The sequence below is a fragment of the Lycium barbarum genome, chromosome 8, assembly GCF_019175385.1.
Source record: "Lycium barbarum isolate Lr01 chromosome 8, ASM1917538v2, whole genome shotgun sequence".
In the NCBI taxonomy this organism is placed as follows: domain Eukaryota; kingdom Viridiplantae; phylum Streptophyta; class Magnoliopsida; order Solanales; family Solanaceae; genus Lycium; species Lycium barbarum.
In genome coordinates, this window is record NC_083344.1 from 102,110,978 (window position 1) to 102,183,066 (window position 72,089).

General features: G+C 38.2%; 3 protein-coding genes and 1 long non-coding RNA gene across 12 annotated transcripts; 3 read left to right on the forward strand and 1 right to left on the reverse strand.

Annotated features, from left to right (window-relative positions):
• Window positions 1-12,853: 12,853 nt before the first annotated feature.
• Window positions 12,854-15,000, reverse strand: LOC132606465 (uncharacterized). The gene is made up of 2 exons (XM_060319977.1): window positions 14,384-15,000; window positions 12,854-13,860 (listed from the first exon to the last, which is right to left on the reverse strand). Exons 1-2 carry the CDS (start codon window positions 14,941-14,943, stop codon window positions 13,149-13,151), a joined length of 1,272 nt encoding a protein of 423 aa, XP_060175960.1. The 5' UTR covers window positions 14,944-15,000; the 3' UTR covers window positions 12,854-13,148.
• Window positions 15,001-25,075: 10,075 nt separating this feature from the next.
• Window positions 25,076-27,184, forward strand: LOC132605196 (uncharacterized). The gene is made up of 3 exons (XR_009569095.1): window positions 25,076-25,493; window positions 25,914-25,956; window positions 26,907-27,184. It is a non-coding gene; the product is annotated as an uncharacterized LOC132605196 (long non-coding RNA).
• Window positions 27,185-33,163: 5,979 nt separating this feature from the next.
• On the forward strand, window positions 33,164-40,907 carry LOC132606466 (uncharacterized). Of its 5 annotated transcripts, XM_060319978.1 has the most exons (6): window positions 33,164-34,033; window positions 34,677-34,743; window positions 35,677-35,765; window positions 36,453-37,883; window positions 39,545-39,611; window positions 40,545-40,907. In XM_060319978.1, exons 4-5 carry the CDS (start codon window positions 36,455-36,457, stop codon window positions 39,565-39,567), a joined length of 1,452 nt encoding a protein of 483 aa, XP_060175961.1. In that variant the 5' UTR covers window positions 33,164-34,033; window positions 34,677-34,743; window positions 35,677-35,765; window positions 36,453-36,454; the 3' UTR covers window positions 39,568-39,611; window positions 40,545-40,907. The 5 variants fall into 5 exon arrangements, 3 of the variants coding, with proteins under 3 accessions (XP_060175961.1, XP_060175962.1, XP_060175963.1); XM_060319979.1 differs by lacking the exon at window positions 39,545-39,611 and having other exon boundaries at window positions 36,453-37,871; XM_060319980.1 differs by lacking the exon at window positions 34,677-34,743.
• Window positions 40,908-45,326: 4,419 nt separating this feature from the next.
• LOC132606468 (uncharacterized) lies at window positions 45,327-51,614 on the forward strand. Of its 5 annotated transcripts, XM_060319982.1 has the most exons (5): window positions 45,327-45,450; window positions 46,384-46,472; window positions 47,160-48,590; window positions 50,252-50,318; window positions 51,252-51,614. In XM_060319982.1, the coding sequence occupies exons 3-4, from the start codon at window positions 47,162-47,164 to the stop codon at window positions 50,272-50,274; spliced, it is 1,452 nt and encodes a 483-aa protein (XP_060175965.1). In that variant the 5' UTR covers window positions 45,327-45,450; window positions 46,384-46,472; window positions 47,160-47,161; the 3' UTR covers window positions 50,275-50,318; window positions 51,252-51,614. The 5 variants fall into 5 exon arrangements, 3 of the variants coding, with proteins under 3 accessions (XP_060175965.1, XP_060175964.1, XP_060175966.1); XM_060319981.1 differs by lacking the exon at window positions 45,327-45,450 and having other exon boundaries at window positions 45,530-46,472; XM_060319983.1 differs by lacking the exons at window positions 45,327-45,450; window positions 50,252-50,318 and having other exon boundaries at window positions 45,530-46,472; window positions 47,160-48,578.
• The last annotated feature ends 20,475 nt before the right edge of the window (window positions 51,615-72,089 follow it).

Genomic DNA, 72,089 nt, shown 5'->3' on the forward strand with positions numbered 1-72,089 from the left:
GTAATTTAGGCTGATAAATTTGTTTCTTATTGGTTAGAAAAGAATCTCATTGTAGCTACTTGATAAATACTTTTACAACTTGACTATTACAACCCTTCTACTTTGTATAGGCTATGCTTATGTCATTCTGGAATGTGGGTCCCAGTAATGCTGTTTTCCAGTTTCCCCAGTGACTTGCAAGAAACACAGTACAACATGTGGGCCCATTTGAACTCTTATTTTCACTTGCAGACGTTAAACAATAGTAGTAATAGTACATATTTTTAGTTCTCCTTTTCCATAATGCAATTCTTTTTTTTTCTTGAGAAGGTCCTGTCCTAGGTATTTTTAGTAAGGGTGTCAGAGGGGACGGGACGGTCCCAGTCCCGCCCCGTGTCCGGCCTGGTCCGGCACCGGACCGTCTCCGTCCCGGTCAAGGATGGGGGAGTGGGCAGAGGGGGTAGGGGGACGGGTAAGGGGGCGGAAGGGGGGGGGGGAGTCTCGGTGAGGCCCGGTCCGGTCAGGCCCGGTACCGGACCGGTTGACCGGTCCCACCCCGCCGGAAAACGTTACTTAACTATTATTTTTTTAGAGGTGGTGACCACTTGACCGTTGGAGTTGGGACCCAGCTGCCCACTGGGAACAAATATTAACGTTGGGACTCCAAACGATCTGATTTTCAGCCATTGGAGTCCCCTTCTCCCAAAAAAAAAAAAATGTCCCCTAAAGTTTAATAAATTGCATTTTAATCCAAATTCTAAACTATAAATACCTCTTCATTTTATTCGTTTTCACACAAATCATCCACCAATTATCTCTCTCTCTAATATTTGTTATCAATTATATCTCTCTCTAATATTTGGTGAAATATTATTATTATCATTGTTTTGGTGAAGTGGGCAATATTTGAATTTTGGAGCAATTTTCAAGCTTCAAGTAACATAATTTCAATTTCAACTTTTACGGTTACGTCTGCTTTTAGGCAGACGTTTGGTACACTCATTCCATCCTTTAATTTATTTAATTCTTGCAATTTCTTTGCGTCTTTTTTTCAATTAATTTTCATATTTTATTTTATTATACTTTGATAATATGTCTAAAAAAGTTAAGATCCCGATCCTAGGTAAAACTGTTGAAAGCCCTAACCTTTTTAGCCGTAGTAGTAAGGGTAATTCTGGTTCTTCTAGTAAATATGGTTCTTCTAGTAAATCCAAAATTCAATTTAGAAATAATATAGAGGATTTCACTCATGTTGATGAAACTGAATTTTTTGTTCTCCTGGTTTTCCTCCTATTCCAGAAGATTTAGAATTACAAACTGAAGCCTTAGATAGAGCTTATGGTAATTTAGAATTTGATGATTTGGAAAATTTAGAAGTAGAAGAAGGCGAGGAATTAGATTTAAATGAGATACCTACTAGTCCCGTTACCGAAGCTCCAACTCAGACTATATCTCAGGCTGGAGCTAGTTGTCACCTTATACATCCTACTCGGGGTATGACTAAGGCACAACGTCCTAGAACTAGTGTCGTATGGAAATTCATGACTTTAGATGAAACTAAAACTCAGGCTATTTGTCACAAATATAAAGAAATTAAAAAACACAATAGCGGTGGAGGGGCGGGTGGGATGGGTGGTTTAGCTAGACACTTGGTAACATGTGTTGGAAACCCATACTTAGATGCTCGATTAGCAGCCGGACTTAAAAACACACCGACCGGCGCTACTAGTGCCGCTCCCGGTGGATCCGTTGGGGGATCTAATATGGTCCAACAAACTTTAAATCCTTCTAACCCCGCCGTCACTCAAATGGCTTATAGTAAAGATAGTGATCGTGAAGAACTAGCTAAAATGGTTGCGGTTTGTGGCTTGCCTTTTAGTTTTCCTTCTAACCCCGGTTTTGTGCATTACATTAGAGCTATGTATAACCCTAGTTTTAAAGGCATTCCTAGATCCACTGTTAGAGTCGACGTTTTTAAATTTCAAAGTAATTATTGTCAATATATTCGTTGTGTGTTCCATCACCTAGATACTAGAGTGTCTGTCACTTCTGATATAGGTTGTAGTGTTAATGGCAATGATTATTTATGTGTTACGGCACATTGGATTGATCATAATTGGAATATGCAAAAGCGTATACTTGGTTATAAATATATTGATGAGAAAAAAACAGGTTCTTATATTTCTACAAATGTTCTAGACATTTTGCAATTATATGGTCTTGTTGACAAAGTATTAACTGTTACATTTGATAATGCTTCTTTCATGACTAAGAGTGCCGAACTTATGGCTATAAGAATTTGCCCAATTAACCTTGATATTTTTCATGTCCGATGTGCATGCCATATTTTTAATTTAGTTGTAAAAGATGGTCTTGATTTATTTGAGGGTTCTCTACAAAAAATACGTTATGCTTGTCAATATGTTTTTAGCGCTCATAAGCAAAGTAGAATTAATTTGTTTAAAAAATATTGTGTTGAGCAAAATTTGCCCGTTAGAAAAATTCCAAAAGAAGTTTGTACTAGGTGGAATTCTTTATATGAAATGCTACTTGTTGCTCACGAATATCAAAAACCCCTACAATATGTTTTTAATGCACATCATTATCATCCCCATGGACAAATACAATATAGTGATTGGAATGAAATTGAAGGACTATGTATTTTTTTTTTAGAAAAAATTTATATTGCAACAAAAGCATTTTCCGGTCAATACTATCCTACAATTGCACAAATGTTATTTTATATTTGTGGGCTAACAAAACTATTTGCGGAATATAGAGAATCAAACGAACATGAGGAAGCCGTTGATGAAATGATTTTCAAATTTAAAAAGTATTTTTTTCCTATTCCCGATATTTATTTGATTGCTTGTATAATTGACCCGTCTTTAAAATTAAGAGGTGCTCATGGACTTGTTGACAAAATTTATTTGCAGTTATATATTCCTCCTAATGAACATCCAAATATTGAAGAGTGTAAACGTAGCATAGAATTAAAAGCTAAATTAATGTATAATAATTATAAATCTGAAGAAAGTAGAAGTGGAAATCAACGTCCTTCACAAAAAAATAAGGCTAAATTTGGCAATAGAAAATTTGATAGATCAATGGATGCTGCATGGCTTGGTATTGCTAATACTCAAAATGAAAGTGATCTTGAATCTTATCTTCATCAGAGTTTGGAAAGCATCACTGTGGACGACGATGACAATGAAGATATTTTAGGATGGTGGAGGGAGCGTGGCAAGGCATTTCCATTACTCTCAAAAATAGCTCGAGATATCCTAACTATTCAATCATCATCAGTAGCTTCGGAGGCAGCTTTTAGCGCGGCAAGATTTCAACTCGGAGATCACAAACATTCATTAGCACAAGATAGCTTGGAGATTTCTGTCTTATTCAGGGATTGGATCAACGCAGAAAGAAGAAATCGTAGGCTACCAAAATTAACCCGTCAAGAAGAAGAAGAATATGAAGAGATAATCAACACTAATAGCGATGATGGCATGAAACTTCTGGACCGTCAAGAAGATATACCAATTTCAGAATTGAATGCAACGGAAGCGATACGACAATTAGAAAAAATGTACATAGATCCGTACAAGTTTTAGTGTGATGATTTATAATTAACTGCTTAGATGCCTAGTTAAAACAGAACCCTTCCTAGAAGGTGGTTGTGTAGATTAGGTGCTCTTCTTGTATTTGAGACTTTGAGTCAAGTTTTATGAAATTTAAAAGATCTATTTTGAATAAATAAACTTAAAGTTCTTACTTGAAATTATTTTTCTTTACATAACTACGGAAAAGAATGCAATTCTTTATAAAGATTATAAAGACTTGAAAGTATATTTAATATTATGTAATAAATTAAAAATAATAGCCCTTAGAACTTCAAAGAATAGTCATTGTTAAATACATTTAAAGACTTTAAAGTTATAAAAAATAAATAGTTCTTACTTGAAATTATTTTCTCCTATTATAAAATATAAATATCTAAAATTAAATCCAAGTCTTTAAATTTTTTTATAAAGACTTGAAAATTTAATATTAGCTAATAAGTTATCAATTTAAATGTTAAGTTTGAAGTTTTATAAAAAAAAACAAAGAACCCCCCCCCCCCCCCGAGTCCCCCAGGCCGGTCCCGTCCCCCTTGGAGTGGGACGGGACGGGCCCCCCAAAAAGTCCCCCAAAGTCCCTGTCCCCCCAAACCGTCCCCGTCCCATCCCCCTGCCACTCTTAATTTTTACTTTACCTTTTCTATAATGCAAATTAATAAAAAAAACTAAAATATAATAGCATCTGAAAAAGTAAAGCATACATTAGCTGATTAAAATGTAAGACTAACGCCCTCACATATTTGCCATTATCATAATTTAAATTGTATGATAAATGAGTTTGAATGAAAAAATAATATACATTTATGTTTGTACTAATTATAAGATGCACATTTCAGTTGGACCTTAAACTAAGCTATTACGTAAGGGGTCATTTGTTTAAGAGATAAGTTATATAAAGATTAATATTATAGGTATTAGTTAGAATTATAATACAAAGATCAGTAATATACGGATTCATGTGATGCATGCATTAAGAATGCAAATATCATATATATGCATGCTTTAATAATGCAAATATATATATATATATATTAGAAAAAGGCATGAAAATCCTGCATAACTTATGTATTACTCCTATTTATGAGAAAAATAAAGAAGAAGAACCAAACATGATACTAATTAATAGTGAATTTTATATGTTTATACTGATCTTTATGTGGAAAAGATGAAACATATGTGTTAATATTCAAATATTGGGCCCGTGTTGTGCACGGGCTAATCACCTCTAGTACTATTCATAAGTACTGATGCCTTGTTCTAAGCTAGTAACTTATATTGAAGCAAAAAGCATGTAATCCAGTCAACAGAAAAAGGGGCAAAAAATTAAAAAATTATAGTAACACTTATGTTGGATTTAAGGTATATACTGATTGTAATAGATAGTATTTTCCATTGTCAATGAAGTTTAGCTTGTAATAGTACAATTCTAGTTACTATTTTTATCAAGTTAAAGTAGTGTTTCTTTTTAGAAATTCATTTGCAATTATATAGTCCCTCTATCCCAAAAGACTTATCACGTTTTGCTTATTGAGAGTCAATTTGACTAATTTTTAAAGCTAAATTAGACTAGATTAATTCAATATTTTAAAATTTAAACTCAGATATTTGAAAACTATACAAAAATACTATAATTGCAATGTTTCTTATATCATTATGGTGAAAGAATATTTGTTAAAATGTTGGCCTATACTTTAACTTTTTACTTGAGGGCCTACTTTTAATATAATATGAATTATTAAAAAAATTACACCTTTGATGGAATCACGTAAGGATTGAGGATTTGTATATCACGTATGGCTGCACCTTGCGTATATACAATTGCATGGAAGGTGCATGAGTTCAATATGAAAATGAAGCACAGAGATTAAGCTAGCTGTTAATGATATTGACAAATACAGTAAGAAGAAGCAACTACATTCAAGTCTATCTGAACAATTCTTCATGAAATCTTGATCCATTCCACCTAAAAGACTTGTAGGTGTGAAAGATGGATACAAGTCAAGGCCCCTGGAGTTTTAGTTGATTGATTGTTGCTGAATTGTTAGGATCATGTTGTAGCTAGTTTTCATTTCCACTTTAGTTTGCTATTAGGCTTTATTTTTGCTATTTCTTTTCTTTCTGCAGTATCTAGAGAAGATTTGGCAAAGAGGCCACTCTCAAGTCTTAATTTGCAATAGAGCCACTCATTTTCTTTTTCATTTATTTTTCCGGATTAGGGTTTAGAAAAGGGGGCACGGGATACATTTCATAATTTTTAAAAGGTTGGATGTTTAAACTTATACACTTAAGTCCCTTTCATTTCTCTTAAAATATACAAAAGCCCCTCTCTATCTTCTCCTAAAATATGCATAAGTCTCTTTCTCTCTCCTCAGTTACTGCACATAGTCCTACTCTCTTCTCTATGAAGATCTCAATCTCTCCAGTCGATTTCTCTCTACAGCGCCCAGAAACTCTCCAATTGTCGTCCTCAGGTATGTTAATTATTTTGCATCAGTGGTGAAGCATTTTGAGCTCCATATTGCTGATATAAAAGTTCTTATTGTTTTTCAAACTTGATAAACCCTAGTGTTCATAAAGTTCTGCATTTTTTCAAATTTAGCCTATTTTTTTTGTCAAAATATGTGTTATTTCTACTTATTTTGCTTGTTTTTAATTGTTTTTTTTTTCTGTTTTTGTTTTTTAGCAAATTCATCTTGGTCTATTACTAGACTTGAAATTTTAGCCTTTTTTTTAGACGGAATATGTCTTATTTCTACTATTTTGCATGATTAGATGCTGCTTTTTATGTTTCTGCAAATTTATCATGGTCAATCACTACACTTGTCATCGATTGTTATTATTTGTATATCGTGATTGGTCAACACTACTCAATTGTTTGTATGTAGATTAAAAAAAATGGTAAGAAAGAAGTAGGAAAGTCCTTAAAGATAATGACCCACCATGTCACTCTACAGAAGAAAATGACGAGAAGTATTCAGGCTCGATCACGATGCAATCACCATCACTGCTGGCGTCAATGTTTTTCACCCGACATGCTCCTCCTGAGAATCACATGGAGCGTCTCTTCATGGGGCTCGGAGATGACATAGATGGAAATGCACATTTTCAATGCTACACATTCTCTACATGTAAAGGCTCAGAGAAGAGCCCGATTATCTGACCACCATCTTCCTATCCCATAATAAACTATTATTTTTATGTAATATTTTGCAAAACTTTATTTATGAAAGCAACAGAAGCTTTTGGGTTTCATCAAATGAAAGTTTTTAAGTTGTGCTATATAAGAATGAAGAGGTTTTGTTACTATTACTTTAGTTGTCTTTACTTTCTGTCAAAAAAAACAGGCATAGTGGTCGCTTCCTGCTAGTGATCCTGGACAAGCTCGAGATCAAGCCGGATCATCTCATCACCACTCCTCCACCCCTCTAGACTAGTTTTTTTTTTTTTTTTAATTTCATTGTACTTTTGTAAAGTGTTCATTTATGAATGTATTAGATGAAAGCTTTTAGGATGAAAATGAAATGAGAATATGTTTTAGTATACATCTTTGTTCTGTTTTCTTTCATTTTTGCATTGTCTTTAAATTCTATCACAATGTTAAATGATGGAACGTTAAAAATTATAAACCAACATAACCTATACTAAATTAGAGACTGCGAGAACTTATGGACCTTAAGAATCTATAATAAACCTAATAAAATAAAGACAAATTATTGGAATAGGAAGCCTAACACGTTATTGAACCCCAGATCTCAGACTCCAAACCCCAATTTGTACAAATCTAACGGATCGTGGACAAGTATATAGTAAACTGGAACATTGTCAATCGCCAAAAGATATAGTTTCGGCTCGACTACATCATTGTCAATAATCGATCAATCGGTATATATACACTAAAGTCAATATTTGTCTAAAAAAGTATTAAATAAATAAATAAAATACAATAAGAGACTTGGAGGAGTTGATCAAGAAAAGAGAATGAGGAGTTTGATCAAGAAAAGAGACAATGGAGGAGTTTGAATTTTATGTATGTTTTATATAGGCAAGGGTGTATTGTTACCGTAGAAAATTTTAAGATTTTTTTTTTTTACCACTAGAAAAAATCCGTGATCCGTGAGTCAAAATATTGCAATGTACTGGGGCAATAATAGTCTATCTAACAAACGAGCATAAAAGGACATCAAGTTGATGCTCGACCATCAACTGTGGGGGATTATAAACTACACTAATGTATAATAAATCAATCACACAGTCTACTGTAGACCATTATGATTGATGATAAAACAAAGAAACAAAGGCGACTGTCGAAATGAGAAGCCTGATGAATTTGCACAAGTCTAACGGATCCCAATTTTTATTTTTATTTTTTTAAATCAAACCCTAAACCTCAAACCTCAAAACCTGAACCCCAGACCCAATTTGCACAAATCTAAGGGACCATGAATGGGTATATAATAATCCGAGCGATTGTCAATAGCCAACAGTTATAGTTTAGGGTCGACTACTCAGTTTGTCGATAATCGATCACTTGGTATATATAAATTAAGGCCAATATATGTCTAAAAAAGTCATAAATAAATAAAATAAAATAAATAAAAAACTTGATACTATTTAAACATTATAATCACACTTTAATACATCATATGAGAGTCCACATCCATTAGTGACATGATCAAAGAGTTTAAGGATAAATAATGGTCTTAAATCACTAATATTTTTCTTAAAAGCCATAAATAAATAAAATAAAATCAATAAAAATACTTGATATTATTTAAACATACAATTACACTTTAATAAATCGTATGAGAGTTTCCATCCATTAGACACATGATCCAAAGAGTTTAAGCACAAGAAATGGTAATCATATCACCACTATCCAATTAGTCTAACAACAAGTTATTGTTGTCAAAGCACAACCTTGTTCTAAGGACAACCATTACTTGTCCTTAAACTCTTTGGATAATGTCACTAATGGATGGGGATACTCATATGATGTGTTAAAGTATAATTACATTTTTTAAATAGTCTCAAGTATTTTTATTTATTTATGACTTTTTAAGACAAATATTAGTGATTTAAGGACCATTATTTGTCCTTGAATTCTTTGGATAATGTCACTAATGGATGTGGACTCTCATATGTTGTATTAACTATAATTATAATGTTTAAGCATCAATTCTTTTTATTTATTTAATTTAATTTATTTATGGCTTTCTAGACAAATGTTAGTGATTTAAGAACCATTATTTGTTTGTAAACTCTTTGGATCATGTGTCTAACTGATGGGGACTCTCTTATGATGTATTAAAATGTAATTTTAATGTTTAAATAGTATCAAGTCTTTTTATTTATTTATGGCTTTTTAAGATTTGTGCAATTTGGGGTTTGGGATTTGAGGGTTTGTATTTGGGGCTTGGGTTTGGGGTTCACGTTTCTTTTTTGGTTCTGTTGGACTTGTGCAAATTCAGTAGGCTTCTTATTCCAGAAATCTCCTTTATTCCTTTGGTTTATAATCGAACTTGTCTATAATAGTTATTTTCACTTAGTTATTATAGATTAAAGTGGTTTATTTTCAGTTTAGTTTATAATTGACCTAGCACACTTAGCTTTAATTCGATGGTTAGAAAAACAAATGTAGAAATAAAAAAAAGGATAGAAGTGAAACACAACACCAGAAATATATGTAGCCACCGTAGATTTTATTTCATTACAACCCCAACAAAAACAACAAAAGTATCCAAAAGTTTTCATATATGAAAGCCTAAAAGCTTGCAGGAGAGTCCTCTTCAGCCCCTTCATGTACTTGCCCATGCCCCTAAAAAGTCCTTCATAGTCATTGCGGAGTAGTAGGAGGTCGGGTGATGATTGTTGAAACCTTGAGCGTCCGTTGCTCGTCTTTTATTCTTCTGGCCATTGATGATTTGAGAGATGAAGCTTTTTGAATTTGTTTGGGTTTGAGTATATTCAAATGAAGCTTTTTGTCAGATAGATTGAAGGCGTTTTTATTGCAACTTTCTTCAATAATTTTTTAAAATATTCCTTGTTATCGAATGTTTGCCCATGATAAAAATCAGTTCCATCATTGAAGCTGTGACGCGTTTGTGATGCACTGGGTTGCCAAAAACCACTGTCACACTCTTCGTCATCACTAGTAGGATCATCCATATCCATCAAATGATCACTTATGTGCTGATGTTGCATTGAATCGTCATACACTGGAGGCTGTGGCGGGAGTGGGGTTGGTGCTGTTGATATTAAAGTTTTTTGAGACCTCTCAACAATAGTTATTCTTAAAACAGACAACAATAACTAATGCGCAAGTCACTGAGCTCACAATTCAACTCCCCACCTTCCATTACGCTTGCAACCAAGTCGTTATACGTACCATTGTGATGCACGACAATCAGCACTGTCACCTTGTTCGCAGATATCCAATTTTATCATTTTGGGGTCTCCTCCCATTCACCCATGTCACCACCTACTATAATATATTCTGCAATCGACGCTATAATAAATCTATAATAGACTATGACTATGGTCTATCACTGGTCGATAACTGTGGTCTATGACTGCCGACGAATTGTACCAGATTCAGAACAAAAAAGAGCAGGGATAGCTCTTACCTGTTACGAACTGAGGTATTTGAACGGATAATTGACTCCACAAGAGAATTTGTATTCCCAAAACGAACTTCAATGTCGGAATGAGGCCCAAATTTTCGCCGGAAAAGTAAGCTTTTACAACAATGGAAAAGCTCGTTTTCAACGATTTCTACGAGCTTGTAGTTACGATGGTTGAAATAGGGAAGTTTTCAATCGTTGGGGATTGATTTTCCGATGAAATGCCGGAATTTTAGCCAGAAACGAAATCTGAAAAGTGAGAAATCGGGAGCTTTTGGAGAGAAATATTTAGTTTTTTACTCTCTTTTTTCGGGTAATTAAAATATTGGGGGTTGGGGATCAAAATGTAATTTTCAAAATTTTGGGGCTAGGGTTGACAAGAAACGCGTCTGACAATGATGACGTCATAAATGGTGGCCTTTCCTCCAATTATTTGATAGTTGTGGCATTTTAGCTAATTAAGTTTTGGAAGTGGCATTTTAGCCAACTCCCCCAGGTTTTTCTGTACAGATTTTGCTGTTTCAATAAATTCCCACCATTTGTGGTGGTTTTGCTTAAAAAAAAAAAGTATATACAATTTCGATTTTTTAATATTCGAAAATAGTCGAGCTCCAATGTAGATACCGGACACTAAGCGGGAAACAAATAAAAACGCACTTGTCCGTCCGCTCTCTTTCACTTATTTTATTAGCTCATCTCTGTCCAACAATTTGTGTAGTTTATCCATTATCTGGACATAAAAAATAAAAACAAAAATAAAAAATCCGTTGTCTTGACATCAAGTTTGACTTCTGGAATGACTTGTTCACGTTGTCATGCCCTTCAATATTCATTTAACTTTGCCAAAATATGCACCAGATTTCGATCTGCCAATCCCTAAAATATTTTACTCTCTGGGAAGCATTATCCACAAAACATTAAACACTTGCGTATATACGTTATCATGCATGTATGATGAAGACAAGACATGTAGGAACACCGAGCTTGTTGTTTCTCTGTTTTTTTTTTTTTTTATTAAACAACAGTATCAATAAAAGTCACAAGATAGATGAGACAAACTACAACCTCTAATTAAAATGGATGTTATTCGGGCTGTCAATAGCTCAAAAATAGCCACATAACCAAGAATATTTAGTTTTTGGGTACACATAGTTAGTAAATATCAACAATAAATTATCCTTGATCAATCTAATTATTTTCATAAAACATTCTATCGAAACTATTTGAGATCGATTATATAATTTGTTTTACTTTATTCGAGCTCAAATAGATACAACACACACGTATACATGCGATCATAGTAAATATTTATAATATATACGTGTGTAATGTAGCCAGCTGGCCTTATCTACGAAGCTAACTTCTTCCACACGTGCACCATATTTGTTCTAGTAAAACATGCAGAATAGTAGCAGTGGCAGATTCACAAGGGGGGGCTGAGTTCATGTGGAGTACTCATGCTTCTCTACCTAGCCATGAGTTACCATAGGTAATTAAATCTCTTGTAATTCTAGATCCGTCTTTGCAGAGTAGAAAGCCTAATACATGTCAATCAATGTCTAATGCGTGCCAACTTATATAGTAATGCTTACTCCCATACAAGTATTATTGGTCAAATTGACAGAATTCAATGATTATGTGCTTGTGTGAGTAAAAAGTCAACAACCAATCACCCAAAATTACGCAACACAAAGTATAGACTAAAATCAGAACCAGAAAAGATGGCACATTTATATATGGCACAGCAAGCTTTATTATACCAATCAAATTACTATTACTTCCTCCAGTTCAAAACAATTACTTTAGACTTGTTTACATGAATTAAGGAATTCACTTGCTCCTCAAAATTAAGAGAAATTCTGATTAAAATACTCTTAATTACTCCATCTGCTCCATACTACTTGTCAATGGAGTCAAATTACTCGAATTTTGACCAATTTTTTAAGAGGGTCTTTGGATAGACTTCTTAAAAATAATTTATAAGCTGAAAGTCATAAGTTGGGAATATCTAATTTTTGCCTTTTAGTTTATTTTTATACTTTTTTAATTTAAAAGTAAGTGCTTCAAAATATTTTTTATCTTTTTCAAACACTACAAAAAGTAGAAAAAGAACTTAAAAGTCAAAAGACACTTAAAATAAATCAATCGAAACACCCTCTAAGTTGAATTTTTCTATCATATTGAATTGATATAAGGAAAATTGTAACTTATAGTACTTTTCATGTAGTATTTGAATTGTATCTAAATTTTAATTTTAAATTTTAAATTAATTTAATTCAATTTAACTTTAAAAATTGATTAAATTAACTCTCGAAAAACAAAATTTGACAAAATAAAGGAAGTATGATTTTCTTTTCTATTTAGGTAGACTATCATGGGAAATAGGAATGTCAAGTATAAATTTGGAAAAAAAATTAAATACTTTCTTTCATTTTTGAAACATTAATTATTTTGCGCCAATTTTTAAAGATTAAGCACCAATTATTTCAGATCGGAGGGGGAGTATCATACTACAGAACTTTGGCAGTATCATATGAATTATGATGCTTATTGCTTTAATGTATGACAACTGATGCCTCATGTATGCCAACTCAGAGACAAATTAACTTTGCATTCTTACCAAAAACTGACAAAAAATCAACTAACATTGGATTCCCAATCCCAAATTTCATTCCTTAATAAAAACTCAATCGCTATGTCAAAAATGCATTACTTTAAAAAATCACCTACAGTAATAAATAATACTTCCAATCGAGGCAAATAAAAAATAAAAGCAAAAAACAGGACAGATTGTTAATCACTGTACACTCTATCTAGAAGGGAAAACATAGGAACAAAATAAATCAGCTAAAAACTGCTGTCAGTTAGCAAAATTTCAATGCAAGTCCATATCCACATCCCCGAAAAAAGGGTAGCCCGACCCGGTTATCGTTCATTCTTGATCCGACTGCCTCAACTCTTTTCGGAGCTTTTGAGAAAAAGACCGACAAGCATCGATACTAAGATCCATTGCAGCTGCCAATGCCACGAAAGCTGCAGCATCCTCGGAGCAGTTCACGTGCTGCACCCCGACAACCACCTCCGGTTTGCTACATTTTCCGTAACCCTCCACTGTGGACGACATCACGAATCCACGGTACAATAGCTGTCCCCAAGATCCTGATCCGGGTGCTGACCCGAAATCCGACCCGGACCCGGAACCCGAGCATAAATCAAAGCTGCTGTTTGGACTAGTCATTGGGGTAGTAGCACCATTGCTTATATCTATGCTAAACTTCCCACCATTCTTGGCATTGATAGTTGAGCTAGCCAATGTGATAGCATCATTGGCACCATCAGGGATTATTTCAAAGCGATAACCGAGTTCACCACCGCGCTCTAGCCATGCTTCTAAGCGTCCCCACGGCTTCCATGTACCGTGGCCTGGACGGAGGATGAGCCAGGCTCCGGGGTTCGATCTGCTGACCCGATTTGAACCTTGTGATGGGACAAATGGGGTTAACATAGATGCTGCAGCAATTGGTGAGCCAGAGAGATCATGGATTGTGATTGACCATCCTTTGCGCTCTTTTGGCGACGACTCTTTATCAGCTGTGCAACAATTAAAGCAGCTTGTTGATGTGCTTGGTTCTGATATTGAAGATCTGTAAAATAACAATCAAGAATTAGAGGGAAGTTCAAGATATATATCGTTATATTGACATTGATTCGTGTATACTACCCGAGAAAAAATATGAATCAACGTTATTCAGAAATTCATAATAATGAAAATTGACTAAACAAATGATCAACATAGACTAATACTCGTGTTAGTCAGTGAATCACGTGAAATTGAATAAGATTAATTCAACATTTTAAAATTATAATTTAGATATTCAAAAATTATACCTAAAGTACTATAAGTTGCAAAAAATCCTTCTTATATTAGTATGATGAAAATATATCATAGAATATTAGTCAAAGTTGTGAAACATGACAAGTATTTTGGGACAGAAGGAATACATAAAATTCTAGAAAAAAGTAATGAATTGCAGCAACCTGTAATGATTGATCTAATCAAGAAATATGAGTTATTTTACTCTAACAGTGACTCATAGATATACAGTTAGCAAAAAGCTTATACTAATTCTAACAAAATCAACTTCAATTAAGAGAAGATAAACTAACCTGGATCTCGAATTCCTGTCACTAGAGTTCCTGAAACTGAACTTGCAAGTAAAAACAGGTTGTTTAACATTGCCATTGACTTGAAAAACTTGGGGACTACACTCAGGTTCACCATCAAACTGGAAAACAAATCTTGGGTCATGCTCAACTTTCACATTCATATGCAACTGTGCTGAACTAGAGCCACCAACCAAAACCCATCCATTTTTAATCACAACTCCTTTGTTACCATTACTCTCCAACTCCTTTAATTCCAATGGCACCAATACACTTCCTAACAACTTCTTACGTGCCCGAATTTCAATCTTTAAACTTCTTGATTTTTCGACAAGTTTGTCGAGTTGTGTTTTGTTCAAACTGAAACAAGCGTGGACTTTGTTATCCAAGATTGGTTCTTGTTGTTTTTGTTGAAGAAAAGCTGGGATGGTTGACACTTGCGTGGAGAAACCTTTAAGCTTAAACTTAAAATCAAGAACCGAACTTGACTGCAGTTTATGCTCAGCAGGGAACTTCACGGATAAGTTCCCGATAACTATTCGAACGAAAGGACATGGATCCATTAGTCTTTATGAGCAACTATGGAGAAATAATATTAGGATTGAATTGATGATTGAAAGTGAATTGACTGCAAGGATATATACATACGCGAATACCCAGCTGGCAATTGGTGGTCTAAAAAGAGAATAAAAAAATATTCTCTCCATTCCAATATAGTAAATAAATTTCTTTCTATGGTCTAAAAACGAAAATAAACGAATCTTTTAAAGTTCAGAAATGTACTATATCTCTTTCAATTTATGTGAACCTATTTAACTTAACACAGAATTTTAAAAAAGAGAGAAAACTTTTAAACTTGTGATATTAAATGAGTACTATTGCATAAAGGTAAATTATTTCCAAATATAGAAAATGATCATTCTTTCTCGGATAGATTAATAAGTAAATAGGTTCACATAAACTGAAACGGAGAGAGTATTATATTTTTTCAAAATTATCCTTTTCTTTGATGGGTCTTCCAAAAATTCTAATATTAACAATCTCTATTAAGAAAAATTTGATAAGAAATATAAAGATAATATTATATTGACAAAATACTTTTTAAGTAATGTCTTTGATTAATATTTTTAAAGAATGTGTCATTATAAAAGTTCATTTATTTAATAGCAGAGGGAGTATAAATGGTAAACTGGATGGGTATGCGTGCAGAATGAGCTGGGTGCACGTAATTTGTAAAGGATGTATGTATGCCAGCAAAAGAGCAATTAACCAATCACTTGGTGTGCAATAGCTTAAAAATAAATATAATTAAAAGAAAAAATTGGTGTGCAAGGACTTGTCGTTTTCCGGGTAATTTCTTTGCTTGTTGTACTACTCCGTATTTTATTTAATCCGTCAATTATGTGGTACAGTTCATATTTAGAGATTTTTTTTTTAATTTTAATAGTGAATTCGGACATAAAATCTTTTACATAATTTTTTAAGATAAAATTTACATATTTCAAAACTACGTAGTACTGTCACGGCAAGACTGGGGGTATTCGACATGATCATTTTATATGAAGGTGTTTGACTAGGCACGAAGTTTAAGAAATAAAGAAAGATTTTTGAAAGTTGTGGTTTAAAATAAATTTTAAAAGAAATTTGTATGACTAGAAATTAAAAAGCTAAATTTAAAATTAAATTTTCACTAAATATAAAAATATATTATTTTTTTTGGACGGATGGAATATAAATCATAATAATCAATTTAAAATATTTAAAAAATATACGTAAAGAAGATTTGTTTGAATCTCGGATAATATTGAGTTTCTCTGTCTTGCTGTCTGTCAATTAGCCAAGCATGTTGATGTGCGAGAATTTGTCGCTTTCCTTGTAATGTATTAAGTACATCCTAGGATTCTATTGGGTTGTGGAATGTGTTTTGAAAGCTAGATATGTGGTTGGACTTGGACTCTGGCTACAGCTATTAAGAGTAGGTTTTTATTATATGCCAGTAAGGAAAAGAATGGACAGCAAGTATTTCACCAAACTTGGATAGGGTCCCATTCATCGTACCAGAGTACAGAATATAATCCTCTTTAGTTTGATTTCGATGCCATCATAAGGACATAATGTATTAGAAATTTTATACTAGTACTATCAAGTTGGGTATAATCAGTGTTTTAAACAAAACGCCTTGGGGCTCACGTGCGGGACTGAGTTTCTGTGAGACTTACGCCCTAAAGACGCCTGATGCGTAACGTTCAACACTCAGGGCTCGTCTAACAGTTCTTACACAAATTATATGTTAAATTTCTCAATTAAAATCGTTGACCCTTATAATTCTTCATTAGTTTTTTAGCTATATAAATAAGAAGATTGAATGTAACTCAAATAACAAGTCGTAGTATTACATATTTACTATTTGAGAACATCGTGAGGGTGAATATCACTTAATATTTCTTTTAAAATACATAGCGGAATTGTACATTTTTACTGTCATTGGTCATTTGTCCTATGTATTAAAATTATCATATTTTATTATTTCGCTATTTGAAAGTAATTTTATTTTTATTCATGAAGGAGTTACATTTTAATTATAATACTGATAAATTTTATTGATTATTTGCTTATAGGGAGATAAAATAAATAGTATGATAGTAATATTGTTTTAAGAAATTGTGATTTTTTCATTGTTTGAAAGTTAAGATGTTAGAGTTGATTTGCATTTCATAATAGCTTTTATTCCATTGTACTGTTTATACTTGTAAAATTATGTTATATATAATTACAAGTTATAAGTGGGGTATAATGGATTGTTTTGATTAGTTTTTGGTGAGAATATATATATATATATATATATATTTCATTTATTTACCAATTTTGTTTTATTTTTAATATAATTTTACCTATTTAAAATTATTTAATGTAATTATATTATTTTATGTAATACTAAAAATTAAATACCCATGGGGTACGCCCCATGCCTCGGGGCTTATGCCTAGCCGAGGCATATGTAAAACGCCTCATTTTATGCCCCTGCCTTTTAAAACACTGGGTATAATACATAAATATGCCCTCAAACTTGACCTCAGCTGGCAAGTACACCCTTTAATTTTGAATGTGCACAAGTAGACACCTCAACTTGTATAAATTTGAACATGCATAAATACAAATGCTGACATGTCACATAAATTTTGGAGGTGTCTAGATGATCATTTTGTAAGTTTGACTGTTCAACTGACAAAGTGGAGACAAGTTGAGGTGCCTAATTGTGCACACCCAAAATTGGAGGGCATACTTGCCAGTTGAGTCCAAATTTATGTATTATGCCATCAAGTTACTTAAATAACAAGGAGTATTAAATATAATAAGTTGAACTAATAAATATAAAAACTAGTTCGTGAAACCTGTTACAACATATTAAAAATATTGATCATGAAACCTATGGAATACAACCTATTAAAAATATTGATTGTATATATGTATATATTTTTAAATCCAGTATATATAAGATGGATTTATTCACCATGTACACCTTATCTTTTAATTTATGTGATACTATCCTTTTTATTAGTCCATTTAAAAAGAATGGAATTTTCTTATATTAAAAAATAATTGAACTTTAAACTTTATATTTTACCTTCAATGAGAATTTTTATAGTATTATACATATGTTATATGTTTAAGATCACAACTTTCAAAAATCTTACAGATTCTTAAATAATCATTTATGTTTAAGATGATAAATTTTAAAAGGTCTTTTTTAAAAATAAATATTGTGCCTAGTTAAACTGTGTCACCTAAATCGAAATAGAGAAAGTATATTATATAGGTAATTATATATAATGGATAAAATATAAACTAGTAGTTGAAAAGTGAAAAATATCATATTAAGATTCATTTTGTCTGCTTAAATACATATATTTTAACAAGTATACCACTAGTCTTAAATACATTTGAATTAGAGAAACTTGTAAAATTATATTATTCAAAAATGGATCCTAACATTTTTGGATATCTTAAAAAAAGAAGCTTTGTATGAATTAGGACAAGAAAGTACTCATGCATTTGTCACGATCCAACTCATGGGTCAAGCGAGCACCCACACTATCCCCTGGTGGGCGAACCCTTCCCTTGCACATCATTCTAAGTAATCATGTGGAATTGAACACAGTTAAATAAGTAGTCTAGATATATATAAATATTAAGTAACGTGCGGAGGTAATAATACACAGCAGATACCCAAAGACCTGGTCTAGACTCGTACAAGAGCTCTAATTATACAACAATATCCGGAACTGAATACTAGTTTTAAATACAAATAAAAGCTGTCTGTAGACTCAAATAACAGAAAGCAGGAGGAAGAAATCCGGGCTGCAGGATCTGGCATGGCTCACCCTGGGATCTCTGGTAAGTAGGCCTCGGGATTACATGCGAGACTGAAACGTGGATCTAGGGAAAAACTCTGCACTCACAAAAAGAGTACAACAAGAGTAGAATCAGTACAACACTAGCACTGGTAAGCATCATAGGCCGTCAACGATAAGTTTACATATATAAAGGAAGGAATCTAACAGGTAGGCAGATAACCAATCAAGTACAGTTAAGAATAGTATCAAGTATAGAAACAGTCAAGTATACAGTATCAGTCCACGTATGAGATCAATCAAATGTATAAGATGTCATGAACACAACCAAGATGAATGAGTGAATGTATATGAGATGCAAGTAATGCAATGCACTGGCCAACCTTGGAACTGTACACACATGCTAAGGGAAATGCCTCATAGCCATGACCACGGGGGACACGCGAAGTCCATGTACTCACACAGAAATATCGACTAGGGCTCACATAGAACGCCGCCACTAGGGTTGCTCAGAATGCCAATATCCATTAAGCCTCAGACAGAATGTCGTCGCTAGAGTTCACACAGAAATTCTTTGCTACCTTTGCCAATTAGGCCTACACAGAATATCCTTGTTTCCATAGTAACCATTGATGCATATGCATGGATGATATATAAATGATTGGATAAATCTCAATCAACAACTCGAATCACCAAAACGTAATAAGAATCCATGTCATGCATGATGCCAACATCAACGGTAAATCATATCAAATCTCACCAGTCACTTATCATGAAGTACACAACAAAATTTTAAGCCATTTTCATTATCTTTCCTTTTTCTGATGATAAGTGAGATATCAAGAGAGAGATGAAGGTAAACACAAATCAAAATTATACCAAACATGGAGACAAGCCCACATAACAACTGACGGAACCAACCTATTGGATTTCACCTCTACACCATGCCCAAAGGCTTATCATGCTTTGCTCGTCAATAACTAACTTTTACATTTTCTTCACTACCCGAAGTCTAACCATAAGTAAGCCGTAACCTACCTCAGTGCCGCGCAAGTGCCACGAACTATCCAACAGGAGCCTTCCCTTTACGAAGAACTTCCGAACGGTCAAAGTTTAATCAATAATGTAATCTACATTAGAATCTGAGACTAACGATATCCATATTGCTATAATACGATTCAAATAAAAAAAACACCCTTTAAAAGAAGAAACCCGGGCCTACAAGGGCAAAAATGGAAATTCAAGTTGGAAAAGGTCAACTCTAAGCATAAATAGTCCAAACACTAATTATCAACACAAAATAGTCCCAAATTAGCATCAATTGCATCTAAATTGAAAACCCCCAATTTTAGAGGAAAACCTCCAATTTCCATAATCAAACCTTGAATTTAAGAGAGATTCAACTTAGCAAATAGTTACCTCAAAGATTATATGATTAAAACCAATTAAATTCCCCAACAAAACATAATTTAGGAAGAAAAGATGATTCAACTCAACCTAGGGTTTACCACCCCAAAATCCCCAACCTAACATGGTTTCTATAAGATTTTCTCCACCATTAATGATAACATAAACAAGATAATATGATGGAAAGCTTATCAAAGGAAGAATCCTCTAAAAGTACCTCAAAGTCGCCCCCAAATACTCTCTAGGTCTCCAATTTAGTGAATGGGAAGAACTGGTTCGAAATTGGGAAAGATATGGTTTTCTGATCAGCTATTCACGCCTCCGCGAAGAATTGCTCGCTTAAGCAGAGCCACTTGCCACCTCACTTCCTCGCGTCTGCGGGCCAAGTCCCACATAGGCAGGCCCGCAGATGCGAACCCACGTCTGCAGAAGCGCAACACCAGAAACCAGCAAAATTTGATTTTTCACCAAGTCCAACCCAAAACCCAACACTCATCCAAGACCCCTCGGATACAAACCAAATATGCATAATATTGTAAAAACACGCTACGAACTCACCCGTGCCCTTAGAATTTCTAATGGAGGTCATCTTGACCCAGTAAACCCCCAAAATAAGTTGTCAACCAAGTGACCAAAACCACACCGCCAAATTATAAACGACTCTCTGGACCTCATGGAATTGACGAAATCCCCCAAAAGGTTCGTTTACCCCAAAGTCAACTATTGGTCAAAGGTTTTTCACTTTAAGCCTCTAATTTTCTCAAAGCCCTTCCCGATTATCTAGGGAACCGCACTACCACATCCTCACGAGTCAAATACGCTCTAACGAAACTAGGGGAAAGGTCAACAGGGGTAAAAGGGTCAAAATGCCTAAACGACCAAACGGGTGGTTACATTAGATACCAATTAAATAATAGTTTATCCTCGAACGAAGAAGAAATGAAATGAAGGAAGGGTACCTGAGTCGGTAAAGAGCTGGGGATATCTCACACGCATATTGGCCTCGGTCTCTCATGTAGCCTCCTCAGCTAGACGGTGCTTCTATTGCACCTTAATTAAAGCCATTTATTTTGACCCCAACTTCCTAACTTGCCTACCCAAGATTGCTATCGGCTCTTCCGTGATGGATGGATTTTGAACAAATAATACCGAGTCCCAATGGATGATATAAGAGCCGTCAGAATAGTATTCCTTCAACGTAGAGACATGAAATATCGGATGAACACCTGGTAAACCTGGGGGAAAATCCAACTAATAATCCACCTCACCAACACGACGATGGATATCAAAGGGGCCGGTAAACCTCGGGCTCAACTTGCCCTTCTTCCCAAATCGCATCACACCCTTCGTAGGCAAAACCTTCAATAAGATCTGTTCACCAACCATGTACTCCAAATCTCGGACCTTCCAGTCCGTATACTCCTTTTGCCTACTCTGAGTTGCAAGAAACCTTTCCTGAATCAGCTTCACATTATCCAAGGACTCTCTCAACAGGGCAGTACCCTAAGGTTTCACCTCGAAAGTATCAAATTACCCAATCGGAGAGCGACATCTCCTACCATATAAAGCTTCAAATGGAGCCATGTCAATACTCGAGTGACAACTGTTGTTGTATGCTAACTGTGCCAAAGGTAAGAACTGGTCCCAATGACTACCAAAGTCGATCACATAAGCCCACAACATATCCTCCATTACCTGAATATTCCTCTAGGATTGACTATCGGTCTACTGGTGGAAAGTTGTACTAAGATTCAACTGAGTCCCCAATTTCTTCTGCAAAGTCCTTCAAAATGGGACGTAAACTTAGTGCCTCTGTCAGAAATGATAGAAGTGGGAACACCATGCAATCTGACGATCTCTCTAATGTAGATCCTGGTCAACTTCTCTGAGTTGTAGGTAGTCTGAACTGGAATGAAGTGCGCAGACTTAGTCAACCTATCAACAATATCCCAAATGGCGTCAAACTTTCCCAAAGTCTTCAGTAGACCAACCATGAAATCCATAGCTATTCTCTCTCACTTCTTCTCGGGAATGGGCATCCTCTGAGTCACACCACCTGATCGCTAGTGCTCATACTTAACCTGCTGGCAATTCAAACACTGATATACGAAGTCTACTATATCTGTCTTCATCCTACCCCGCCAGTAATGCTGTCTCAAGTCACAATACATCTTTGTAGCACTAGGATGAATGGAGTATCTGGAACTATGGGCCTACTTAAACATCAACTGAATCAAATCACCAACTCTAAGAACGCAAATGCGCCCCTTGATCCTCAAAACACCCTCATCATCAAGAATAGCCTCCTTGGCTTCCCACTTAGCACCTTATCTTGAATCTTACACAATTTCACATCCTTAATCTGCTCCAAAAGAGATGACCTCACCTCAATACAAGCTAGAACCTTGCCAGGTTTTGAAATATCGAGTCTCACCATACTATTAGCCAAACACTGAACCTCCCTGGCTAAAGTATGCTCTCCCACAATCAATCGCGCCAAGCTACCCATACTCACTGCCTTTCGGGTCAACGCATCAGCTAATGTATTAGCCTTTCCCAGATGATCGACATGTCCCAAAGTAATTAGTATATATGGTCATTTCGTAATCCTTGAGCAACTCCATCCATCTACACTGCCTCAAATTCAGATCCCTTTGACTGAACACATGCTGAAGGCTACGATAATCCATGTATACCTCACAATGAACTCCATACACGTAATGCTTCCAAATCTTCAAAGTAAAGACTACTGCCGCCAACTCTAAGTCATGAGTCCTTCAACTGTCTCGAAACATACGCGATTACCTTATGTTGACACCTAATTTTTAACCTTCCATAATTTACTTTAGTTATTCAGAGTCCTTGAAATATTAGACAAAGGGAAATATGTTTTTCAGAAAGTCAAAGTAATTTTCTAAAAAACTTATTAAGGCTATATTTTTGCCAATTTAGTTTGATGGGATAATTTCTACAATATGTTGAATTAATTTAAGTATTTTTACAAATATTACACTCTTGTTAAATTAACCAAGAAGAAAGTGATAATTTTCCATGATTACTTCATTTAGTTGTCTAAGTTGTTAAAAGGGCATTTTTGCAAAGTGTTCACTCTGTTTAAATTCAAGGAAAATTGATCAATTAAGTAGATTGACCATTTTACCCCCTCATTTCTCGTTTTCACCAAATTTGGCCTTTTTTTCATAATTAATTGAGTTTTAAGTGTAATTAATTTTGAAATTGTCATTAAGCGGCTATGATTAAAGTAATTAGTTATTAGCCAATTAAGGCAACTGGCAAAATTTTGTTAAGCTGTTTTGATAAAAGGAAAGGGAAAAGAAAACTTAGCTACTTTTATTATTACCTCTTTTAAAATCTTAGTCACTATTATTATTATTATTATTATACTTAATTACTTTATTTATCTGAATTATTATTCTCTCTTTTAAAATCTGGCTAATTAGTTTTAAACGGAGTTTTTATTTTTTAATGAACATCTTTTCAAAATGAGGCTATTTATTTAAAATTGTTGTACCCGTCCATATACACATGATATATACAAAATATACATGGATATGCATATATATCATGTATATATGTACACCAAAATTGAGCCTTTTATGGCTAAAAAAAAATTAGCCGAGTCCAGCCCAATGAAGGGCCAGACCTAGCCCATCACGCCCAACATAAAAGGATGAAGCCTTCAACCAAACAAACCCCTAAGGGGTTGTTCGTGTTTCTCAGTGAGAGGGTTTGGAAACCCTAAGCGTCGCCTAGAGGCGGCCTTCTCTCTCTTGCGTCACGATGCCATTTTTGGCATAATTTCAGAAAGCTTTTGCTTTCTCCAGGGCTGTATCACCTTAAGGGGTGACGCATTCAGCCATTTTCATCTTAGATTAACCAAACAAGGTATATTGTGCTTTATTTTTCAATTTTTTCTTTGTGATTTGCTGCGATTTCAAACAGTCAAATATGAAATCCTTAATTACATTTGTTTGTATGCGTTTGAAAATTCCGATTTGTGATTGGTTCTTGAAGAACTTTGGGGATTAACTTTTTGGGTTGAAATCTGTCCATGGATGTTTATTTTAAATTAATCTTGACCCTTCAATGTTAAGATGTGTAGAGGAAATCCCAATTTTGGGATTTATCCCACATTGGTTGAACTAGGGTTTGTTGGTTTTGGGGTTTCCTATATAAGGGGCCTTGATTTTTCATTTTGAGGAGAAAAAAAATTATTTTCACGGAAAATAGAGGCTTAAACTCAGTTTTGGCAATACTTGCTTTGAGACTGAAGTTTAAGGTGTTAATATTTTAAAATTATTATTTGGATTTGTGGTTGAGTTTGATTTGGGAAGGAAGAGTCTCCAAGTTCAAATTTCGACTAAAGGCTGCACAAGAAGGATGTAATTTTCCTTTGCATTTTGTTTCTTTCTATTCCTATTTTCCTTAGTCTTTTGCTGTGCTAGTCTGCCTGATGGTTTTAGTTAACTTGTCCTGTCCTGCTTAATACAATGTAGTCTATGTGTGTGATTAGTCTAATTGATTAGCTTTGTAAATGTATTTAGTTTGGTTTCAGTAGGTAAGATGATGTGGTTTAAGTTTAAAGTGTGTTGATTAAATGAACATTAATGCTACTTTCAATAAAGGAGTTTCCTCAACACAGTTAGATAATCTAGTTTAACTAAAATATGCCCCATGTTGACTTTGTCCTTCGTAACTGTTATATCCCGTATATTTATACGTCAAATTATTCGCAAGCAAGTCGAATCAAGTTAAAGGCGGAATTATTTTCAGACACGAAATAGAAATCTTTAATTTTCAATTTTAATTAAAATATAAATTGTTTATAAATTTTATTTAGTATAAAAATATTACCGGAGATTAGAAATTAATTAATTTTGATATTAATTAAAATTTGTGGACTAATACTAGGCTTCCTAGTGACACCAAATAGGCTGCCACGTGGCAGCAATTAATAAAAGGGGAAACTAACGTGTCAAGCCCAATGATGACTCAAAGTCATCTAAATGGGACACTTACACGTTGAAAGGCCCTTATACATTCAAAGTTGGCAATTCATAAATTCATTTTGCAAGAATGCAATTGACAAAAGTCACGTAGGAATTAAAAAAAAAAAAAAAAGCACACACGGCTAAGTTGGAGTTAAAGAAAGAACATGGTACTTTCGGACCAACAGTGGTGTGGAGAAAAGTTTGCATTGTTGAATATTTTGATTAAGTTTCAAGTATTATACAAATTCAAGGAAGCGATAGCAACATTGGATATGGAATTGAGGAAGAAGAAATTGCGAAATTGGAGCAATTAAGAGTAGAAATTCCTATGAGAAATTTAAGGTAAGATTTTCTTGTTTTATGATGTAATTGTGTTAATAGTAATATAATGGAGTTATTAAAATTGGATTGGAAGAAATTGGGATTAAGCAAATGCATGAAATCGATGTTATAGAAAATTGTGGGCTGAAATGAATATAGAGAAATTGTGGGGCTGTTGGAATTGTTATGGACTGGGTTGTAAGAATTTTATATGTATATCGTTGTTGTTGGTATTTTTGTGTTGACAGGAGGACAATTATAAATTCGGGTTAGACGAATATATAGGGGAAATGCTGCCCGATTTTCGTTAAGCCCTTAATTAATGGAAAACCCTAAATGAAAATATATAAGCTAAAATATAGGTTCTATAAGAAATGGGTTATAGATTTGTGAACTAGAAAATATAGTTACTAACGATAACATTATTCTTATATTAAATAGGCTAAAAGAGCGACGAGACGAACGGGTTATGAATAACCAACAGGTATGTAAAGCCTATCCCTTCCTTCTTCTGGCATGTCCTAGATGTAAGTAAGATATGATATGAGCTTTGGGGTAATTCTACTCACTAGTTCCGAGCATGACTTACGATTTTTATTCGTTTCTTGATGTTAGAACTCTCAGGATAGTTGAGTTATTGCCCTCGAGTCTCTTATATGATTGACTAGTATATGATGTATAAAAGTTCCTATTCTTAAATAATTCCATAATAAGTGGTGTCCTTGACTTTCATAAGCTATCTCGTACTAATTTGATACATGTCTATGATCCCTGAGACGTTCCTTTATATAGTTCGTAATGACATTTAGAAAGAATTTAATATGACTATTATCCTGATGCTTGAGAGCTGATTAGTCTACTTATCTATTGAGTCTCAAAAGATGATTTGTATGTATATGGTTACTCACTACTTTTCTCGTGCTTACTGTTACATCTTTCACTGAGTCCCGGGCCAGGACATGTTTTCGTGCACAGACCCACTACATTATTCACCGAGTCCCTCACTAGAGGGCCGGGACACATTATATATATGTATATGATGATATGATGATGTGGGGATGGCGGCCAGGATGGCACATGATGATCTTATTCACCGAGTCCCTCACTAGAGGGCCGGGACACGTTATATATATACATGATGATGATATGATTTTATTTACCGAGTCCCTCACTAGAGGGCCGGGACACGTTATACATATGCATATGAACAGGATGATTCTCTAATGGTGACATTAAGTTTCATAACGAGTTAAGTTTGATATTGACACCATGATTTATGATTCAAAGGTAAGCCTTGTGGTTTTCTGGTTATTGTACAGGTTTTCTATACTCCTCACTTCAGTATGATCCTGTTTATTGTATTTATGCTTTACATGCTCAGTACATATTCCGTACTGACCCCCTTTCTTCGGGGGGCTGCGTTCATGCCCGCAGGTACAGATGCTCACGTTGGTAACCCGCCAGCTTAGGAGTCCTATCCAGCTATCTTGGAGTGCTCCCTTGTCCTGGAGCATAGCTTTTTGTTACAGATTCTCCTGTTGTATATATGTGTCTATTGAGGGGTACGGCGGGGCCCTGTCCCGTCATATAATACTGTAGTTACTCTTAGAGGTCTGTAGACATATGTGTGGGTTGTGTATCAATGTTGTTCAGTTGTGTCTATATGGCTTATGTTTTGGGACGTTCCCATTCGTAGTGGCAGCCTTGTCGGCTTGCGTAGATATATATATATATATATATATATATATATATATATATATATATATATATATATATATATATATATATATATATATATATATATATATATATATATGTTTTGAGAAGTAATGTGTTATGATAGCCTTGTTGGCTCGTGTTTGGCGGGGATGTTCCCTTATATATTATGAAAGCCTTGTCGGCTTATGTACTATAATGTCTGTTGAAAGTTGTACCTCCCCAGGAGACAGGTTGTTGTGATACGTCTAAATAATGCGACAGTTTTGAGACGACATCTTGCCTTGGTATTGATAAGTCTATACTATGCTAGTTGTGGATGATTATAGTTAACAGGTACATACGAGTGTCCAGCTCGGGCACTAGTCACGGCCTACGGGGTTGGGTCGTGACAAAAGTGGTATCAGAGCAGTTCATCCTCGGAGTGTCTACAGACCGTGTCTAGTAGAGTCTTGTTTATCGGTGTGTTGTGCACCACATCTATAAACAGGAAGCTACAGGACATTTAGGATGTTACCTTTCTTTCATATCTAAGATCGTGCGATAGAGCCCAGCCATAGGAAATGAAATTCCCTTTACTAACATTTGATTTCAGCTGAAGAACGACATCAACAGATGAAAGCGACCGATGACATTGGAAGCTACACAGCACGCAGGTAAGAAATTGTGCGAAAGAGGTATGTCGGATAAGGTAAGAATAATGGAATACGATCGAAATATAAAGTCGAAGGATGAAAGAGAAGGTAGATATGAAGATATATAACAGGACAGGTCGTTAAAGGGTCAGGTATGTCCTGAGGTGCGATATGACAGGTAAGTCCTGACACCTTTGTAACTTTTATTTGGAATTGGGAGCCCCTGTGTGGCTATGATACGATATGATATGTGCGTATATATGTTGGCCCTGTGAGACATTGTTGGTATTTCCTGCGTGCATGTTCTGGGATAGTAAGAATTACAAAGGGGACTCTGCCCAAATTTTCCCAGAAGTAGGAAAAAGAAAAGAATGAGACATAAGTTCATAATAGGTTATGGAAGGGTGACACCAGCACGGTAAATCTATCATGTTGGACTAGAAAATTAACAAAATATACCCCCACCTCATGCATAAGAGGCATCATTCTTATTTGGGGGACGTTGTGTTGAAGAAGCTTATATGAGCAGCAGAATTTGGAATTCATTTGAATGGACGAGAATACCTGCAGTCACATTTTTGCCTTAAAAAAATAATATAAAAAAAAGAAGCTTATATTGAAGGATGAAAACGTCCGGTAAAGTACAAAGCATACAATAAGCAGTCTGTGAACTAAACGGTTCGTCCACGACTCAAGAATAAACTTGGAGATGAACTATGTGCATCAAGCACTAGAAGTCCTGTGGTGCCTGTTAGATCCTAGTTTTATTTTGGCGGTGGTTGGAAAATGCTTCATGGTGACACTTTATTAGTTCTTAGTCAATTAATTGGAGATGGAATTCGTGGAAGGAAAACTCAACTTGTGAGCTGTCATGAATCATGTGTTCCACGTGTTGTTGATGAAATGCTAGGACGACTCGGAAGAGCTTGCGACCCTAAGGGATAACTTACGACGAGTTTACAGTTAAAGGGAGTAATGGTATGATTGAGATAGAAGTACAAAGAAAGAAGAATTATAACAGGTTATGAAGGTATTGATAAGACAACTTGTGAGATATTAAAGGGTAAAATTGATCAGAAGGGGTGAAGGGTTAAAGTACGCCTAGCCTACAGAGTGTAATTAAAATATAGTAAGCATTGTGAATAAGATTAAGAAGTGATACGTTATAGGATGGATTACGAACAAGATGTGACGTGAATACCATAAGGATTACTATAGAAATGAGTAAAGCCTAGCAAGGAAGTAACTAAAGAATATGATGTGATTAGTGCGAAACGGAAAGGCAAATGTAGAACGAATATGAAAGACTTACAAGTCCTATAGGGAAAGTTTAGGATAGAGATCAAATGGCAATGAAAGTGAAAACGAGCACAGGAAGAGAAGGAGTTAATAGAAGGAGGAAGATAAGAAGAAAACGAATTGGATTGCAGTGTAGCGATACGTTATGACGTGTATAGCTAAGAAAAAGAGTAATATAAGCGACAGAATTGTGAAAGACCAACCTAAAGGACGATGAGCAACAAGACAAAAGGAGTGCCAGAAATAACTGGTGTGATAAGAACAAATAGAGAAGAACATAATATGTTTCGAAAATGAGAAAGGGGTTATGTAGAAGTAGTGTTTTCCGAAGGATACAGGAGTTCCATGAGATTCCTCGTGCACAAAATAAAAGATGGACATAGACTGGAGAAATGAAGGAATACTAAATGAAGCACCCAAGACAGACGTAACTAATTAAGTATGAGTATAGGACAAAAGGGAAATATATAGCTATGAACTTAAGATGTAATACGACGAGAAGGTGACAAGACAAGACCATTATCAAGACGAATTTGATATGATTTTGAGTAAATTAGAAGTTAGCATTAGATATACAACAAGAATGAGAGAGTATCAGCCATAAAGGAGTACTACGTGTATTTGACTTCACCTCGGAGATGGTGAAATCCTTAAAGGACGAGGATTGCGGATTTGCGAAACAACTGATATATTGTAAATTTATTAGAAGAAACAGACGGTATCCGTTGGGATAAAGATAGTGTTATGAGAAAGCTTGAGACACTTATCAGTAGAATATAAGTGATACTGAATGGAGAATTTGAAACGAAGATAAGCATTAGCTAATTACTGATCGGAATAAATGGAATGTGGCTTTGGACAAATTACTACATTAATTGCATTACTCGAGTACCAACCATCAGATGAGATTTTGTACTATGTATCGAGAGTTCTCATCGCCTCGTGATTGTGTTAGGGTTTCACACCTGGGTAATCTAAGTTATAGACGATATAAAGGAAGACATAGGAATTTGAAACAGTATACCAAATGTATTGGAAAAAGAATCATAGGAAGTTGGAAATGGAGGCATAGAGCGGAATATAAATAGATAATGATGTAGGTACACCCTAAAGGGGGGAAGCGGATGAGAAAAATTCAAGTGTAAGATGAAATTAACTGATACTGCAATACGTTTAATGTGAATACTTAAACTTCAAGTGAGACCCCATGCTAAAACAAGTTAGTGAGATCTGAACCAGCGACAAACGGATAGAAGCCAAGATGGTATTTGAGACGGTGCTGAGAATTATTGGTAAGGATCTTGGATAATATGACGTTAGAAGGTGGATGCTTACAAAAAGGAAGAATACGACAGAAGAATGATAACGAGTAATTTAAGAGATATTGTGAAAGACAGCAACGCTATGCCGGATTAGAGGCTAGGATGTTGGAAAAGTTGTTCGCTAATGATACTGCAACCTATAGGTAGCAAAGGAGAAGGAATAGAAAAATCTCCGATAGTAGGAATCAAATGGTGAATAGAGGAAGGGGAAAGAGTATGGAGAAATAGACAGCAAGTGAGTGATAGTACAATAAAGTATGCCGAGCAGAATAAGCCAGGAGAAGGAAAGACTATGACTAAGATTAGACGCACTTTGTACGAGTTGTACCAGAATAGTTATGCAACCTATGAATATGTGTACGCTAAGGATGAGACCAAGTGAGTACTTGATAAGAAGAGTAAGGATTCAGTAACAACAATGCGGTTACGATATTTCGGATACATCAAAGAGAGGTATAAGATGGTCTGAGGCAAAAACTACAGAGATATAATTAGTACTGAGGGCAAAAAACCATAGTTGAGCCTTGATATCAATTGAAAGATATAAGAGGAGAATATAGGTCTACATAAAGACTAGCGAGGCAACGCTAAGGTATTTTCCAGGCTGACTTGAGCACCTACACATACTTGTGTAAAGATTGCAATAGGATGCGTGGTAAGAGAACTAAGAGCAAATTTGAGTAAAGCGGCAATAGAAGAGTTTGAGTCAAAAATAGAGAAACGACACGAGATAATTTGTCTAAAGTATGGCCAGTTAGAGTAACGGAAATTACAAAATGATTTAACCGAGACAATCGGAGCAAGTGCGTTATGGGTTACTGGATGATAGTAAAGTTGTAATATGAGAGAACCCTAGCGCTATTTGATAGCCAACCCTAAAGATCGAGACAAAGAAGTAAGAGCAAGTAATAGTTAAAGACTTTCAAAAAGGAAGTCAGAAAGTGACAAATGATGCTGAGGATTCCAGAATACGGACTGTCACAGCGGAGTAAAGCAAGGACATTGGGGTATAAAAAAAATGTTACCCTCTAAGAAATTTTGTTTTACTCGTAAAACCTGCGAAGGGTCTACAGGTTACCAGAGGCATGCGATACTCCAGGGATGTTAAAGTCTAATGAACCGACGAGGGACGTCTTCACGTTATAAAAATCGCATTTAAAGAGTCGATTCATGACTACACGCACCATGAGTACAAGTATGAATCAATTAATGACAATACAACTAAGCAGTATGCATATAAGAGAGGCAGTGACACTTCAGCAGAACAGCTCGAAATATAGCTGATAACCAACTATGAAATAAAGAGAAGAGTAAAGACAAAGTCATGGAATTATTACCTCGAGAGGTAACAGAAAGAGGAGATATTACAGGATTGACTAAATAAAGACCTCGAATGTGTTATAATGAATTATGGTGAATCGTCCAATGGAAGAGGTATGTGAAGGGCGTGATTGAATAAGAGGACACTTGAGTAAATATTGGGAATTCAGAATCATTTTAACATTCGAGGACGAATGTTCTAAAGAGGGGGAGGATGTTATACCCCGTATATTTATACGTCAAATTATTCGCAAGCAAGTCGAATCAAGTTAAAGGCAGAATTATTTTCGGACACGAAATAGAAATCTTTAATTTTCAATTTTAATTAAAACATAAATTGTTTATAAATTTTATTTAGTATAAAAATATTACCGGAGATTAGGAACTAATTAATTGTGGTATTAATTAAAATTAGTAGACTAATACTAGGCTTCCACGTGACACCAAATAGGCTGCCACGTGGCAGCAATTAATAAAAGGGGAAACTAACGTGTCAAGCCCAATGATGACTCAAAGTCATCTAAATGGGACACTTACACGTTGAAAGGCCCTTATACATTCAAAGTTGGCAATTCATAAATTTATTTTGCAAGAATGCAATTGACAAAAGTCACGTAGGAATTAAAAAAAAACAAAAAGCACACACGGCTAAGTTGGAGTTAAAGAAAGAACATGGTACTTTCGGACCAGCAGTGGTGTGGATAAAAGTTTGCATTGTTGAATATTTTGATTAAGTTTCAAGTATTATACAAATTCAAGGAGGCGATAGCAACATTGGATATGGAATCGAGGAAGAAGAAATTGCGAAATTGGAGCAATTAAGAGTAGAAATTCCTATGAGAAAATTAAGGTAAGATTTTCTTGTTTTATGATGTAATTGTGTTAATAGTAATATAATGGAGTTATTAAAATTGGATTGGAAGAAATTGGGATTAAGTAAATGCATGAAATCGATGTTATAGAAAATTGTGGGCTGAAATGAATATAGAGAAATTGTGGGGTTGTTGGAATTGTTATGGACTGGGTTGTAATAATTTTATATGTATATCGTTGTTGTTGGTATTTTTGTGTTGACAGGAGGACAATTAGAAATTCGGGTTAGACGCATGTATAGGGGAAATGCTGCCCGATTTTCGTTAAGCCCTTAATTAATGGAAAACCCTAAATGAAAATATATAAGCTAAAATATAGGTTCTATAAGAAATGGGTTATAGATTTGTGAACTAGAAAATATAGTTACTAACGATAACGTTATTCTTATATTAAATAGGCTAAAAGAGCGACGAGACGAACGAGTTACGAATAACCAACAGGTATGTAAAGCCTATCCCTTCCTTCTTCTGGCATGTCCTAGATGTAAGTAAGATATGATATGAGCTTTGGGGTAATTCTTGTTACGTCCCGTATTTTTATACATTGGGACAACCCGGATTAACTATGATAATTTAAGGCCAAGACCATTCCGGGATTTGAAGTCGGGACTTTTGGCCTTTGATTTTATTTTGAGAGATAAGTTGTGCATGAAAATTGTTGACATTAAACACTTAGGAAAATTTAGGACCAAAAGTGATATAATTGGAATTGAAAAAAAACTTGTGCAAAAAGGCCTTGTATATAAAGAAAGAAGTCCCGATATAATTTAGGCCTTAACAAGTATGACGACGGTGGTTGAGAATAATATTTGTTTAGATATAAAGAGGCTATGGACTAGGATTATACCACATGATTATGATAATGAGTATGTGAAGTGTGTTAAAAATGATTATTATTTAAGTGAACTGAGATCAAAAAATTAATTATGTGTGTGATTGACCAAATGTTAGAATTGTAGTGGAAGTAAAACAATTAATTGGGTTTATTGAATAATCATTAATGTGGACATACTCCACATGTTCGGTTCACAAATGGACAACAATATGTCCACACTCAAGGACACGTAAGGTTGTAGACAAGATGAATATTAAGGGGATTCCATATGTTTGGCACGTGTAAAGGCAATTAGCCATTTTACTTGTCTCACTGTATAATGCTATCTAAAGGCATATTTTTGCAACAAACAGTCATTTCCTCTTAGCTACATCAACGAGCAGTTCATGATAGTAGCAACATAATTATTATTTTTAGGAAGCAAATTCTACTATTTCTCAGGAACAATATCCGAGTTTCGTTCACCGCTTTGATATCGTTGTTTTTATTTTATCGCGTTATTAAATTTGGGCTTTCTTCGAAGGAAAGTAAAGCGGAAGAAGATCATTTCTTGGCATATAAGGTAAGATTTATTCTCCCCTAAGTATATTTAAATTCATCCCGGTATAGCTAAATTGTTAGATGGGAACTACGAAATTAATTGCGGGAAATCGGATAAATGGTTTTTATGTAATTATGAAAATGGAATTGTTAAGATGCAAATTGTGGTTGTAGTTGATGAAATTGGAAGATGAAAAGTGTGTTGTGAATTTTGTGTCGAAGGTTGGAGGTTTCGGGTGAATTATAGTTTTGGTGGGATTTTTTTTTGTGTATTTTGTAGAATGGTACAAAATGCTTTTGAATTGCACTTGAATGGTCTTGAATTGGTAGTGAATATGCAAGTGCCGATATCGACTTGAAAAATCGTAATTGAAATGAGTGTTGATGAATTATGTTGAAAGGAAGGTTACTAATGTTAGAATGTGTTTTGAATTGATTATTGATGTTATTGGTATGGTTGTTGATATTGTTGGTATGGTTGTTGATGTTTTGGCCGAGTTAAATTCTCGGATTTATTGTTGATGATATAGCCGAGTGGAATTCTCGGGGATGGTAGCATTTACAGGGGAAATGCTGCCGAATTTTCTGTAGAATTTAATGGTTAGTTGGGAAGAATGGCTTAAGTGCCCTTAGCTGATGTTTGGTATTCGTTGGCATATTTGTAGACCTTGGGGAGCCTGAGGCGTAGATTGGATATTTACTTAAGATTGGCCATCTTGGAGTGCGTACGAGGTATGTAAAGCGCAACTCTTCTTTCTTTTGGCATGCCTTAGTTTGTATAGGCTAAATTATAAGCCTTAAGAAAATTCTAAATTCGAAATCCGAGCATGTTATGATCCGTATATGTTCCTTGGCACTCTTATGTATGATTTGATGAAATATGAACCTTTATGTATTTGAAATAATCGCTTTCCGAACTTTGCGCAAAAAGGTTTCACTTTAAAGAACTTCGAAATTTCCGAATGTCATATCTTTCACATAAGTGCTCGGATTGCTCCAATATATTTTTATAAAAGTTTGCATTACGTATAACGAGTATGTTTTCCATAAGCGGGCCCGACTTGGGTAAATTTCCGTCCGTGGGTCCCGCGGCTTCCCTTTATGAAATTCGGGAGCATTTGAAAGAATTTGTTAAGATTATTATTTCGATTTTCAAATATGATCATTTTGCTTATGTTTGAATTTATGATATTGATTTTATGCATATGACTACTCACGACTCTATTCGTGCGTTCTGTTATATCTTTCGCCGGTTCCCGGGCCGGTTCTGTTGTCGTGCGCACTTTGATATACTCCGGTGTTATGCTGTGTTTATGGTTCACCGAGCTACTCGCAAAAGAGGGTCGGGTTCCACATATATTTGGTGTTATGCTGTGTATGGCGTTATGCTGTGTTGTGATGTGTGACGGGGATTCGGAGATTTGAAACTTTCTGGTGTTATGCTGTGTTGTGGCGCCATCGACAGGCGGGCGACCACATTTTCCTGTGCCCTATGCATAATTTATACTTTGGAAATAAACATTTTGATATTTTTTTTATATGTATTACTTTCTATATATCTGATTCGATTATTGTTCAGATTTATTTCTGTACCTTCTGCTTTGCATACTCAGTACATATTTCGTACTGACCCCCTTCTCCGGGGGCTGCGTTTCATGCCCGCAGGTACAGACGCACAGCCTGGTGATCCACCTGTTTAGGACACCCTTTCTGCTATTCGGAGTGCTCCTCTCTTTCCGGAGCTTATACTTTTGGTATATATATTTATTAGTGCATTTGTATATATTCGTTCATGGATACGGCGGGGCCCTGTCCCGTCATATGATTCTGTCGGTCTGTTTAGAGGTCTGTGGACATGTTTGTGGGTTAGGGTCTTTCTGTATGGATGTATGTACATGTCGTTTGGGCGATCCCATACGCCGAGGCGGCCGGTCCGCATATGTTGTTTGGGCGATCCTATACGCCGAGGCGGCCGGTCCGCATATGTTTATATATTGCTTGGTTAGCCCTGTGTGGCTTTTGTTGGTATTTTCTGCGTGCAGGGTATATTGGATAGTCCGTAAAACAAAGGAAACTCTGCCGAAATTTTTCTGGAAATTACCTAAATTTGAAATAAAGCCTTGTCGGCTTCCGCCATATACTAGAATGAGTTAATAGAATTTGAGATAATATTTGATAGATGGGTTCGGGTGCCCAGATCGGGCACTAGTCACGGCCTACGGGGTTGGGTCGTGACAAAGTGGTATCAGAGCGGTTTGTCCTCGGAGTGTCCACAGATCGTGTCTAGTAGAGTCTTGTTTATCGGTGTGTTGTGCACCACATCTATAAACAGGAGGCTACAAGACATTTAGGATGTTGTATTTTCTTCTGATCTTAGATCGTGCGATAGAACTGTGCTATTAGGATGATTCTGTTTTGATCTGTTGTTGTTTTTCTTTCAGTGATGCCTCCGAAAAAGGCGACAACCGCCCAGAAGAAAAAGGGCGTAGTAGGAGAGACCAGCCGGGCTCAGAAGGGTACTCGGACCCTTGCTCAGATGATGCGTGATATTACGTCCCGGCCAGCCGACTCTGCTACGTCTTCATCGTCAGAGGAGTCTGGAGCAGCTTCACCATTAGCTCCAGGGGCTTCAGCTCCCGCGCCTCCAGCTCCTCAGCCAGGGGCGGAGGACAGGACACTGAGAGAGGCTGTGCAGTTATTGACCACTCTGGTAGCGGGACAGGCTCGCAGACGCGGGCGGAGAGATGATGATGATGACGATAGGCGTGACAGCCTGAGGGTTCGAGAGTTTCTATTATGTGGCCCTCCAGAGTTTTACGGGTCTAAGCCCGACGAGGACCCCCATGACTTTATTCGGGGGATGCGGCGCTCACTAGATTTGGTCAGGGCTTCAGAGACTGAGTCTGTTGAGTTGGCTTCGCATAGACTACGGGATGTCGCTGCTCACTGGTATGAGTCCTGGGAGCTATCTAGGGGTGAGGGTGGTTCCCCAGCTACTTGGGACGAGTTCGTGGCTGCTTTTACCCGCCACTTTTTGCCCCCAGAGTTACGGCGGGCGCGGGTTGACCGATTTTTACATCTGCAGCAGAGGGGTCGGAGTGTTCGTGAGTATAATATGGAGTTTGATTCTCTGGCCCGGTACGCACCTACCATAGTAGAAGATATGGCCGATCGGATGCACAGATACGTGATGGGGTTAGACCGCTACTTGATTGATGGCTGTATGGCGGTGGCATTGCAGACAGACATGGATATTGCCCGACTACAGGCTTATGCTCTGGGTATGGAGGACCGACATAGAGCTGATTATTCCAGCAGAGATCGGGACAGGAGGCCGCCAAAGAGGGCCAGGTCCGCTGGGTATTCTGGGGAGCCTCAAGGCGGGCAGCCTCAACAGTATGTTAGACAGTCTTCTCAGCCAGCGCAGAGTGCGCCCCCGCAGTCTACCGGAGAGGGATTTGATAGTGCCAAATACTCAGGAGCAGGCCAGAGCTTCAGGGCTCCAGGTTCACAGGTGAGCCGAGGTTCCAGCCAGGCGAGGCCACCTATGCCTCGGTGTTCGTATTGTGGGAGATCTCATCCAGGAGAGTGCTACCGAGCTACGGGAGCCTGTTTTTCTTGCGGCCGTCAGGGCCATATGATGCGTGATTGTCCAATGGCAAGTGGTTCTGGTAGTACAGTTCAGCCGACGGGATCAGCCGCGGGTTCATCTTCTACTCCCTCAGCCATGCGCCCTGCGGGACGAGGTATGCCGGTACAGGCGGGTCGCGGTCGAGGCCGTGGCGGTGCTTCAGGTTCTAGCGGTCCCTCGAACCGCATATATGCGTTGGCCAGCCGACAGGACCAGGAGGCGCCACCAGGTGTGGTTACAGGTGATTTGAATTTTTAAATTCGTTACATTGTTTGGTAAGAAATTGATATATGCTATTCAAAAAGAAACTCCCCCGAATTTGAGTAATATCCGTAACATTAAATCGAACATTCGAGGACGAATGTTCTTAAGGGGGGGAGGATGTTACGTCCCGTATTTTTATACATTGGGACAACCCGGATTAACTATGATAATTTAAGGCCAAGACCATTCCGGGATTTGAAGTCGGGACTTTTGGCCTTTGATTTTATTTTGAGAGATAAGTTGTGCATGAAAATTGTTGACATTAAACACTTAGGAAAATTTAGGACCAAAAGTGATATAATTGGAATTGAAAAAAAACTTGTGCAAAAAGGCCTTGTATATAAAGAAAGAAGTCCCGATATAATTTAGGCCTTAACAAGTATGACGACGGTGGTTGAGAATAATATTTGTTTAGATATAAAGAGGCTATGGACTAGGATTATACCACATGATTATGATAATGAGTATGTGAAGTGTGTTAAAAATGATTATTATTTAAGTGAACTGAGATCAAAAAATTAATTATGTGTGTGATTGACCAAATGTTAGAATTGTAGTGGAAGTAAAACAATTAATTGGGTTTATTGAATAATCATTAATGTGGACATACTCCACATGTTCGGTTCACAAATGGACAACAATATGTCCACACTCAAGGACACGTAAGGTTGTAGACAAGATGAATATTAAGGGGATTCCATATGTTTGGCACGTGTAAAGGCAATTAGCCATTTTACTTGTCTCACTGTATAATGCTATCTAAAGGCATATTTTTGCAACAAACAGTCATTTCCTCTTAGCTACATCAACGAGCAGTTCATGATAGTAGCAACATAATTATTATTTTTAGGAAGCAAATTCTACTATTTCTCAGGAACAATATCCGAGTTTCGTTCACCGCTTTGATATCGTTGTTTTTATTTTATCGCGTTATTAAATTTGGGCTTTCTTCGAAGGAAAGTAAAGCGGAAGAAGATCATTTCTTGGCATATAAGGTAAGATTTATTCTCCCCTAAGTATATTTAAATTCATCCCGGTATAGCTAAATTGTTAGATGGGAACTACGAAATTAATTGCGGGAAATCGGATAAATGGTTTTTATGTAATTATGAAAATGGAATTGTTAAGATGCAAATTGTGGTTGTAGTTGATGAAATTGGAAGATGAAAAGTGTGTTGTGAATTTTGTGTCGAAGGTTGGAGGTTTCGGGTGAATTATAGTTTTGGTGGGATTTTTTTTTGTGTATTTTGTAGAATGGTACAAAATGCTTTTGAATTGCACTTGAATGGTCTTGAATTGGTAGTGAATATGCAAGTGCCGATATCGACTTGAAAAATCGTAATTGAAATGAGTGTTGATGAATTATGTTGAAAGGAAGGTTACTAATGTTAGAATGTGTTTTGAATTGATTATTGATGTTATTGGTATGGTTGTTGATATTGTTGGTATGGTTGTTGATGTTTTGGCCGAGTTAAATTCTCGGATTTATTGTTGATGATATAGCCGAGTGGAATTCTCGGGGATGGTAGCATTTACAGGGGAAATGCTGCCGAATTTTCTGTAGAATTTAATGGTTAGTTGGGAAGAATGGCTTAAGTGCCCTTAGCTGATGTTTGGTATTCGTTGGCATATTTGTAGACCTTGGGGAGCCTGAGGCGTAGATTGGATATTTACTTAAGATTGGCCATCTTGGAGTGCGTACGAGGTATGTAAAGCGCAACTCTTCTTTCTTTTGGCATGCCTTAGTTTGTATAGGCTAAATTATAAGCCTTAAGGAAATTCTAAATTCGAAATCCGAGCATGTTATGATCCGTATATGTTCCTTGGCACTCTTATGTATGATTTGATGAAATATGAACCTTTATGTATTTGAAATAATCGCTTTCCGAACTTTGCGCAAAAAGGTTTCACTTTAAAGAACTTCGAAATTTCCGAATGTCATATCTTTCACATAAGTGCTCGGATTGCTCCAATATATTTTTATAAAAGTTTGCATTACGTATAACGAGTATGTTTTCCATAAGCGGGCCCGACTTGGGTAAATTTCCGTCCGTGGGTCCCGCGGCTTCCCTTTATGAAATTCGGGAGCATTTGAAAGAATTTGTTAAGATTATTATTTCGATTTTCAAATATGATCATTTTGCTTATGTTTGAATTTATGATATTGATTTTATGCATATGACTACTCACGACTCTATTCGTGCGTTCTGTTATATCTTTCGCCGGTTCCCGGGCCGGTTCTGTTGTCGTGCGCACTTTGATATACTCCGGTGTTATGCTGTGTTTATGGTTCACCGAGCTACTCGCAAAAGAGGGTCGGGTTCCACATATATTTGGTGTTATGCTGTGTATGGCGTTATGCTGTGTTGTGATGTGTGACGGGGATTCGGAGATTTGAAACTTTCTGGTGTTATGCTGTGTTGTGGCGCCATCGACAGGCGGGCGACCACATTTTCCTGTGCCCTATGCATAATTTATACTTTGGAAATAAACATTTTGATATTTTTTTTATATGTATTACTTTCTATATATCTGATTCGATTATTGTTCAGATTTATTTCTGTACCTTCTGCTTTGCATACTCAGTACATATTTCGTACTGACCCCCTTCTCCGGGGGCTGCGTTTCATGCCCGCAGGTACAGACGCACAGCCTGGTGATCCACCTGTTTAGGACACCCTTTCTGCTATTCGGAGTGCTCCTCTCTTTCCGGAGCTTATACTTTTGGTATATATATTTATTAGTGCATTTGTATATATTCGTTCATGGATACGGCGGGGCCCTGTCCCGTCATATGATTCTGTCGGTCTGTTTAGAGGTCTGTGGACATGTTTGTGGGTTAGGGTCTTTCTGTATGGATGTATGTACATGTCGTTTGGGCGATCCCATACGCCGAGGCGGCCGGTCCGCATATGTTGTTTGGGCGATCCTATACGCCGAGGCGGCCGGTCCGCATATGTTTATATATTGCTTGGTTAGCCCTGTGTGGCTTTTGTTGGTATTTTCTGCGTGCAGGGTATATTGGATAGTCCGTAAAACAAAGGAAACTCTGCCGAAATTTTTCTGGAAATTACCTAAATTTGAAATAAAGCCTTGTCGGCTTCCGCCATATACTAGAATGAGTTAATAGAATTTGAGATAATATTTGATAGATGGGTTCGGGTGCCCAGATCGGGCACTAGTCACGGCCTACGGGGTTGGGTCGTGACAATTCTACTAACTAGTTCCGAGCATGACTTACGATTTTTATTCGTTCTTGATGTTAGAACTCTCAGGATAGTTGAGCTATTGCCCTGGAGTCTCTTATATGATTGACTAGTATATGATGTGTAAAAGTTCCTATTCTTAAAGAATTTCATAATGAGTGGTGTCCTTGACTTTCATAAGCTATCTCGTACTAATTTGATACATGTCTATGATCCCTGAGACGTTCCTTTATATAGTTCGTAATGACATTTAGAAAGAATTTAATATGGCTATTATCCTGATGCTTGAGAGCTGATTAGTCTACTTATCTATTGAGTCTCAAAAGATGATTTGTATGTATATGGTTACTCACTACTCTGCTCGTGCTTACTGTTACATCTTTCACTGAGTCCCGGGCCAGGACATGTTTTCGTGCACAGACCCACTGCATTATTTACCGAGTCCCTCACTAGAGGGCCGGGACACGTTATATATATGTATATGATGATATGATGATGTGGGGATGGCGGCCAGGATGGCACATGATGATCTTATTCACCGGGTCCCTCACTAGAGGGCCGGGACACGTTATATATATACATGATGATGATATGATTTTATTTACCGAGTCCCTCACTAGAGGGCCGGGACACGTTATACATACGCATATGAACAAGATGATTCTCTAATGGTGACATTAAGTTTCATAACGAGTTAAGTTTGATATTGACACCATGATTTATGATTCAAAGGTAAGCCTTGTGGTTTTCTGGTTATTGTACAGGTTTTCTGTACTCCTCACTTCAGTATGATCCTGTTTATTGTATTTATGCTTTACATGCTCAGTACATATTCCGTACTGACCCCCTTTCTTCAGGGGGCTGCGTTCATGCCCGCAGGTACAGATGCTCACGTTGGTAACCCGCTAGCTTAGGAGTCCTATCCAGCTATCTTGGAGTGCTCCCTTGTCCTGGAGCCTAGCTTTTTGGTACAGATTCACCTGTTGTATATATGTGTCTATTGAGGGGTACGGCGGGGCCCTGTCCCGTCATATAATACTGTAGTTACTCTTAGAGGTCTGTAGACATATGTGCGGGTTGTGTATCAATGTTGTTCAGTTGTGTCTATATGGCTTATGTTTTGGGACGTTCTCATTCGTATTGGCAGCCTTGTCGGCTTGCGTATATATATATATATATATATATATGTATGTTTTAAGAAGTAATGTGTTATGATAGCCTTGTTGGCTCGTGTTTGGCGGGGATGTTCCCTTATATATTATGAAAGCCTTGTCGGCTTATGTACTATAATGTCTGTTGAAAGTTGTACCTCCCCAGGAGACAGGTTGTTGTGATACGTCTAAATAATGCGACAGTTTTGAGACGACATCTTGCCTTGGTATTGATAAGTCTGTATTATGCTAGTTGTGGATGATTATAGTTAACAGGTACATACGAGTGTCCAGCTCGGGCACTAGTCACGGCCTACGGGGTTGGGTTGTGACAAAAGTGGTATCAGAGCAGTTCATCCTCGGAGTGTCTACAGACCGTGTCTAGTAGAGTCTTGTTTATCGGTGTGTTGTGCACCACATCTATAAACAGGAAGCTACAGGACATTTAGGATGTTACCTTTCTTTCATATCTAAGATCGTGCGATAGAGCCCAGCCATAGGAAATGAAATTCCCTTTACTAACATTTGATTTCAGCTGAAGAACGACATCAACAGATGAAAGCGACCGATGACATTGGAAGCTACACAGCACGCAGGTAAGAAATTGTGCGAAAGAGGTATGTCGGATAAGGTAAGAATAATGGAATACGATCGAAATATAAAGTCGAAGGATGAAAGAGAAGGTAGATATGAAGATATATAACAGGACAGGTCGTTAAAGGGTCAGGTATGTCCTGAGGTGCGATATGACAGGTAAGTCCTGACACCTTTGTAACTTTTATTTGGAATTGGGAGCCCCTGTGTGGCTATGATACGATATGATATGTGCGTATATATGTTGGCCTTGTGAGGCATTGTTGGTATTGCTTGCGTGCAGGTTCTGGGATAGTAAGAATTACAAAGGGGACTCTGCCCAAATTTTCCCAGAAGTAGGAAAAAGAAAAGAATGAGACATAAGTTCATAATAGGTTATGGAAGGGTGACACCACTACGGTAAATCTATCATGTTGGACTAGAAAATTAACAAAATATACCCCCACCTCATGCATAAGAGGCATCATTCTTATTTGGGGGACGTTGTGTTGAAGAAACTTATATGAGCAGCAGAATTTGGAATTCATTTGAATGGACGAGAATACCTGCAGTCACATTTTTGCCTTAAAAAAATAATATATAAAAAAAAGCTTATATTGAAGGATGAAAACGTCCGGTAAAGTACAAAGCATACAATAAGCAGTCTGTGAACTAAACGGTTCGTCCTCGACTCAAGAATAAACTTGGAGATGAACTATGTGCATCAAGCACTAGAAGTCCTGTGGTGCCTATTAGATCCTAGTTTTCTTTTGGCGGTGGTTGGAAAATGCTTCATGGTGACACTTTATTAGTTCTTAGTCAATTAATTGGAGATGGAATTCGTGGAAGGAAAACTCAACTTGTGAGCTGTCATGAATCATGTGTTCCACGTGTTGTTGATGAAATGCTAGGACGACTCGGAAGAGCTTGCGACCCTAAGGGATAACTTACGACGAGTTTACAGTTAAAGGGAGTAATGGTATGATTGAGATAGAAGTACAAAGAAAGAAGAATTATAACAGGTTATGAAGGTATTGATAAGACAGCTTGTGAGATATTAAAGGGTAAAATTGATCAGAAGGGGTGAAGGGTTAAAGTACGCCTAGCCTACAGAGTGTAATTAAAATATAGTAAGCATTGTGAATAAGATTAAGAAGTGATACGTTATAGGATGGATTACGAACAAGATGTGACGTGAATACCATAAGGATTACTATAGAAATGAGTAAAGCCTAGCAAGGAAGTAACTAAAGAATATGATGTGATTAGTGCGAAACGGAAAGGCAAATGTAGAATGAATATGAAAGACTTACAAGTCCTATAGGGAAAGTTTAGGATAGAGATCAAATGGTAACGAAAGAGAAAACGAGCACATGAAGAGAAGGAGTTAATAGAAGGAGGAAGATAAGAAGAAACGAATGGGATTGCAGTGTAGCGATGCGTTATGACGTGTATAGCTAAGAAAAAGAGTAATATAAGCGACAGAATTGTGAAAGACCAACCTAAAGGACGATGAGCAACAAGACAAAAGGTGTGCCAGAAATAATTGGTGTGATAAGAAGAAATAGAGAAGAACAGAATATCTTGCCTTGGTATTGATAAGTCTGTATTATGCTAGTTGTGGATGATTATAGTTAATAGGTACATACGAGTGTCCAGCTCGGGCACTAGTCACGGCCTACGGGGTTGGGTCGTGACAATAACTAGCTCAATCCTAATCAAATAGGCTTCATTTGTTTGTTAATTTGATCTGCTTATAATGAAAAATAGGGTTCTATAGTTTAAGTCTTGATATAATAAAGAAAGAGTGCTTATGCACGGTTAAAATAAAATTAGCCACATTATAGGTTAAGTGTCTGATCTGTATGGCTAAATATTGCCTTCTTCTAGTCATTTCACGCCTAAATTTATTCATGTCTAAATCTGTGTTGTGTTGCTTAAATAAGGTGTGTGTTGTTGCTTTGTTGGGAGCTGATTAGATGACTATTAGGTATTTTTGACTTGAACAGTGTGTATTATTATCGTGTGAGGAGATAGTTAGATGGTTATTAGACATGGTTAGCTTGAATGTGATCAGTAAAGTTAAGTTTTAACTTGACTGCTTTTGCTATACTTCCCCTAGGCTAGTTTTTGGTCTGTTTGGTCTGATGATCTCATGTTTGATGGGCAGTACTGCAATAATTTTAAGTCTGGGAAGCTTTTTGGCGGATATCATTGAATTAGACTATGTTTAAACTTTTATTCCTGTCTTATGTTAACTTCTACTAAGTCTGATGTCTTAACATGTCAAGCTTGGTTTTGCTTAAATTAGTTCACTGTGAAAAATAACTTGTCTAAATCTTAGCACTGTGTCTAAAAATAGGAGTATTTTGCCTAGTTGATAGTAGTGTTTGTTATTTGCTTTGCTTTGCTCTGAAGCTACCTGCACACCATTCTTAGTAAATCTCAAAATTAAATGGTGTATGAATCTTTTGAGGTTTTGCTTAGTTGGGAAGAATGGCTTAAGTGCCCTTAGCTGATGTTTGGTATTCGTTGGCATATTTGTAGACCTTGGGGAGCCTGAGGCGTAGATTGGATATTTACTTAAGATTGGCCATCTTGGAGTGCGTACGAGGTATGTAAAGCGCAACTCTTCTTTCTTTTGGCATGCCTTAGTTTGTATAGGCTAAATTATAAGCCTTAAGAAAATTCTAAATTCGAAATCCGAGCATGTTATGATCCGTATATGTTCCTTGGCACTCTTATGTATGATTTGATGAAATATGAACCTTTATGTATTTGAAATAATCGCTTTCCGAACTTTGCGCAAAAAGGTTTCACTTTAAAGAACTTCGAAATTTCCGAATGTCATATCTTTCACATAAGTGCTCGGATTGCTCCAATATATTTTTATAAAAGTTTGCATTACGTATAACGAGTATGTTTTCCATAAGCGGGCCCGACTTGGGTAAATTTCCGTCCGTGGGTCCCGCGGCTTCCCTTTATGAAATTCGGGAGCATTTGAAAGAATTTGTTAAGATTATTATTTCGATTTTCAAATATGATCATTTTGCTTATGTTTGAATTTATGATATTGATTTTATGCATATGACTACTCACGACTCTATTCGTGCGTTCTGTTATATCTTTCGCCGGTTCCCGGGCCGGTTCTGTTGTCGTGCGCACTTTGATATACTCCGGTGTTATGCTGTGTTTATGGTTCACCGAGCTACTCGCAAAAGAGGGTCGGGTTCCACATATATTTGGTGTTATGCTGTGTATGGCGTTATGCTGTGTTGTGATGTGTGACGGGGATTCGGAGATTTGAAACTTTCTGGTGTTATGCTGTGTTGTGGCGCCATCGACAGGCGGGCGACCACATTTTCCTGTGCCCTATGCATAATTTATACTTTGGAAATAAACATTTTGATATTTTTTTTATATGTATTACTTTCTATATATCTGATTCGATTATTGTTCAGATTTATTTCTGTACCTTCTGCTTTGCATACTCAGTACATATTTCGTACTGACCCCCTTCTCCGGGGGCTGCGTTTCATGCCCGCAGGTACAGACGCACAGCCTGGTGATCCACCTGTTTAGGACACCCTTTCTGCTATTCGGAGTGCTCCTCTCTTTCCGGAGCTTATACTTTTGGTATATATATTTATTAGTGCATTTGTATATATTCGTTCATGGATACGGCGGGGCCCTGTCCCGTCATATGATTCTGTCGGTCTGTTTAGAGGTCTGTGGACATGTTTGTGGGTTAGGGTCTTTCTGTATGGATGTATGTACATGTCGTTTGGGCGATCCCATACGCCGAGGCGGCCGGTCCGCATATGTTGTTTGGGCGATCCTATACGCCGAGGCGGCCGGTCCGCATATGTTTATATATTGCTTGGTTAGCCCTGTGTGGCTTTTGTTGGTATTTTCTGCGTGCAGGGTATATTGGATAGTCCGTAAAACAAAGGAAACTCTGCCGAAATTTTTCTGGAAATTACCTAAATTTGAAATAAAGCCTTGTCGGCTTCCGCCATATACTAGAATGAGTTAATAGAATTTGAGATAATATTTGATAGATGGGTTCGGGTGCCCAGATCGGGCACTAGTCACGGCCTACGGGGTTGGGTCGTGACAAAGTGGTATCAGAGCGGTTTGTCCTCGGAGTGTCCACAGATCGTGTCTAGTAGAGTCTTGTTTATCGGTGTGTTGTGCACCACATCTATAAACAGGAGGCTACAAGACATTTAGGATGTTGTATTTTCTTCTGATCTTAGATCGTGCGATAGAACTGTGCTATTAGGATGATTCTGTTTTGATCTGTTGTTGTTTTTCTTTCAGTGATGCCTCCGAAAAAGGCGACAACCGCCCAGAAGAAAAAGGGCGTAGTAGGAGAGACCAGCCGGGCTCAGAAGGGTACTCGGACCCTTGCTCAGATGATGCGTGATATTACGTCCCGGCCAGCCGACTCTGTTACGTCTTCATCGTCAGAGGAGTCTGGAGCAGCTTCACCATTAGCTCCAGGGGCTTCAGCTCCCGCGCCTCCAGCTCCTCAGCCAGGGGCGGAGGACAGGACACTGAGAGAGGCTGTGCAGTTATTGACCACTCTGGTAGCGGGACAGGCTCGCAGACGCGGGCGGAGAGATGATGATGATGACGATAGGCGTGACAGCCTGAGGGTTCGAGAGTTTCTATTATGTGGCCCTCCAGAGTTTTACGGGTCTAAGCCCGACGAGGACCCCCATGACTTTATTCGGGGGATGCGGCGCTCACTAGATTTGGTCAGGGCTTCAGAGACTGAGTCTGTTGAGTTGGCTTCGCATAGACTACGGGATGTCGCTGCTCACTGGTATGAGTCCTGGGAGCTATCTAGGGGTGAGGGTGGTTCCCCAGCTACTTGGGACGAGTTCGTGGCTGCTTTTACCCGCCACTTTTTGCCCCCAGAGTTACGGCGGGCGCGGGTTGACCGATTTTTACATCTGCAGCAGAGGGGTCGGAGTGTTCGTGAGTATAATATGGAGTTTGATTCTCTGGCCCGGTACGCACCTACCATAGTAGAAGATATGGCCGATCGGATGCACAGATACGTGATGGGGTTAGACCGCTACTTGATTGATGGCTGTATGGCGGTGGCATTGCAGACAGACATGGATATTGCCCGACTACAGGCTTATGCTCTGGGTATGGAGGACCGACATAGAGCTGATTATTCCAGCAGAGATCGGGACAGGAGGCCGCCAAAGAGGGCCAGGTCCGCTGGGTATTCTGGGGAGCCTCAAGGCGGGCAGCCTCAACAGTATGTTAGACAGTCTTCTCAGCCAGCGCAGAGTGCGCCCCCGCAGTCTACCGGAGAGGGATTTGATAGTGCCAAATACTCAGGAGCAGGCCAGAGCTTCAGGGCTCCAGGTTCACAGGTGAGCCGAGGTTCCAGCCAGGCGAGGCCACCTATGCCTCGGTGTTCGTATTGTGGGAGATCTCATCCAGGAGAGTGCTACCGAGCTACGGGAGCCTGTTTTTCTTGCGGCCGTCAGGGCCATATGATGCGTGATTGTCCAATGGCAAGTGGTTCTGGTAGTACAGTTCAGCCGACGGGATCAGCCGCGGGTTCATCTTCTACTCCCTCAGCCATGCGCCCTGCGGGACGAGGTATGCCGGTACAGGCGGGTCGCGGTCGAGGCCGTGGCGGTGCTTCAGGTTCTAGCGGTCCCTCGAACCGCATATATGCGTTGGCCAGCCGACAGGACCAGGAGGCGCCACCAGGTGTGGTTACAGGTGATTTGAATTTTTAAATTCGTTACATTGTTTGGTAAGAAATTGATATATGCTATTCAAAAAGAAACTCCCCCGAATTTGAGTAATATCCGTAACATTAAATCGAACATTCGAGGACGAATGTTCTTAAGGGGGGGAGGATGTTACGTCCCGTATTTTTATACATTGGGACAACCCGGATTAACTATGATAATTTAAGGCCAAGACCATTCCGGGATTTGAAGTCGGGACTTTTGGCCTTTGATTTTATTTTGAGAGATAAGTTGTGCATGAAAATTGTTGACATTAAACACTTAGGAAAATTTAGGACCAAAAGTGATATAATTGGAATTGAAAAAAAACTTGTGCAAAAAGGCCTTGTATATAAAGAAAGAAGTCCCGATATAATTTAGGCCTTAACAATTATGACGACGGTGGTTGAGAATAATATTTGTTTAGATATAAAGAGGCTATGGACTAGGATTATACCACATGATTATGATAATGAGTATGTGAAGTGTGTTAAAAATGATTATTATTTAAGTGAACTGAGATCAAAAAATTAATTATGTGTGTGATTGACCAAATGTTAGAATTGTAGTGGAAGTAAAACAATTAATTGGGTTTATTGAATAATCATTAATGTGGACATACTCCACATGTTCGGTTCACAAATGGATAACAATATGTCCACACTCAAGGACACGTAAGGTTGTAGAAAAGATGAATATTAAGGGGATTCCATATGTTTGGCACGTGTAAAGGCAATTAGCCATTTTACTTGTCTCACTGTATAATGCTATCTAAAGGCATATTTTTGCAACAAACAGTCATTTCCTCTTAGCTACATCAACGAGCAGTTCATGATAGTAGCAACATAATTATTATTTTTAGGAAGCAAATTCTACTATTTCTCAGGAACAATATCCGAGTTTCGTTCACCGCTTTGATATCGTTGTTTTTATTTTATCGCGTTATTAAATTTGGGCTTTCTTCGAAGGAAAGTAAAGCGGAAGAAGATCATTTCTTGGCATATAAGGTAAGATTTATTCTCCCCTAAGTATATTTAAATTGATCCCGGTATAGCTAAATTGTTAGATGGGAACTACGAAATTAATTGCGGGAAATCGGATAAATGGTTTTTATGTAATTATGAAAATGGAATTGTTAAGATGCAAATTGTGGTTGTAGTTGATGAAATTGGAAGATGAAAAGTGTGTTGTGAATTTTGTGTCGAAGGTTGGAGGTTTCGGGTGAATTATAGTTTTGGTGGGATTTTTTTTTGTGTATTTTGTAGAATGGTACAAAATGCTTTTGAATTGCACTTGAATGGTCTTGAATTGGTAGTGAATATGCAAGTGCCGATATCGACTTGAAAAATCGTAATTGAAATGAGTGTTGATGAATTATGTTGAAAGGAAGGTTACTAATGTTAGAATGTGTTTTGAATTGATTATTGATGTTATTGGTATGGTTGTTGATATTGTTGGTATGGTTGTTGATGTTTTGGCCGAGTTAAATTCTCGGATTTATTGTTGATGATATAGCCGAGTGGAATTCTCGGGGATGGTAGCATTTACAGGGGAAATGCTGCCGAATTTTCTGTAGAATTTAATGGTTAGTTGGGAAGAATGGCTTAAGTGCCCTTAGCTGATGTTTGGTATTCGTTGGCATATTTGTAGACCTTGGGGAGCCTGAGGCGTAGATTGGATATTTACTTAAGATTGGCCATCTTGGAGTGCGTACGAGGTATGTAAAGCGCAACTCTTCTTTCTTTTGGCATGCCTTAGTTTGTATAGGCTAAATTATAAGCCTTAAGGAAATTCTAAATTCGAAATCCGAGCATGTTATGATCCGTATATGTTCCTTGGCACTCTTATGTATGATTTGATGAAATATGAACCTTTATGTATTTGAAATAATCGCTTTCCGAACTTTGCGCAAAAAGGTTTCACTTTAAAGAACTTCGAAATTTCCGAATGTCATATCTTTCACATAAGTGCTCGGATTGCTCCAATATATTTTTATAAAAGTTTGCATTACGTATAACGAGTATGTTTTCCATAAGCGGGCCCGACTTGGGTAAATTTCCGTCCGTGGGTCCCGCGGCTTCCCTTTATGAAATTCGGGAGCATTTGAAAGAATTTGTTAAGATTATTATTTCGATTTTCAAATATGATCATTTTGCTTATGTTTGAATTTATGATATTGATTTTATGCATATGACTACTCACGACTCTATTCGTGCGTTCTGTTATATCTTTCGCCGGTTCCCGGGCCGGTTCTGTTGTCGTGCGCACTTTGATATACTCCGGTGTTATGCTGTGTTTATGGTTCACCGAGCTACTCGCAAAAGAGGGTCGGGTTCCACATATATTTGGTGTTATGCTGTGTATGGCGTTATGCTGTGTTGTGATGTGTGACGGGGATTCGGAGATTTGAAACTTTCTGGTGTTATGCTGTGTTGTGGCGCCATCGACAGGCGGGCGACCACATTTTCCTGTGCCCTATGCATAATTTATACTTTGGAAATAAACATTTTGATATTTTTTTTATATGTATTACTTTCTATATATCTGATTCGATTATTGTTCAGATTTATTTCTGTACCTTCTGCTTTGCATACTCAGTACATATTTCGTACTGACCCCCTTCTCCGGGGGCTGCGTTTCATGCCCGCAGGTACAGACGCACAGCCTGGTGATCCACCTGTTTAGGACACCCTTTCTGCTATTCGGAGTGCTCCTCTCTTTCCGGAGCTTATACTTTTGGTATATATATTTATTAGTGCATTTGTATATATTCGTTCATGGATACGGCGGGGCCCTGTCCCGTCATATGATTCTGTCGGTCTGTTTAGAGGTCTGTGGACATGTTTGTGGGTTAGGGTCTTTCTGTATGGATGTATGTACATGTCGTTTGGGCGATCCCATACGCCGAGGCGGCCGGTCCGCATATGTTGTTTGGGCGATCCTATACGCCGAGGCGGCCGGTCCGCATATGTTTATATATTGCTTGGTTAGCCCTGTGTGGCTTTTGTTGGTATTTTCTGCGTGCAGGGTATATTGGATAGTCCGTAAAACAAAGGAAACTCTGCCGAAATTTTTCTGGAAATTACCTAAATTTGAAATAAAGCCTTGTCGGCTTCCGCCATATACTAGAATGAGTTAATAGAATTTGAGATAATATTTGATAGATGGGTTCGGGTGCCCAGATCGGGCACTAGTCACGGCCTACGGGGTTGGGTCGTGACAATTCTACTCACTAGTTCCGAGCATGACTTACGATTTTTATTCGTTCTTGATGTTAGAACTCTCAGGATAGTTGAGCTATTGCCCTGGAGTCTCTTATATGATTGACTAGTATATGATGTGTAAAAGTTCCTATTCTTAAAGAATTTCATAATGAGTGGTGTCCTTGACTTTCATAAGCTATCTCGTACTAATTTGATACATGTCTATGATCCCTGAGACGTTCCTTTATATAGTTCGTAATGACATTTAGAAAGAATTTAATATGGCTATTATCCTGATGCTTGAGAGCTGATTAGTCTACTTATCTATTGAGTCTCAAAAGATGATTTGTATGTATATGGTTACTCACTACTCTGCTCGTGCTTACTGTTACATCTTTCACTGAGTCCCGGGCCAGGACATGTTTTCGTGCACAGACCCACTGCATTATTTACCGAGTCCCTCACTAGAGGGCCGGGACACGTTATATATATGTATATGATGATATGATGATGTGGGGATGGCGGCCAGGATGGCACATGATGATCTTATTCACCGGGTCCCTCACTAGAGGGCCGGGACACGTTATATATATACATGATGATGATATGATTTTATTTACCGAGTCCCTCACTAGAGGGCCGGGACACGTTATACATACGCATATGAACAAGATGATTCTCTAATGGTGACATTAAGTTTCATAACGAGTTAAGTTTGATATTGACACCATGATTTATGATTCAAAGGTAAGCCTTGTGGTTTTCTGGTTATTGTACAGGTTTTCTGTACTCCTCACTTCAGTATGATCCTGTTTATTGTATTTATGCTTTACATGCTCAGTACATATTCCGTACTGACCCCCTTTCTTCAGGGGGCTGCGTTCATGCCCGCAGGTACAGATGCTCACGTTGGTAACCCGCTAGCTTAGGAGTCCTATCCAGCTATCTTGGAGTGCTCCCTTGTCCTGGAGCCTAGCTTTTTGGTACAGATTCACCTGTTGTATATATGTGTCTATTGAGGGGTACGGCGGGGCCCTGTCCCGTCATATAATACTGTAGTTACTCTTAGAGGTCTGTAGACATATGTGCGGGTTGTGTATCAATGTTGTTCAGTTGTGTCTATATGGCTTATGTTTTGGGACGTTCTCATTCGTATTGGCAGCCTTGTCGGCTTGCGTATATATATATATATATGTATGTTTTAAGAAGTAATGTGTTATGATAGCCTTGTTGGCTCGTGTTTGGCGGGGATGTTCCCTTATATATTATGAAAGCCTTGTCGGCTTATGTACTATAATGTCTGTTGAAAGTTGTACCTCCCCAGGAGACAGGTTGTTGTGATACGTCTAAATAATGCGACAGTTTTGAGACGACATCTTGCCTTGGTATTGATAAGTCTGTATTATGCTAGTTGTGGATGATTATAGTTAACAGGTACATACGAGTGTCCAGCTCGGGCACTAGTCACGGCCTACGGGGTTGGGTTGTGACAAAAGTGGTATCAGAGCAGTTCATCCTCGGAGTGTCTACAGACCGTGTCTAGTAGAGTCTTGTTTATCGGTGTGTTGTGCACCACATCTATAAACAGGAAGCTACAGGACATTTAGGATGTTACCTTTCTTTCATATCTAAGATCGTGCGATAGAGCCCAGCCATAGGAAATGAAATTCCCTTTACTAACATTTGATTTCAGCTGAAGAACGACATCAACAGATGAAAGCGACTGATGACATTGGAAGCTACACAGCACGCAGGTAAGAAATTGTGCGAAAGAGGTATGTCGGATAAGGTAAGAATAATGGAATACGATCGAAATATAAAGTCGAAGGATGAAAGAGAAGGTAGATATGAAGATATATAACAGGACAGGTCGTTAAAGGGTCAGGTATGTCCTGAGGTGCGATATGACAGGTAAGTCCTGACACCTTTGTAACTTTTATTTGGAATTGGGAGCCCTTGTGTGGCTATGATACGATATGATATGTGCGTATATATGTTGGCCTTGTGAGGCATTGTTGGTATTGCTTGCGTGCAGGTTCTGGGATAGTAAGAATTACAAAGGGGACTCTGCCCAAATTTTCCCAGAAGTAGGAAAAAGAAAAGAATGAGACATAAGTTCATAATAGGTTATGGAAGGGTGACACCACTACGGTAAATCTATCATGTTGGACTAGAAAATTAACAAAATATACCCCCACCTCATGCATAAGAGGCATCATTCTTATTTGGGGGACGTTGTGTTGAAGAAACTTATATGAGCAGCAGAATTTGGAATTCATTTGAATGGATTTGTATGGCTAAATATTGCCTTCTTCTAGTCATTTCACGCCTAAATTTATTCATGTCTAAATCTGTGTTGTGTTGCTTAAATAAGGTGTGTGTTGTTGCTTTGTTGGGAGCTGATTAGATGACTATTAGGTATTGTTGACTTGAACAGTGTGTATTATTATCGTGTGAGGAGATAGTTAGATGGTTATTAGACATGGTTAGCTTGAATGTGATCAGTAAAGTTAAGTTTTAACTTGACTGCTTTTGCTATACTTCCCCTAGGCTAGTTTTTGGTCTGTTTGGTCTGATGATCTCATGTTTGATGGGCAGTACTGCAATAATTTTAAGTCTGGGAAGCTTTTTGGCGAATATCATTGAATTAGACTATGTTTAAACTTTTATTCCTGTCTTATGTTAACTTCTACTAAGTCTGATGTCTTAACATGTCAAGCTTGGTTTTGCTTAAATTAGTTCACTGTGAAAAATAACTTGTCTAAATCTTAGTACTGTGTCTAAAAATAGGAGTATTTTGCCTAGTTGATAGTAGTGTTTGTTATTTGCTTTGCTTTGCTCTGAAGCTACCTGCACACCATTCTTAGTAAATCTCAAAATTAAATGGTGTATGAATCTTTTGAGGTTTTGCTTAGACTGGAATTGTACCTTTACACATCAAATTGACTTGTTTGTGGTAACTAAGATCTTTACATGCTGCTTGGGATGTATGAGACTTATGCCATCAAGTTGATTTAAATGGTTTTAATTTAAAAAGGGGGTCTTTAAATGAGTTCTGAGTGCAAGAATTCATATTCAGTATTTTCTAAAATTGGCATTTATGGTCTGTAAGACCTGTGATGGCGGTCAAGAATCTGATGCTTGGGTAAGAAGTGATGAGATATTGGCAGTATTTTGTGTAGGACATCTCTCAGTTTGCATTGGCTATAGTATTATCATTTGATGTTTAGTCTGAAAGGAAAGTGATTTCAAAATATGTCTTCTCCTGTTTGTTGCTGCCCTTGTCTTGCAACTATGCACACTTGCTTCTCTCTATCTGTGTCTGATTAAAGGACTTATTTGCAAAGTTGGATTTAAAGTTAGTATATAGTAAGTGTGTGATCATAGGTTTAAAAGACTAAGTTGGCAAGAGGTTATCATTTGATATTGAGTAAAAAAGGGAGTAGGAATATCCATGATCACATATCCTCTTGACACTTGACTTGTGAATCCCTTCTGTTTTTTTTTTCTCGGATTCTATCCATTTGGCTTGGCTGAAACTTCTATATTTGAGGGTCTATCATCTCTGTTTCATCATCTAATGTATAGAGTTTTTTTATTTTATTTTTTATTTTTATTTTTTATAATGAATGAAAGGATATATCTAGATATGCGAGATATACACAAACTCTATACACCTCACAAGTGTATAAAGATTGGTATACCTAACATCTATGGTGTATATCACTACTATGAGTCTATTGGCCTTACTATTTTTTTTTTGGGAGTTCAGAGCCAGTTTCTTGGGCTTTTCTAAGTAACTAAGTGTAATTCATTGGTTAGCCCAGTTTTGTTGTGCTTCTGATAATTGACATTATTTGGTATGAGGTTCTTTTCCATCACTGTTTCTGCTTGGGTTTGATTGTTTTTAAAAGGTGTTCATTATTAAACTTTTACAATGCACTCGACTGGTTGTATATTATGTGTATGTTATAGTTAGTTTCATAGAGGGTTGTGCCTACAAATATTAATGCTTTCTCTCTTGTATACCACAACTTAGCACATAAGTGGATATGCTTAATAGCACTCAAGGATCAAGCTTAAGTCTTCCCTGGTGTCTTCCATGCCTGAGGTTCCTAGAAATCCCTTGGATCTTGTGCGACATTAGGACTAAGAAGATAAAAGTTTTCCTTTTTGGGCTATTCATGTATCTCCATAGGTGTGTATACCCATGGTGGATTAAGTTTGAAATCACATATATTTGTATGGCATTGCCCATTACTTATTTTAACAGGGTTGATCTCGCATACCTTTCTGTATTTGTGTAATATTTTGGTCTGTTTCGATGTATTTTGATCTATGTGGGCCTTGGGCTTATTCACAAATTTTGGGCTTACTTTGTTTAGTGCTTCCAATACTTAGTCGATTTCAGGTCCTATTCTGGCTTGCCTTATTCATCTGTGCATTACATGAATTCACTTTTATTTTGCCATCTTAAATTTGCACAAGTCCTAATCTTTATCATTTTCTATCCTTGCTTGCATGAAAATGCCATTGTTTGGGGACACTCCTACTGTGTAAATTCGTTGGGCCAAAGGCCCAATATCCTCTTTGATCGAGTCCATGGGAAATGAATAAAAGGAAAGCTGATATGTTTTTGAAGGCCCAGCCAATGGGTGAAAATGACACTGATGGGCTTGGGTAGGTCCATCAGTTAAAAAATTCACTTTCCTCCCTTCTTCATTTATATATTTGACATGTATATATTGTATATGTACTGAATGTGTGAATAATGGAATCCTTGTGCATGCTAGAACTTAGGAAGAACGCCTAGTATTTTTAAGAGGTCGCAAAAAACTTTTTTCTAAACTCGGTTAATGGTTAATTTTGCATAAAATTAGAGCTTGGTTTGATTGTGAGTTTCTCTGATTTTTTAATGACATCACTAATTGCAAAAGAAAAACATGATCTTGCTTAAGTTTAAAATAGAGCAACATGTAGTGTTTTTTCCTTAAAACTGGCAAAAAAATGAAATAAATTTCCAAGCTATCATCCTTGATTTGTAAAAAGGGCAAACTGTTTAATATTTTGGAAATGGTTGGAAATAGTTTTTTTACAAAAACTTAAAGACCATTTTGAATTTGGGCTCGGTCTGTTCGCATGTTTCGTTAAAAGTGGAAACGGGTTTTGGACTTGGTAAAAATTTGATGAGATTCGACTGTTTTGGGCTTGACAGCCCCAAAACGAAAGGGACGAAAATGATGAAAATGTTGGACCAAGGTTAAGGACTTCGGATTTGGAATATGAGTTGACTTTATAGGCTTAAATGATAAAATTGGGCTTAAAAAGGTTGTATTTATATATATATATATATATATATATATATATATATATATATATATATATGTATATAAATCGGAGATATACTCCATAATTTCTATATATATATATGTATAATAAAACCCGTAAGTACTAAACACATTTTGTTAGGACTAGAATAGTGGTGACTCTACTCGGGAGAAATCCCGAGTGTGTCCTAATCTGGCAACGAAGTGAGTTGAACACTTGTGTGAATTTTTAAACCAAAACCCCCCTCTTACAAGGGGGAGTTTTTTGCCAATTTTTTTCTGGGAATCATATTAAGATATGAAAAGGAATGACATTTTTGCTAAAAATCAAAACACTCTCTTTTGCAAATAAATATATTAATCACACATTGAAGCTCGTAGGTAACCGTATTCTACGGATCCTTAATACTACGATGCTTAAAACCTTCCCTATGGGATCATCAGAACCCTTATCTTGAACTCTGGTCCAAAGGACGCTTTCTCTTATTTTGAAAAAATCTTTTAACTCGGTCTTCCTAATTTCGCTTAATAAATTAGGTGGCGACTCTAAAAACATAAAATCCAAATTAGAGCAGTAACAACCTCGTAGTAACTTCTATGCCTTAACCCGCGTAAAAGCGAACCGTAACAGATGGCGACTCAACTGGGGAATATTTCTAGGTTATAACCATAAGGGTTCCAATATAATGTGATGTTAACTGTATTTATTTGCCTATGTGTTTAAATTTCCGCAATTTTGAACTGTTATTCATATCATATCATAAACTCCACCATTTCTGGCAAAAAGCATAGTTTCAAAGGGGACACGCGGGATCGCGGTATAACCTTCACTAAAAAACCCAAAACACCCTTTTCTTTGGAACACGTTGAACGTTAAGTTGGTATGCGGTCACCCAACAGCAGCTAACGGTTCACCCCGAGTAGTCTGCTCGGGTCCAAGGTCAATTTGAAAAAACCAACTCTTGCATAAGCCTAAGATAGAGCTAAGCCAAATTCAAATGAGAAGTAGACTGGGTTGTTTGGATATTTTAGACGTATCCAAACCCGATAAGCAGACCACCCTGTGTGAAGTGCGGTCTACGACTCGAAAAACACCGCATATCATATTATGTGCTATTTGGAAACGTTAAATCTGCCTATGAATGAAACCATTGCCTAGTGGGGTGAGGGGGGGGGGGTTAACATTGGGTTTTGTTTTGTAGATGTCAATCAATTTGAACTTTGATTTGGTCCTAACCACACCTGAGCTGCTGCGGATTTGGTGGGGCCAAATGTCCCCGGAAGAGAAACGAGGAATCTCATGTCACTTAGAAAATTTGACATCCATCATGACTATAGAGACCGGATGCTTTTCAGATTTAGGGATGACATCGAAATGACACGCACAGTGGAGGAGTTTAGGGACGTGTTAACTAACGTAGGTTCGGGGTTGAAAAGAAGAAAGAAACCTGACCAAAATGCCTTGATCATGGAAAAACCCACCTACTCCCAAATTTGTAGGATGCTTTCTCTAAACTATGCCAATTGGGCCCATGGACCCACTGTACCCTTTAGAGAATTACACAGAAGGTTTGGGAACCCGAGTGGATTCGCGGAACATCCCAAAGAATTCAGGACATATGCCGACTGGACGGCTACCAAACCCTTGGCCTTCGCCATTTGCTTTTTGGGAACTATGGTCTTTTCCAAGGATTGATCCCTAGCCATAGATACCCGAGTCATTTCAGTCACCCATGCCATCTTCTATGGCATAACCCAAAAAGAAGAAACCAAATACTTTGATATAACCCCGATCATATTAGCCGATTTATACGGAGCCTTGAGTCTCTGCCGGAATCATTACAAATATTTCCAAGGTTGTAATTTGCTCCTACATTGGTGGATCCTCAAGCATATAGTCAAGGTTAGGGGTGAACAATACCTGAGTAAGTCGGCTGAAAGGGATAATCTTCGGGACTTTTGCCCGTACTTCGAAGAATAAAACAGGCAAAGTTGGACCTTCACCTTCTCCAGATTGAAGGAAGAAAGTATTCAATGGACGTTCCATGACTTCGTGTCTACTGAAGTTGTTGTTAAAGGAAGAAAATGTCCGTTCTTGCCGCTTATGTGAATTCGAGGGATTCTCCCTTATGCTCCTACCCGGGTTCTAAAACAATTTGGGAGAATCCTAGTCGTACCCCAGATTGGAGGCATGGGAGATTTCATCATTGACTACGACATTGACAGACCACCAAGAGCATTGGATTGTGTCCTAGAATGGAAGGGTCGCATGATCTGGTGTCCCGACACTTTAGCCAAAGATAAGTTTCGTCCGGGTTATGTTGTAGAATATAAAGATTGGTTGAGGGCCGATTTTCAAGGCACACTTCCTCCTAGGCCCATTCTTTATAGCTGTGTATAAGATAAGGATTCACAAGCCGAGATCTGAGCCTGTTTGATTTATAGGAGAGCTAACGACAGAGATGCCAAGTATTTGGAGAAAATTGAGCATGATAAGGCCGTCATAGAGAGTTTGAGGCATGAGTTGGAGCTTACCAACGATTGTTTGATTGAGTTAGACGATCGAATGAAGAATATTCTAGATGATGTCGTTCCACTGACCTTCACACAGAAAGGGTTCCTTTTGGAGGCGACCTTGACATCCGCCCATGTTCATATTCATACTACCCTCCGGAAAACAAAGAAAGCCAAGACTGATAGGGATTGGGCTTCATCATCCACTACTAGAGGACATTTCTGCTGATTTATTTTTATGTACTGTCTTTACTTTATCTTTTGTACCCCTGCAAGGAAGAATATGTCACGCCCCAAAACCCACCCTGGACGTGACCGGCATCCGACGTCATGAACAACATCGGAAGCTCCTAAATAACACAATAATAATACTTGTACCCGCCAGGTTTAACATTCGCCTCCAACAGTTTATAAATTAAATGTAACAAATCATGAATATATGAATTAAATCAGCGGAAGTCTTTATAAATAAATAGTCATAAACGTGGCAAACACCTATTAAGTCGTACGAGACTTTGACAATCTACCCACAATTCTGACTACTATCTATGGAGCTTCTAAGAGACACAACAATCATCTAACTTTGGGACGCAGCCCGGAAATCTTGAATAATAAATGAAATAGGAAGTGTCCCACGAACAAGGATGTGGGCTCACCAAATCAACAACAGCATCAAGTTCTCCTAAGCGTCGAGAGTATCACGAACCTGCTCTTCTCCGCTACCTAACATACCATAAAAAACAACAATGGTATGCCTGAGTACTTTCGTACTCAGTGAGTTCCTCGGGGACAACAAGTATTATAAAAATAAAATATAATAATACATAAAGAAATAAATTCTGAAAAGATAATATAAAAACAGTCATTCCACTTTGTGATTCTTAATATCATTTGTTAAACAGTTTACAAAGTCATTAATCAATATAATAACAGGTATTTAGCATGTGTATCTCAATAAGAATTATCAAAACCGATTACAAAGCCTTTTGTCAATTTATAACATTCAATTATGCCTTTCAAATTGATCATGATTGTCAACAAAAGTTCCATGAGAGAATGAGAATATCACACATGCCAATACATGCCCAAGAATCAATCATATCGCGCATAGCGCACCACACCGGAACATATGATTCTTAGTGGCTATCCTTCCTCCCGAATAGCTAGGCATAAATCACACCGGACTATGTAGTACGCGGTGGCTATCCTTCCTCCCGAATAGCTAGGAATAAATCACACCGGACTATGTAGTATGCGGTGGCTATCCTTCCTCCCGAATAGCTAGGCATAAATTACACCCCGGGTAGCGAACCCAGCGGTGGCTATCTTTCCCCCCGAATAGCTAGGCATGAATCACACCCCGGGTAGCGAACCCGGTAGTGGCTACTCTTCCTCCCGAATGGCTAGGCAATTACCACACTAGGATCCATAGTGGCTACCCTTCCTCCCGAGTAGCTAGGCTAAACACAACAACAAAGTTCATAGCATAGAAGCCGATTCACAATTTATCTCAAAGTAGTCACACCATCAAATAGCATTAAAGTTCATTATGCCATTATGAAAATCCATAGTTTCATAGATAGTCCTGAAAACGTTTCCACTTTTTTAAACAAGATTCCTTTGTCATAGTTCCTTTGTAAAATCATCAATACCAACAATTAACCATCATCACTGATCATCTCTTACAGAAGAAAATGATTATGATTTCATATACGTATACAGAGGATAATACAATCAAGGTTTAATGTGGGCTTGTCCCCTTACGCACATTAACCATTAATCAAAACATGTAATAAATTTTAAGAGTTTAAAACCAATTCATCATATCATTTAAAACATGCTTTTATAAAGAATCAATCTTTCAAGGGAGTTTGCAAAGGAGAAATATAAATTACCTTTATATTCAAAAAAAGATTTTATTTTTAAACAGACATACCTTAGTACGTTAAAAAAAGTTTAACAATTCACTTTTCTAATGAAGAACACCCAAACCCTAGCTTGAATCGCTTTGGGAAGAATTATGTTGCAAACCCTAGGTTTTGGTCACAAGAATCATGGGTTTGATGTTAGAATGGATTAGTCATATTAAGGATGTCCTTACCTTTGATTTGGAGGCTTGGAGGAATGATTTTCGTCCTTAGGGTTGTTTAGAAAGTGGAGGCATAAACAAAACAAGTGTCTTATTTATACTTTTCTGGTGAAAACGGGCCAAAGCACACTCCCGAAGGACGGGGCCGTCCTTCGTGTTATGGACCGTTTTTTGGACCGTCCTTTAGTGGAAATTTCCAGAGTGTTCTGGTGATTTTTGAGACGTTACGGTGCCATGTTACGGCCCGTAACACGTGTTACGCTCCGAAACGTCTCACCGTAACACAGGCCAAATTTCCAGTGAAGATACACTTTAGTAAAACGAGCATAACCTTTTGTACGCAACTTTGTTTGGGCTGGGAGATCTACCGTTGGAAAGCTATTTCAAAGATCTACAACTTCTATCAAGGAAGGTTTTCCAAATTCGCAACACAATTTCAGGAAAATCGACCAGAAGACAGACCTACCAAAACTTTGGCGAATTTAAGAGCCCTTAAGAACTTCAATAGCTGGTTTGACTTCCAAATGACCATCTTTCACCCGAATTCATCAAGAATGGGTTCATATAGATAAAATATCATCTTAACATTAGATTTGTTTTTACAAATTCACACCTAGTTCAAGTTTACGGAGTGTTACAGAATATTATTAGTAATGATTATGGGGCAATGGTTTAATTCAAATGGCACATTTATGTTTCAAACGTTTAGTACGCTTAAGAACGCGTGTAGTATAATCTTATGAACTGCTTTGTGTGAATTTTTTTGCTTCCATATGTTTCTTTTAAATGCTCAATTGGTCACGAATACTGTCCACTCGCCTAAAGAAAAACAATGAACAAATATACCCGCACTAAGCTCAACGATTTTCTCAGAATATGAAGATGAACAACAAGACTGCGCCTGAGCTCGAGGTCATGAAGGATAATGAGGTTTCGCTGTGACAAAAGATTCAAGATCTCGAGAAGCAGATCCGAATAGTAAAGGCCAAGATTAAGGAGGCGGATGAATTATTGGATTCGGTGAAAAGCTCACCTGAAAAATCTATCGAAGCTCAAGGAGAAAATGTCCTTGACAAGGGAAAAGGAATTCTTCCCGAGTACATCCCGATAATGGAAGAGTCCGAGGAAGAAAAAATAGAGTCAAACCCACAGGAGACCACATGGCCATCAAAGGGGGCTGGCTCCGCTGCACCTTCAAGCATAAAAAGGGAATAAACCTCTACTGCATCGTCAATCCCTAAAGGGGAAGAAACTTCTGCTGCGTTATCAAGCCCTACGGAGGAGCCCACAGAGCAAATCGAGTATACTGGGCCAGCTTCACCCGAATGGTGGGCTATTGCAGTTAAAGCATTAGATTGTCCTTACCGAGTCTCGCCTCAGCAGGTTACGAATGAGGAAATGATGATCAAATTCTGAAGCAAAGGAATAGTCAGCGTCTGCTTTGACAGGTTTCTCCCTTGCTCTCCGGCTTTTTCGCATAAGAGATGTCCCTATCACCAAGATCAGGTAGGGCATACCCTCAATGAATGCTTAGCGTTCAAAAGGAGACTTATCAGGTTGATAGGTGAGAAGAGCATCACCAAGATGTGAGGCCTGCATTCACTGTTGGTCCATGACAACATCATCCCAACTGAAGGGATTTCTCAAAACACTCGTATTTGGCACTACGACTTCACGGTATTCGGTGACTCTTATGCCAGCATCTTCCAGTATTGGGAAGATTAGCCCCATCAGAACTAGAAGGGCCCAAACTGAAGGAGTTGACCGCCGCAAAATGTGTCTGTACCATTCTGGAGCTTTAGGGCATGACATAGAAAAATGCGATGCGTTCAAATTTGAGTTGGAAAATTTGGTCCACAAGGGAGCCCTTTTGTTGGTGCTCCCTTCTCAGTATTAGTATCTGGGAGCTTTAGGGCCAGGGATGGTTGAACGGACAAACAACCTATATCGACCTCAAAGAAATGTCGCTTTTTGGGTAGTTTTAGGGGATCCCATTTTTTGTATTTAACACGGATTCCCCCCCCCCCCTCCCCCCCCTAATTTTGTGTAAACGGAACTGCGCCGTCCTAATGTACCAAGAAGGGATACGCAGGAAGCCTCTATCAGGCCTGGTGACGGGTAGATTTAGGATTATTTTGGTGTAAACCAAACTACGGAAGGGCCTGACTTCCTATGGAGGGATACGTAGGCAGTCTACGTAAGACTCGGTCCCTATATATTATAAATATTATATCTCTCACTCAAATAAAGCCCAAATACCCAAAAACTGTACAAAAGATCAGTTGAGCATTTGAATCAAACATATGATCCTTTTTGTGCTAAGTGTTTTAAACTGCCATTTCTATGTGACATCTTGCTTTTCTTTCCTTTATTTTGACGAAACTAATTTTGTTTGCCTTTGAGTTATTCTTTTCTTATAGAAAGAAAAGTTGATTTGTGTTCACACTGGCATACTTCACAAGGTCTAAAGCTGCAATAGCATCCTTATCCCTACAAGACAAAGGAAAAGAGAAAATGACTGGTACTTGGGGAAACGAAACTACCCCTATTGACATCGCTCTCAGAGAATCACCTCTGCGCGAGCTGCCGAGTCATCACCTACTGAAGAAGTCATGAAAATGATGTTTGAAAAAATTGCCCATCTTTAAGAAGAAGTAGCACAAAACAAAGTTGCTAATGCTGCCCAAGAGGCCCCTGTTAAAGAAAGAAGGCCTCCACTGTTTTTTTCCATCTCTGAATTCACCATTACCAGATCATTTCCCTACTAGGTCCGTCGTGGCCACCATGCCATTTACCCCGATTAATGGACACATTGGTGCCTCAAGCCACATCCCACCACCACTTAACACCAACCAAATTCTCGGGACCGCCCACTCCGTCCCTTTTTACCCAGCATCTAATAATACCCAACCTGACATCACTATGCAACCAAGCATCACCCCACTACCAACTGATAAAAGCACCCCTATTACAAGAATTTGCCCTGTTGTTTCTTTCCATATGCCTATCACGCCAGGTACATTCTCGCCTGATCAAGAGATTGACCACTATGAAGAGATAGAAAAGGCATGGAAGGCTGAACAGGAAAAACAGGAAGAAAGGCTTGAGGACTGTTGGAACAATCTATGAGGACTACCCTCACTGGTACAGGTCTAAGCTATGAATATTTGTGCATGCATCCCAATTTGGATTTACTCGAAGGCTTCAAAGTGCCAAGATTTGAATTGTTTAACGGGACAGGCAATCCTAAAGCGCACCTGCGGGCCTACTGTGACCAATTGGTTGGTGTCTGAGACAATCAAGCACTCATCATGAGGTTGTTTAGTTAGAGTTTGACAGAGGAAGCCTCAGAATAGTTCACGGCACAAGACGTATGCCGTTGGGTCACATGGGAAGACATGGTTGTTGCTTTCATGGAAAGATTCCGTTTTAATATGGAGACAGTGCCGAATAGATATTATTTGGAGAAAGTGAAACAGAAATCCACTGAGAACTTCTGCGAATACGCAGACAGGTGGAGAACATAGGCTGCCTGAGTACAACCTCCCATGGGCGAAGAAGAACTTGCGTCGATTTTTATCCGTTCACAGGAAATAGACTTCTACGATAGAATGCTTTCAATGGCGGAAAGACCTTTCTCTGAATTGGTCAAAATGGGCGAGGCCATAGAAGACGGTCTTAAAACCGGCCGAATCATAAGCATGACTAGAAAATCCACTGGTTCAAGTTCAACCGGGTTCATGCGCAACAAGAAAGAAGACGTGGCTAGCATATCCCACACCCCTAAGCCCAAAAGAAGGGAAGATTTCTCGATGGAAACATATGCTTCACCTCCCCCAAATACCTACGTACCCACCCCTTACAACACGGTGCCTGTATATTATGCGCAACCGATCTTCCAATCACCACCCCAAAACTACCAAGCTCCACCAAATGCCTTCCAATGACCCCCACCAAATTACCAAGTTCCACAGCCAAATTACCAGACTCCCCCAACCATTTACCGTACCCCACAAAATAACTAACCAATACCTACCAGAATCAACCCTCACCAAATACCTATAATGCGTCACGTCTCAATTTTGAGAAGAAACCCCCTCAGGTATTCACTCCACTAATGGAATCTCAAACTCCGCTAAGTGCGGCTGGAATGATTCAAGTGCTTCCGCTAAAGGCCGTTGATCCAAAGAACCGGTTTTACTAAGCTGACCAAACATGTGCCTATCACTCTAATGGCATAGGGCACAGTACCGAGGATTGCATTAATCTCAAGTACCAAATATAGGATCTAATTGACAGAAAAGAATTTGTGCTCCAAATGGCCCCTCCAAATGTGAACACCAATCCTTTTCCAAACCATGGCTACCATGTGATTCACATGATTGAGAGAGAAGAAGACTGGGTCGCAGGAAGGACCACAATCTTCAATTCTGTAAAAGAACTTGAACGCTCAGTAGGGTCACTGTCCCTGCAGGAACGCCCGCAATTCAAGGTATTAATCCCTGCACCAGTGACAACACACGTTGCTCAAGTAGCTCAAGCACCACCTCGCAAAGAGTTTGTAGTCCAAGTTTCCACCGCACATGGTATCACAAGATCAGGAAGATGTTATACCCTTGAAGACCTAGCCTAAGGGGCACCCCGAAGGGAGGGAAATCAGAGAAGGACTATCACTGAAGGTGAAGCCGAAGACTTTTGGCGCCGAATGCAGCAGAAAGAATACTCCATTGTTGAGCATTTAAAGAAGACGCCGACCTAAATATCGGCCCTAGCATTGCTACAAAGTTCACCCCAGTACCGTCTGGCTCTAATGAAGGTGTTGGAGGATGCTCATGTCCCAGCTGGAACAAACAGTGAGAACTGGCTGAAATGGTTGCCAAGTTATGGAGGAACATCAAATTGCCTTCACGAAGAAAGAATTGCCCAAGGAACGCATAAATCACAATAAAGCGTTGAACATCACTATCAAGTATCACAACAAAGTGGTAACCCTTGTGTTGATTGAAAATGGGGAAGGACTTAACATTTGCCCCGAATTCACCTTGACTCAGCTAGGGTATAACCTTGGAAAGGTTCACCAAAGCCACACCAACATAAGAGCATTTGACGGAGGACGTTGTGACGCCACCAGGGTAGTTGATTTAGATATTCAAATTAGACCTGTCGAGTTCACCACTGAATTCCAAGTTATGGAAATACCAGCCAATTACAATTTGCTTATGGGAAGACCATGGATCTATATGGCTGGGGCAGTGCCATCCTCGCTCTATCAATCTGTAAAATTTGTCTAGGAAGGAGAAGAAATGGTGATCCACGGAGAAGCCAGCATGCACAATTATCCATACAATTCTGTACCTATCATTAAAGCCGCACCCAAAGGAATAAATTTCCATGTCATGGAGTTAGTGGGAGCAGCCCACAAGATAGACTCCCTGGAAACTCCCATGTCAGCAGTTTATAAAATGATTGCTTCCACCATGATTCTAAACAGGTTTGAACCCGAAAAAGGTTTAGGGAAGAATCTGCAGGGCATCACTGAGCCCGTTCCTATCCTTCAAGATAATTTTCGCTTTGGGCTTGGCTACATCCCAATAGAGGAAGAGATGCCTACCAAGAAGAAACGAAAGGTTATAAATCTTTGCCAACCCATTTCGAATCTTTACCATTCTTTTCCTCACAGAATTCCTATGCCTGAGGATGCTGACATTGAAGAAGGGATAAGGATGCTATTCCAAGATGAATATTGCTTTGTGATTCCGGAAGAATTCACTGAACCACCTAGCATCAGAGAGGTAGAACCGGGCGAGCAGCTGTCCAACTGGACCTCTACCCCGCTATTGGCTCTTCGGTAGAGAAAGGTGAATTTATTTTTTGAAAATAGGGAGAATCGGTCGAGGCCCGATTACTCACCCTCTTTGTCACTTACATACTTCGTAATGTTTTCAAAAAACAGAAATGGCTTCACCTGAGCTAGGACCACAGTTTGTACTCCTAAATATTTTTAAATTAATGAAAGCCTCGGTTTAGTAAAATTATTTTATTTGTTGCATGTATGTTTTATACTAACTTATTTTGCCTTGAATTTCTTTTTAGTAATTAAAAAAAGTAAAGAAACCTTAAATGTCATGAATATTGCGAAATGAATGAGTCGGGCAGCATAGATGAAGAAGAATATGAGGAATACGACGAGAGCACAATGCTACCCGAGGGTCTCACAGAGGAAGTGGAACAATTGGAGAATGAGCAGAAGCCGAACTTGGACGAAACAGAAGCCATAAATCTCGGTGATGAAGAGGATGTTAAAGAGACGAGGATAAGTGCATACCTAGACACCCCTCTTAAAGAGGAATTGATAAGTTTGTTGAGGGTGTACGTGGAAATCTTTGCATTGTCATACGCCGACATGCCAGGATTAAGTACCAGCATAGTGTCTCACAGGCTGCCCATTAATGAGGGATTTACTAGCAGAAAACCCAGCAATTCAAACCGGATCTTAGTATGTGAATCAAAGACGAGGTAGAGAAACAGATTGAGTCTGGCGTAGTGGAAGTGACATCCTACCCCATATGGCTATCAAATATAGTCCCGGTGCCTAAGAAAGATGGCAAGATAAGAATCTGCGTGGACTACCTAGATCTTAACAAGGCTAGCCCCAAGGATAATTTTTCACTCCCGAACATCCACATACTCATAGACAATTGTGCCAAGCCGGAGTTACAATCGTTTGTAGATTGTTTCGCCGGCTACCACCAGATTTTAATGGATAGAGAGGATGCCGAGAAGACAGCTTTCATCACCTCACAGGGGGAGTACCACTACAGGGTAATGCCCTTTGGCCTCAAGAACGCCGGCATAACATACATGAGGGCAATGACTACCATTTTCCACGACATGATCCATAGAGAGATTGAAGTCTGTGTGGACGATGTCATTATCAAGTTAAGGGAGAGTTCGGAGCATACCACACATTTGAGGAAATTATTCGATAGACTTCGGAAGTTTAATTTGAAACTGGACCCGGCCAAATGTGCGTTCGGAGTATCGGCTGGAAAGTTATTGGGATTCAAAGTCAGCCGAAGAGGCATAGAGCTAGACCCAACAAAGATCAAAGCAATCTAAGAGTTGCCTCCTCCCCAAACTAAGAAAGAAGTCATGAGCTTCCTGGGGAGGTTAAATTACATTGGGCGGTTCATAGCTCAATCCACCATCATTGTGGAGCCCATCCTCAAGCTTTTGAAAAAAGGATGCTTCTACAAAATGGACAGAGGAGTGCGAAGAGGCATTCAACACTATCAAGAGATACTTGTCCAACCCACCAGTCCTGGTACCATCAAGGCCTGGGAGTCCTTTGTTGTTGTACTTGTCAGTTGATGAAAAGGCATTCGGATGTGTATTAGGACAATACGATGAAGAAGGGAAAAAGGAGTGTGCCATTTATTATCTAAGAAAAAAGTTCACAGCCTGCGAGGCCAGATATACGCTAGTGGAAAAAACTTGTTGTGCTCTAACTTGGATATCTCAGAAATTGAGGCATTATTTGTCTTCATATACCACTCACCTCATAACCAAGATGGATGCACCGAGGTACATATTTCGTCAGCCCATGCCCATCGGGAAGTTGGCCAACTAGCAGATGCTGTTGAGTGAATTTGACATTGTATACATAGCCCAGAAAGTCGTAAAAGGACAATCTTTAGCTGACTAGCTAGCCGCGAGACTGGAGGATGAAGAACTTGAACCACTTCGTACCCATTTCCCAGACGAAGGGGTGTTGGCTATAGTAGAAGGAGCAACAGAATCCTATACTGGCTGGAAATTATTCTTTGACGGAGCAGTGAATTACAAAAGGTTCTAGAATCGGAGCGATCTTGATATCATAAAATGAGCAACACTACCCCATGGCCACCAAGCTCAAATTTCGTTGTACCAAAAACATGGCTGAATACGAAGCCTATATACTGGGCCTCAGAATGGCGCTGGATATGGACATCAATGACTATTGGTCATTGGAGATTCTGACTTGCTAATTCATCAAGTATAAGGCGAATGGGCTATTAAGAATGAAAAGATCTTACCATATGTTAACATGGCATAGAAATTGTGCAAGAAGTTCAGAAAGATTGAGTTTTGCCATACGCCAAGGGTTCAGAATGATCCAGGATCCTGAAAGCAATCACATCGACCCGCTAAGGATAAGTCTGAAAGAAGAGATGCCTACTATTGCAATGTGGAAACTGAGCCAGATGGCAAGCGATGGTACAGTGACATCAAAATGTATCTGGAAGGACGGGAATACCCCGAAGGCATTACAAATGGAAAAAAGAAGACCATCTAAAGAATGGCGAACAGTTTCTTCCTAAATAAAGAAGTGCTATACAAACGGACACCACATTTGTGTTTGCTTAGATGTGTAGATGCTGGCGAAGCCACCAGACTTCTAGAATCAATACATGCGGGAGCGTGTGGACCCTATATGAATGGGTTCATGCTAGTAAAAAAGATTCTACGAGCTGGATATTATTGGATGACTATGAAGAGCGACTGCTGCAAATAACTGCAAAAGTACCATCAATACCAGATCCACGGTGATCTGATCAAAGTCCCTCCAAGTGAGTTTAATGCTATGAGCTCACCGTGTCCTTTCGTCACTTGGGTCATGGATGTTATTGGACCCATTGAAGCCGCAACCTCAAAGGGCCATCAGTTAATCTTGGTTGCCATTGACTATTTCACCAAGTGGGTGGAAGCAACGTCTCACAAATCAGTAACAAAGAAAGCGGTGGCGGACTTTGTGCGAAACCACATCATATGCAGATTCGGGGTGCCTGAGTCCATCATAATAGACAACGGAGAGAATCTGAATAGCCACTTGATGAAGGATATCTGTGAGCAATTCAAGATCACCCATCAAAACTCGACAGCTTACCAACCGCAAATGAACGGAGCCGTAGAAGTACCCAACAAGAATATCAAGAGGATATTGAGGAAAATGACTGATAATCAGAAGGGTTGGCACGAGCAGTTGCCTTATGCTTTACTGGATACCGTACTACGGCTAGAACTTCAACAGGAGCAACTCCATACTTGCTGGTCTACGAAACTAAAGCAATCATACCCGCTAAAGTTGAGATACCTTCCTTGAGAATCATTGAAGAAGCATGGGTCCAAGCTCGATATGAATAACTGGCTTTAATTGACGAGAAAAAAATGGTTGTCGTATGTCACGGTCAATTGTACCGACAGAGGATGGCAAGAGCTTTCAACAAACAAGTCAAAACTAGACTCTTTCAGATCGAGCAACTGGTGCTCAAAAGGATTTTTCCACATCAAGAGGAATATAAAGGGAAGTTTGCTCCCAACTGGACAAGGCCTTACGTAATCCGCAAAGTACTCTCCGGAGGAGCGGTAGTATTAGCAGAAATGGACTGTCAAGAGTGTCCAAAGCCGATCAACTCAGATGCAATCAAGCGCTACTATGCATGAAGAAGGAGTTTCTCTGTTTGTAATAGTACTCTTTGCTTGTAATCGTTATTCTATTTTTCCTTGCATTAGTTATTTCCTTTTACTTGTAACCATTTTGTAATAGATAGGCTAAACAAAACATCTTTTGTAATATGAAGTACGCAATGACCTGATTTCCCCAATGGGATACATAGGCAGTCCGTCTAGGACCCGATCACTTTATTAGTAAAAAACAAAAGTCCATTATTTTATTTCTGAACTACGTTCGACCTGAATTCCTGCTGTGACAGGATACGTAGGTGCTCTTTGAGCTTGGTCGCATCAAAAGAAAAACCAAGAAGCCCCTAGGGAGCCTCAGAGATAGGACTTCACAAAGAAGCAGGGACTGCTGTATACCCAACCGGGGCAGAATATTTGAGGGGATCTCAAAAATTCGCGCCGTCAAGCCATTACAAAAATTCAGCTAAATCGAGACTCTAAACTGGGGACAAAATTTTGAGAAGACCTCAAAATTTCCCGGAAGATTTGACACAAGAACTGATGGAAGATCTTAAAAATTCCGTGTAAGGAAGCAAAAACCCCAGTCACGGAAGAAAGGATCTCCCTTATTCAAAACGCAGGGCATGACAATTAATAATGCTTTTATTGTTTTTCTTTTTTCACAAACTAGATACCCTTATGATAGCATTACAAAAATGATTTTTATGCATAATGAAAATAGGTTCATCTTTTGAATATCAGAGCTAAAGAGGTTTCAGTTCCAGGAAGCCGAGGATGATACAGCGCGGGCAACACAGATCAGCTTAAAATAGGAAAAAACTAACCCATTTCTGATGCAGGTCCCCAGGACATCGGAAGATGATCCTTTTTCTAACCTTGCTTCATGTGCAGGA

Coding starts and splice junctions, on each gene's coding strand:
- LOC132606466 (XM_060319978.1), top strand. CDS start 36,455: ATGCCTCCGAAAAAGGCGACAACCGCCCAGAAGAAAAAGGGCGTAGTA. Junction 37,884..39,544: donor GCCACCAGGTGTGGTTACAG/GTGATTTGAATT, acceptor GCATATTTGTAG/ACCTTGGGGAGCCTGAGGCG.
- LOC132606468 (XM_060319982.1), top strand. CDS start 47,162: ATGCCTCCGAAAAAGGCGACAACCGCCCAGAAGAAAAAGGGCGTAGTA. Junction 48,591..50,251: donor GCCACCAGGTGTGGTTACAG/GTGATTTGAATT, acceptor GCATATTTGTAG/ACCTTGGGGAGCCTGAGGCG.
- LOC132606465 (XM_060319977.1), bottom strand. CDS start 14,943: ATGGATCCATGTCCTTTCGTTCGAATAGTTATCGGGAACTTATCCGTG. Junction 13,861..14,383: donor GACAGGAATTCGAGATCCAG/GTTAGTTTATCT, acceptor GTTATTTTACAG/ATCTTCAATATCAGAACCAA.